At 39.7% G+C, this 72,089-nt stretch overlaps 1 protein-coding gene and 1 pseudogene across 1 annotated transcript; one reads left to right on the forward strand and one right to left on the reverse strand.

Moving 5' to 3' along the window:
* The window catches only part of LOC142159472 (uncharacterized), a 3,204-nt pseudogene extending 5 nt beyond the window's left edge, over positions 1-3,199 (reverse strand).
* Positions 3,200-7,364: 4,165 nt separating this feature from the next.
* On the forward strand, positions 7,365-55,494 carry TENT4A (terminal nucleotidyltransferase 4A). The gene is made up of 15 exons (XM_075212753.1): positions 7,365-7,501; positions 7,835-9,075; positions 15,776-15,899; positions 16,189-16,235; positions 20,232-20,352; positions 21,977-22,084; positions 22,199-22,327; positions 25,072-25,285; positions 33,652-33,778; positions 34,005-34,108; positions 34,760-34,899; positions 36,778-36,936; positions 37,760-37,867; positions 48,388-48,540; positions 53,762-55,494. Exons 2-15 carry the CDS (start codon positions 8,225-8,227, stop codon positions 53,951-53,953), a joined length of 2,577 nt encoding a protein of 858 aa, XP_075068854.1. The 5' UTR covers positions 7,365-7,501; positions 7,835-8,224; the 3' UTR covers positions 53,954-55,494.
* Positions 55,495-72,089: the final 16,595 nt, after the last annotated feature.

Below are 72,089 nucleotides of genomic sequence, written 5' to 3' on the forward strand. Positions count from 1 at the left end.
GACAACAGGGGGAATGTGAAGGAGCTCCTATATCGCCGCTGATGACGCAGTCGCGGTCGGTGGAGCTTGAGCCACGCATAATGGCCGCTAGCATTCCACTGCTCTTTACATGCACCAAACTTATGCGCAGAGTAAGATATGAACTGGCTGTAAGCCAGAGCATTCTAACCAAAGAAATTGTCTCTCATATGTGGCTCCACAGTAAGTTCTTTGTTTGAACCTAAAAGCCATGTGCTTGCTAGGAAACACAGGGCTTTGAGTCATAATTACAGGCCGTATCTAGTTGCGTCGGCGTGGCAGAGGTCAAACACTCCTATCTTAAGTAATGCATTATGGGTAAAGGTTTATAAGCCATTGAGACAAACATATCACTCTCTTTCGATTACTCCACACACATACTTAGAAGCTGGGGACCTCTCTTACACCTGGAGCCCTGAGGACATACCAGTAAGCTTCTGTCTGTAACTTTTAACTTCTTATATCTGTCTATATAACTCTCCTTGCTTGCATGTATTTCTATTAACTTTCTTTTGAATCCTTCATCTTCTTATATCTGTCTATTTAACTCTCCTTGCGTGCATGTATTTCTATTAACTTTGTTTTGAAAACTTTACCTTATACGTAAAGTTTTCCATTTATATATATATGTATATATTACTCACCTGCAACTTCTAATCCCATCCCCATCTTTCAAGACCACATGGCATACACACATGTATTCTTAAAACACATTCATTCTCTGTATACACACATGATTGAGCAATACTGATGATATACACACTCCTATACATTTCTCTTACAGCATATACACTAGTAAATATATACGCACACACACACACACAACAGAGTGGGATATTATGTACTTACTTCTGAAGTTGTAGCATTGTCTGTTTAATCTATAATGTATTATCTGTATTGTATGTATGCATTTATGTACTGTATGTTTGATTATCTTTGTAAAGTAAAAGGCTTGTATCTTTATGCCTGTTTTGTATGTTTAGATAACTGGAATGAACAGGATGAATGGATGTTTATATAGATAATGCAGTATAGTGAGGTAAATGATAGATTGGTATTTATTTAGCGATTAACACATAATTGTGGGCTATTTGTGTAATATTTAGGCAAGATGTGTGTGTATATATATATATATATATATTTATATATAGCCTTTTCAAACACAGGAATCGCGTAAGTCGCTTCTACGGATTTCTAGTAGGGATGCGCAAGCATAACAACTGGGATACCTTGTTTATGGTTGGCATGGTATAAGGCGAAAGCTCAAAAGGTTGAGTGAAATAATGCCTCTAAGATGTCACGGGTGCGTATTATTCGACATGACTAAAATAGCGAAAAAGACGCAATTTGCATTATATCCCAATAATTAATGAGATTGGTTATTAATAAGATCAAAGGCATTGTATTATTATGGCGGATCCCAGGATCCTATAACAGTCATCTGTCCCATTTCTAGTAAGCATAATATCTACACCAGTATCAATGCCAATATCTGCATTAACAGTGTCCGCTGTCCCTACCTCATGACAAGATGTCAGTGTAAAAACAGGTTTAAATTCTAATGCAATACTGTTATTGGCATTGTCCCCATTATACGCATTAGGAACAATAAGACATTCTCTTTCCCTGTCACACCCTGGCACCTGGAAACAACCATGGGTATTCTCAGTAGATTCTAACACATTGGCATTAGCATCATTACATACATCAGATATAATACGACATTCCCATTCCCTGTCACATCCTGGTTTACACATTTCAGGTGCAACTGAACAGACCTTTTCCTTGTCACCTCCTGCTACCTGGGAACAAACGCTGGTACTTTCTGTTGATTCTGACACAGTAACAGGGGTGGCATTAACATCATCATTACAGACATACTATTACAGCATTCTTCCTAAATGTGTTCCCAGTAACACATTTGTAGGCATAGTATCTGATACCCCGACATCTCTTAGACCTCTTCCAGCACCCCAATCAAGGTAAACCTCAGCTATAGGCACAGTAAGGTGAATTCCACCCACCCCTTGCACAGAAATACACTTTCCTAGAATGAAGTCCTCTAACCCAACCAGTTCTGAAGGCACTAACGTAACATCCGCACCAGTGTCTCTTAACCCCACAGTTACCTTGTAACCCACAGTGACTGTTTGCAGGTTGTCCTTCCGGCCCCTTTGTGGTCCAGCAACACACAGGACAGCTGGTGAAGATTTAAGGGAAGGTACCCCCCCAGAGGAAGGTGAGCTGGCTGTCTTCTTTTCTGGACAGGTGGTACTAATGTGTCCCATCTGGTTGCACAGAAAACACTGGCGGGTGTCTCCCAAAACAGGCTTTGCCCCAACCCTCCCAAAAGATGAAGAAACAGTGGGTGATGGTGTTGAGGGTGGTGGCGTTGATCCTCCTGGCCGTCCCCCTTTCCATGCAGACTGCCCTGGCACAAAAGTCCCTCTTTTAGCTGCAGCTGCCCGGGTGACAATGTACTCGTCAGCCAGTCTAGCTGCTTCTGCAGATGATTTAGGGTCCCGATCCACTACCCATTCCTTCACATCAGCTGGGCACAAAGTGAGAAACTGCTCCTGGATCATTAAATCTTTCAGAGCATCAAAGGTGGTGATCTTTAATCCTTCAATCCACTGTTTGAAAGAAGTAGACAGTTGCGCCACAAGTCCTGAATAAGTATCAAAGTCACTGCGTTTTAAATCTCGGAATTTCTGCCTATGCGCCTCTGGCGTGATATTAAAAAACGCTGCAACAGGGCACTTTTGATTGCCTCATAATTTCCGTCCATCTCAGGTGGAAGATCTGCAAAGGCCTTTAATGCTTTCCCTCGCAAACCAGGGGTTAAATACTATGCCCACTGATCTTTGGCCAGTCCATACTGTCGGCACGTCTTTTCAAATCCTCGGAAAAAAGCATCCAAATCCCCATCTTTTTCCAATACTGGGAAATTCTCTTGATGGGGTCTGCTGATACCAGCCTCTCTGGCTTCTGGCTGGCGTTTGAGCTTGGCCAGCTCCAGCTCATATTACCTCTCTCCCTCTCGCTCGGCAGCTTCTCTTTCTGCCTGTCGCTCCGCGGCCACCTTATCAGCGTGCCTCTCTGCTGCCTCCATAGCAGCACACGTCTCCCTCTCCTGACGGTCAGCAGCTTCCTTCTCCTGAAACTGCTGTATAAGCTGCATTTTAGTTGTAATGTCCGCTGGGCCCAAATATTTTAGGGCAGTTTGCAAATAAATGTCCATAGCAGTGTCCACACATGAACTATTAGAATCATCCGAAATTAACAGTCCATGGTATTGAGCAATATCCACAGTCAGGTCCACTACTGAATCCTGGCTATGCACTTCCTGGGACACATCTACGACTTAATGCTGATCCCTCTCCACAAGAGCTCCAATCAATTGCTCCTTGCTTTTGCCACTAGTGGGAATTCCTCCATCCTCAGAATGCGAAATCAGCACCTCCTTTGTCATGCGTTTATATGCCGCAGCCATCTACTCAGTTGCGTTGCAAAATAAAAGATAGAAAAAAAAAAACCAGAGAGAAGGGAAGGGAACTGCTTTGCACGTATGTCTTTAAAAATAATAATAAGCCCTACGTTTTGTCCTTGTCAAACTATTGTATTCCTCGCAAGGTTACAATCATTTTAGAAGTACAAGGGTTAATTGATTAAACCATGCACTTAATACTCTAAGAAATTAAATAATCCCAAAGCTATGCCACCAACTTGTCACGAACACGCTCCCAGCTACCGTGACTTTGGGGTGTTCACTATATGAGGTCACACACTATTTCAGCCCGCAGTCTCTCTCTACCTATCACACAGGTTATAGACCTACGGAATCGTCCCCAAACACAGCGCTCTTACAAGCCCAGACACTTCAGGTTTGCCACCACCTATTGAATATGGGCAATTGGACCCCAATACACTGTCCCACACTGGCACGCAGGCTTCTAGCTATTCACAGACTAGCAAGACCCACACCAGCACACAAAGGGTTACCTCTTCACACCTCCAGACTGTTACACAAATGTAAATGCAAGAACACACAGCTTGTTAATCAAATGTTTCAACAAATCACACATTGGCATTCCAAGGGTTAACTTGGTCGAGCTCTCTTCTAACAGGCTAATGGATTTGTTAGAGTATCAAGGACGTAACATATTAAATTATAGATTTAATATACAAAAGTACAGGGCATTCAGATATAAAGAAAAATAATGAATAAACAATTAATAGATTGACATAACAAGCAAAACAGTTTAAAATAAAAGAGATAAAAGTACAGAGCATAACTTACTTATCATAATCTGTATGCCGGGGGGTAGGCAGGAAAGATAGACAGTCCTTCAATTAGATTGATTCCCCAAGAAGCTGACCCTTGCCCCTTCCCAACACAGGTTTTTTAAGCAAATTGAAATGGGATGGTCTTCACAGGGGCAGTGTTTAATGCTAATAGGGGGCAGGGATGTCCCCTGAGTGTCACTATACTTTGCTCACAAATATTCCCAAAGTTTTTACCTGTGGGTAATTCTTCATAGATATATCCCAGAGAAATAAGTCCCCCTTCAATAAACCGGTCATAATCTCCCGCACATTTAAATACCAAACATGATGGAATTATGACAATGTGACATACATTTTTCGAAGATATGTGATTTTAGCTGTTCACGGACACCACCCGTTAATGTCATTCACAACCATGGTGTGATTTCTGCTCCTCAGTATGGAGCAACTCCCAGATTTCCCAAAATATGAACTTTGACGACATTTTCCTTTGAAGGTCATATTTCTATATACCTGTATAGGCTTTCACATGCTGCCTACAAGGATCTCCAGCTGTGATTGGCCCCACACAGTCTCTTCAAGTGTCCAAAACTCCCTCCCAGGCCAGTCTATCTCGCAGTAGGAGCCCTTTGAAGCTGTCACAGGTGACACACTTATCTTTTCACACTGGAATGTGCACAGCCAACAAATACATTTACATCAGACTCTGTCTTTACATTTTACACTTTGACTACACTTATCAATGGACTCATTTGACATAACATATTTACACTGCAGTTATGATTTATCCCTTATAAATAACTGCAAGCTCTCTATGTTCACAACAGAGAGTCCAATAGGGGTTCCGGTCCCATAAGCTATGTAAATTGTTTATAGACTATCAATAATACTTTAAACCTATTCAGTAATTTTAAATTTAGTTATATTTCACTTTTTAAACTTAAGATTGTATGGATACATAAGAAAAGTAAAATTTTATTACATTTCTCTCCAGGGAAGACATATTTCGGCTTTACAAAGGCCTATTAATAACTAATATTGTGTCTAAGGAGATCAATGTCCCACTAAAACAGTGGCGGATCCAGGGGGGGGGGGGGGGCGGGTGCAATCGCCCTCCTTAGCAGGGGCTTGCAGCCGGGCAGCACTCTCTCTGCCTATCTCTGCCTCTGCATAGTGTGCAGCCATAGGCAGTCTTAGTTTTCAAAAAGGGGACGGGACTAAATCACCCCCCCCCCCCAAATCGCCACAGGGCAAAAAAAAATTCTAGATCCGCCCTTACACTACAATGGTAGTTTTTTCTTTTATCTCTCTGTATTGTGTGCCTGCCACCTTAATTCCTCCCCTACTCTCCGATCTTACTCTCTCTCCACAGACTTTAAAGACAGTGAGAGCTCCAGGCACTAAGAGCAGAGTCCAAATCATTAATCTTAACTTAAGTAAAATCTTTATTTTCTTTTAGCTGGTATTTGCCAGAGAACAATTGTTTTTTTCCAATTCAACTTGTTCCCACATTCTGGCCACTCCACGTACCCTGACACACTTCAGTACTGTGGGTACGCCATAGCATGCGCTTGCTCTGGGCACCATGTCTCCAATCTACACTTATGAGTGCATCATGCAAAAGTGTCATCACTGTCCAACCTCCTACCTATCTAGAAATGAGATTCCCCGCAACATGAAGGCATAAAATATCTCACATGAACGGGAAGATTCAATATTGCAAGTGCACGAGGTGTCTCTAGATTGTCCACTGAGATACCTCGTGCTGATGATATGACTGGAATTTCCGCTCATTATTCCCCATTGAGGTGCAAGAAACAATGAGTTGAGAGTCCTACCAAAATCGCTGGCAATGTGTGTTTCTGAACATCGAGGCGATGGCCGCGCCCATCTCGCTGGAAATTTAGGAGCATTTTCAATTAGGATTCGCGGCTGCACGGGTCCTGGTACCGCAACATCACGGATTTTAGTGCGCACCCACGCGATGTTCCATTACTGTAATGACACTTTACATGCACAGCCGTGCATAATCGCATCCATGAAGCCTAACTGAATATGCCCTTATTCAATTCTCTGCATTTTCCGCCGCGGAACAACTATTACTGTTATTACGGTAACTACAGCCAGATTTCAGTTCGCAGCTCCCTGAGCCGCGAGCTGAAATCCAGCCAGAAAAGTACAGTAATAACAGTATTTACAAAATAGTGAGCGGGGCGCGTTACTTTTGGCTGTAACGCCAACAATTGAATATGCCCCTTAATGTTCACTCTAACGGGGGATTCAATTTGGATTTGCGGCTGCGCATGTAAAGTGCCACAGAATTCTGTGCACGGAAATCCACGATGTTGCGGCATCAGGACCTGTGCAGCCGCACGTAATCGCGGCCGCGAATGCTAATTGAATATGCCTCAAAATGTTTAGGACAATATCACAAGATGGCCAGCTCTGTCAAATTCAAGTCGTTTTATTAAGTGTAATTCGACATGCATCCCCTCCTCACATCAAAGAATGTTATTTAATTTGAATAATTTTGCTGTGAGAAATGAATTCTCTTTTCTCATTGCTCTATAGAATGAAGGAATGCCTTCACTGTACCAAAATCCTTTCCTTTTCCTGTACAAATGTGTCTTCCGCAAACACCATCTTGCTCAGCAAACCCACACGTTTGAAGAAATATAGGCACAATGCTGGACCAAGGCACTTCGTAAATTAGGTCCACTAAGACTGATGACTGGTGTTCCAGTCATCAGTCTTCAGTCATCAGGTGATTTATAGCAGTAGTCTGGCCACGTCAAGAGCATCAGAGTCCACAGACTCTAACACAAAGTATTCCTGCATTTACACGTCAGGCATCTTCCGAAAATCGTCCCGGTTCGGTTAAAGTTCTTTCTTTGTCACATGCTCATTTCCCGACTCCGAACCTGCCAGACATTGTACAGAGCACACAGGGGCGTTACAGGGGCGGAGACCATTGGAAAGCCGGAGCCACTGGTCGAGGCCAACAGTACCTGCGCGCGCCACATGTTTCCAAGGCAGCGGACCGGCAGTGAGGGTTTAAAAACCGCCGCGCGTGCGCATAGCACTATTTTTGTGACCGGTTTTTGTTCTGTATTTAGAAGAGGCCGCGCGTATCACTGAGTGTTATCCGTGAGATAGCCAACGAAACGGAGTACGAGTGCGCCAGTTAGTGTGGCGGGTGAGTTGTGCTCACGTGGCTTTGACACCCTCTTCCACGCTGAGTAGTCGAGGGAAACTAGTATGGCAGAGGTTTGTGCACACGTGGGGCGTAGAGCACGCTGTCTCTGGGGATTGTGGTGTTTCTAACTTCATATCGCAGTATGGGTACCGCTACGAGTCTATAACATCTATGGACGTGGCTTATAGTCTTTTCACAAGACATTTTAGAGTTGCCCGTTTAACTTGCCTGTGTATGAACCTAATTTATTGCTTTCTCTGTTTTAAAATTGCCACTACTTTACCTTCAATAATCTGCTGTCCTCTGTGTTTATGGCTTCTCCTCTTTTTGCAGATGGAGGCCTGCCCCGGCTGTCACGTCCTCTGCCTCCTCTCTGCTCTCATCATAGGATCTTGACTCTAGCAGAAACTGGAGACGTGATTAGCAATAACCAGGCCAGACTTAATTTCTCCTTTCAAGGGCCTTTCACACTGACTTCATTCTGTGTTTTACGGGAGAGCATACAGGCTTCAATTAGCCTCCCAAGTGCATCTGTTAATTGGATCGGAAACCTCATCTGATGCAGTTTGCTGTTTTATTTGCACTCCCCAGCTACCATAAGCTTATATTTCCTAACCAGGAGTCACAGTCCATCTCAAGTTTATATGTACAATAATTTTAAATTGTCTTTACTTGTTTGTGTTTCTCCTCTGCCTGTTGCTGTCCTTTTGAACTTTCTTTTTCATGGATCCACGTGTGGCCTGGATCCAGCCAGAACAGAATGGCCCTGCAAATGCTCTTTGGATGCATATTTGGGAGACCTCACAGGGCCCATGGGATCCACATCCGATACAGACTATGTCACCTTCTGGAATGCCTCCTGGAAGCCCTTACCCTAACTTGTTAAATGGGCCCCCTAATTACACATCCCATATGTGTCTCAATACCTTGGCGTTTGATGGGTATATGTTCCAGAGTAGCTCTTTTTCTCGCCCAGGCACACCTGGCTCATCCTCTTCATCATCCTCAGGAGATCGGGACCAAGATGTTGTACCAGTGGTTGCTGGCTGTGCTTTGCCTCCTGCCTCTGCCTTTCAATCGCTTGACAGTTCTCACATTTCAAGGTCACAGAAGAACTCTTCTGTGTCATCTTCATGTTCATCCTCTGACTTTGATGCAGATGCTCTTAGATGCTCCTCTCCTAGTAGTGGAATAGGATCGCTTCAGGGTAGTACCTCTTCAAACTCTCTAAGCTCTGGGCTAGGGCAGAGCATTCATTTTGAGAATGGACTTAATAACAAAAATGGCCAGAATACAATCTCAAGAAATCTCTCAAAACGGACATCCTCCCCTGTTTCAGTCCTTAGCTCCCGTCATGGTGACTTTCATCACAACTTCCTTAATCAAATCTCCAGCTGCTACGATCAGCAACATCAGTACCATCCTTGCCGTAGGAAAAGAGAGAATAAAGCTAGCACATTTGGAATGAACTACTTGCTTCATGAAGGAGCAAACTGGATGGATTGTAGAAATCACGTGCAGTATGCTTCTGGCACCCCATGGAAAACTAGAGATTACTATCCAGGCATAGAGGGGTAAGTTTATCATATGAAAATGTTATATATTCCAGTTTGGATGTTGTAAAATATGATATGAAGAAAGTTACAACTATATATTATAAATAGCCATTTTATAATCACAAATATACATTACTTGAAGGAAACATTCCTTATTTGTAATGAGTAACTGTTCTTGGTATGCAATCTGAGAGATTTCATCACTGTAGGATCAGAGCATTCCTGAGGGTTTAAAATGCTAGCACAGGCAGTGTACAACCACATTCATGGAACACACCCACCTTACTAGCATACTCTCAATTATCTTCCTAGGCTGGTCTAATTTTTAGCTCTGAAAGGTGCAAGCTAAAATCTAGCTGTCATGCTACTTTTAAGATACAACATATTTATTAACTTCCATGGGATAGTTAGTAGTTGGGAAAGTTGGAAGCAAGCTAGTGTGGTGTGTAGGTTTTTTTTTTCTTTAGAACTACATTTTTAGGATTTTTTTTTTATGATCTTGCATACAAGCAGTGTGTATCTGCTGGCCACATAGGTTTAGTTTACACCCAACAGGCCACAAATTAATTGATTTTGTATATATGGGCCCATGAAGATTTGTTGTGGCTTAGTGTGATCAGGATCTCCCTGGAAAATTGGGTCAGGCAGTGAATGTATTGTCCAGTTGCACTAACTGTTCTCCATAGACTCTAGCAGGTCAGTCTTAGTGACTGTAGCTTGGCTTAACATGTGGGACCAAACTGAATGTGAATATAAGCAGATGTCTGTGTGTTATGCCCTGTTTGATAAATTGCACTGTTCCATTACATTAGCTGCAGCATAGTGCATAAAAAATCTTGTCAGGTGGTAAGTCCTTTATAAATATTTTTGTACTAACTTCCAATTGACATTCAATGAAAGTTACTTATTGTGGGCCAAATGAATGACTAGTCAGATAACAAAGGTCAATTTTGTCCTACCTTGCAGCATTTTACATAATGCTTTGGGTAAATGTCAGCGTTGTACAATGATCAGAGGTACAACCTCCTACTTTGCTTTGCCACTATCCCCAGTATTCTACCCTATTTACTGTAATGACCAGGTGTGACAAGATGGACCCCCTATGCCCCCCTGTCTGTTCTTGCCGGGAACTGGCTAGGCTTACTTTGCCACCGTTCTCATTCGTTATCCCAAATGCGCCCTCTTGCCGCAGTAGGAGGGGTTTACAATGCTGCCATCACTGAGCTCATTCTATGGCACTCAGAACCACGTTCCTTCTGGGTCACTAATGCTGCTAGTATACCTCATTGCTGGTGTACCTTGGCTGGTACTCCTGACCTTTCACTATAGATCAGGGTTGCTGTGGATGGATCCCTCCCTGGCCTATCACACTATTCAGGGCTGCATGGGTAGCAGGCAGAGCGGTGGTACTGGAAAAGTTTGGGTCCAAACCTCAGACAGCCAGAGAACGTATTCGATTTTCGGTTTAATCTGCAGATGACAGGAATACAGCAATATGAAAGATGTGTTAAAGCAGGTCTTGAAGCAAGATGTTTATTTGCTCACACTGGAAGATACCAGTGTGATCAGGTTAGATAAAAATCAGAAGAACAAGTTTCAAATACAAGCTAGTGCCTTTTATACATTTCATACACAGGCTATTTTTAGCATCAGGACATACCCTATTTACACAAACATGGATTTACATGCATTGCAAAGCTTAACAAAATTTGCGCTTATCTATGAAATTCACTTTGGACAAAAGGCCACACAGTAACGACCCCCCTGCTGGGCCTTTGGCCAGAGCAGGCATCCTGACACTTCATCACAAAACTTCGTTAGCCATTCCTTCTATCAGACTCCCTTCCACATATGCCTAACTGGAGGTTTCCACTAGCAACCTTACAAATCCCAAACAATGACTCTTCCATACAAAATACATCCCAATAGACACAAGACCTCCAGCCACAAAGGCCTATTGTATCAGATATATGCATCAGAAATAAGGCATATCCTTTAGTAAGGTGAAAACAGGAAAAACCAGTTTCTACCTGGTCTCAGAAATAACGATTTCCTATCTCAGAATATAAAATACAAAAAAGTGCATTGGCAATTTTATATAAATCAGCGGCCTGCGCTATTTCCTTTAAATAAATTCATACCAAAAGTTATTTATCAGTGATCCAGTCACACCAGGTATTTAAGTTCTACTTATATGTGCTTGAAATCAGTTTTTCGGTTATGCATGTCAGTTTGCATACACTGTTTTAGTGTACTTTGTTGATTTGCCAGGTCAGTTAAGTGTGGATGATTTGTTAGTTGGTTCTCTGCACTTCTCTTTGGGTAGAAGTTTCTCCTAACTGCACCATACTATTGCATAATATAGTGCTGGTCTTTATTCATAGACCAGGAATGTGGTTAGCTATGATACAGGGAGTGTTTTTTCTATATTGTGTGATAGAGAGTAAACTACTTTGACTAGCGGAAATCAATATATACATGCACCTGGACAAGCAATGGTTTCTAAAGTTGGGGGCAAGTTAACTGAAAATGACAGCTCAATGGAGGAGGTTTGGAAGCTCACACGTTGCTCTCTGTAGACAGGCACAAGTGTAGCAGACATGCTTATCTTCAAGGCAGATGACAAAACAGACTGTTCTCTCAATTATCCCTGCTTTATCTGCCCTGAGTTGTCTGAAGGTGTTGCATTGGAATTATTCTATTTAAGTGTTCCAAGTAACAATTTTTATTCCCCTTCCCACTAACAAAATATTTTTTGATTAACTCAATCAAGTTCAAAGTCCAATCTTAAATTCCTTCTGTTTGTAGCATTTCAATTGCATATCTCTCGTACAGTTTTCAATTTAGTCAGAAGTACCTTTTTTTTTTTTAGCCCTTTACCCTTGTGAGCAATCTCGAAAGGTATTTGTTTGAACAAATGTTTCACTTTTGAGTCCTTCACTTTTTGTGGTAGATGTTGACTTGTGTATGCTTATATTTCATTAAATTGTCTTTAACTGTCAAGGTTTATTTTGATGGTACATCTCAAATGTGCAGAACTGGATGGAATACAGTTAAATGTTTGCAGCCTAGATGTATATTTTTACTCTTTAGACTAGGATAGGAAAATATCTGTAAATATGTGCAGATACACGTACCATGTTTATAAATGAACTATAAAAGAGCAATTGCTGATCAATTTCCTTTTTAAATTTAATATGCCACTTGTTAACACATTTTTAGGATTACGCGGTAGCACCTGAATTTATTCTCATAAATACCAGTGGAAACCAGAGGAAATACTGTCTAAATATATTAACTTTCTTATGGTTGACTCGCATTGAATTCTGTATTTTGACACTACATACCTATTTGAATTTCTCTTAGCCAAAACTACACTTGGTACTTCATGGGTTACAAATTGGTGCCTACTTTTCTTCATGGTCCATCTCTCCAGTATAACCCTCCCTGTACTAGCAGTGCTGTTGGCACAGTTGTTGTGGAAAAATATTTAGTCTCCTGCAATGTGATTCTTATGGATGCAGGAAACAGTCCTTATTTGGCTGTGAGGGATCTGTTGGATAACTGCAAATACAATTGCTTAGTCAAGATATGTAGTGCAATCTAATGCCCATTAGAGGAGCAATTCAAATCCACAAGAGTGCTTGCTGTGTAGTACTGTACCTGGGAGCTCTAACAAATAAAGCCATTTCTTATTAAGCGTTAAACACTTGTCAAAGTGTAGTAATATACAGTGGTGTGCCATACCACCACTTCTACTTCCATCATTGAATGGAATTTGATAGAATTACACTTGTACTTTCCATACACCACTTCTAAGTTTACTCTAACCTAAGTTTCAGTGGATAAAACTTCTTCCACTATAATTTTTTTTAATTTTTGTTAGGGCTTGGTTATGCTTTTTGGCTGTGGAGATTGTGTTGCCACAGTGGTCACTGTCCACTTGGTGCATGTTCAAGACCTGTTTGTCATAATTGCAAAGCTGTCCTTGTGTTTATGCACATGCATTGTTTTCTATGAAACTCAATCTATTGGCTCTTTTGTGGTGGCTCTATGTACAAAGTTCTGAATATCGTGCAACACAAATTAGCCATAAGTGTGTTGGGTATTTTTAGTTTTGTGACCTGACAAATTTCAGTAACTGTTGCATTCTATTTGGAATAACTTTTGTTAGAGTATTTGGCAGTAGAAAAATATCTGCATTGGCAAGAAACTACTAATTCGATGTGAGCAAGGCATGTGTTCCTAACTTGCTATAACATACAGTACTGTATAAATTAAAAAGGACTCTGCTGGTTAAATTAAAAACTTTTTTTTTTTTTTTGCACTTGATTAGTAGGGGCTTTCTTTTTGCAGCTCCCCTCCCCCTAAATTAGACAAGGTCTACATTTTCATGACTATACAAATTCCCCTCTAGCTACATGCTAGCCGGAGCTGGGTGAGTGCCGATGGCTGCCTCTGAATTTAGTTTTGGTTTTCGTTTTATGCATCAATTTTTATTTTTTCATCACTAGCATCCTTCAGCCAGGGATGCCAGGAGTGGGCTGCGAAGGTGCTGTGCTTGGCTGTTGCTGACAATGCGCTCCCACCATGGGATTACCCCTGGGGAGGAACTGGTCACTACTGCTGCAGGAAGTGCCTGGCTTTTCTGTTCATCCAGTGTCATTGGGCAGAGACTGGCATTGGTCTGCTCCTTGGAGATGCAGCAGCAAAAGTGGCTGCCTTCTCCTTCTGGAGTGTAGTAGTTATGGTCCAGCTCCAGGTAGGTGGCTCCCCTGGTCTCTATTTTAAGTAGGTTTAGGCTAGATTGGGGCTGACTTTCATTGCCTCCCTGCGCCTAGTGTGGGGTTGCAAATGGGGCCTTCCTTTGGTGATGGTCCCCTTCAGGGGAGGTCAAGTCCCGTCGGCTTATTATCCCTGGTGGGACTATATAGGTGGGCAGGAGCAGCATAGCAATTATGTTGGGAGAATCCCTTCCTACTCTGTCTACCCTCTTTGCTGCAGGGATTTAGTGGTGCAGGGGTGCTGTTTTGTGTGAGCTTGTCTCTTCCTCTGGACTGTATCTGTATAGTTCCATATCCTCCTGGATTGTGAAACTGTGTTACACCCCCACCCTGCTGTTGGGGAGGTAGTTCGTCCAGAGCTGAAACTGGAGGTGGGACAGTGGCAAAAGTTTTGCCCACTCCAGATGTCACTCTAAACTGCCTTGCTCCCAGTCTAGGGTGGATGCCTTGTATGCTGCATGTTACTGGCTCCCCTCTGACTGCATCCACTAAGATGGTAGAGCCAGCCTTGGCCATGTCTATTTTAGAGTTGATGCAACTTGTTGCACACCATAGGGCATAGAGGGGATGTCCCCTCTTCTGCCCATACCATGTTGGCCTCAGGGCACCATGGCCTTACCTTCCAGGAGCCTTTTGGGTTTGGCCCTTTAGCACCTGACAAGCTGCTCAGGGCCTTGCACTGGGCTTAGTTCAAGTATACTCTCCTGGAGAGAGGTCTCTGACAACCGCCACACATCTGGACCTTTAAAGGATTGGCTTCTAGCAGTCCCCTAGACTGTGGAAGGGTCAGTTTCTGACTTCTCTTCCGAGGGGGAGGTGATGGAAGGCTCAGACCCTGATGTTTCCTTGTATCTTGACGAGGCTTCCTACAAGATGCAGGAGAGGATCACTTGGTGTGTGTTAGGCAGACAATAAAAATTATTGTTTGCTGTTTAATAGGAAAGATATGTTTTAGTTTCTTCATTTGTGCTGCTGGATGACCTGTTTAGTGAGGTGTGGGCTAGTCCTGACCAGAAATTTCAGGTCTACCGCAGATTGTAGTCCCTTTATTTTCTCCCTAACATTCCATAAATATCGTGGAACAGGACATGCAGGCTGCCATGATTTGGGCACAGCCTACAACTTGGGGTACCCCTAATCACATTAGCAGGTTGGGCTAATTACAGCCAGCGCTAATATGGCTGCAGAAAGGAGAAGTGAGTGGCTGGACCAAGTTGCTATGTCTCGTTGGTTCTGCACATCTGCTTGAAAACATTTGTCCTAGGTTTCAGCTGTCATAAAGCAGCAAATAAACTGAACAAAAGCTGGTTGCTTCTCCATTATGTGACCTCTGCAGAGAGTCAAATTGCACATGAAAGGAGTGAGTGCAGTTTGCACATGGTCTCATTTCTTTCTTTGTAGTTACTATGATCAATAAAACTAACCTAAATTATTTAATAGGTGTAATTACTAGAATAGCCAGTATGGCAGCATTTTGGGATGAGTAACGTGGGGGGTTTTCAACTTCCTAAGAAGGCTAGTATGTGCCCCCAAAGTGAATTTGACTGCCTATTACTGGTTTAGATAATGAATTTTTAAACAATGTGCTTTACTGCCATATAATGTATACCAAAACTGGTTAGTCTTCACTTAACATAAGGTTGCAGTCCATTCTACACTCTTGGAATTGTATGTGTGTATATATGTATATTTATATTGTATATTTGGCATTGTTCCTGTGGAACTCCTGCCACTTTTTAAATGTCATGCTAACTGTTTAGTAGAACTGCAATCCCTTCTTACATGCTGCAACATAAAAACTCTGGGCCCAAATGTGGGGCTCCTCTTTGGTGCCTAACTTTTGGGAACATTTTTCATGTTAACATTCCCCTCTGTATCATATTGTGAACCTTCTGTTGTAAGGGCACACTAATGATGCCAACTTTAATTTTTAGTTTGCATGAAGAAATCCTCGATTTCTATGACTTCATGTCTCCAAGACCGGAAGAAGCCGCAATGAGAAGAGAAGTGGTGAATAGAATTGAAACGGTTATAAAGGATCTGTGGCCCTCAGCTGATGTGAGTGTTGTATATTGCCAAGTTTGCAAATTGTTGACAGGTATATGCAAAATAATTAACAAATGGTGCAGTTTTAGATGGTCTGGGCAAAACTGAATGCACCTTTTCATATTTCAATATGCTCTGAGTTGTTTGTGTAGATCTATATTTTAACTTCATAAAGTTTGTTCTTTCTTGCTCTTACTGTTTTTGTTTTCATGGTTTTATAGTCTGAATTGCATGTGTGTTTTTGTAGTTTCCATGAACACATTATGAATAGTTGTTGGTGTTTTTGTTTTTTCCTTTTTAGGTTCAGATTTTTGGAAGCTTTAGTACAGGCCTTTATCTGCCAACAAGGTGAGTAACAAGGAGTACATCATTTGAAAATGTTATGATGCTTAACTATTTGAATTGCCATATGTATGCATATAATGTATTTCATGTTGTATTCATTAATGATGAATTTATTGTGTGGTTGAGCCTGTTCTCTGACAAGAGTAATGATTTCAAAATTATGGGCTCTTAAGACTTGCAGCCTTGCTAAACATCTTAATGTAAGTTATTGTGTACAACATATAATGCATTCAGCGCCAATGTTTAATATATTACAGTACCCCAGGCGGCATGAGTACTTGTCTTCTTGTACTCTATCCTTTTGCTTCTGAGTGATACTGCCAAGAATTTAGAATGTCCAAATTGTTCACTGGGAAATGCTAGCGAAGAGCAACCATAGCATCTTTTTTTATCTCCTCCAGTATTGTGCTCTGCTCCTTCTGCAGGTGTTTGGTGGTTTTCCTCCTTTCTCTGCATAAATGTCTCCATTAAGTGCAACTTTGTATATTTCTTACAGCCCACATTGCATTATGTCTGCTCTTCCCTCACAGTCCCTTGTCGTTTGTCCACTTGTCATGTCCTTCTCCCCACTGCTTTTGCTCTTCATCTTTGCAACTGCAATTCTTCTGCCTGCTCCCTTTTGTCTCATGTCTACTCATCCCTTGCTAAACATCGTAATGTAATTAAACTTGGCGTTTGAACCCAGGGATTACCATGTTGGTGGTTCAGAAATGATCAAGTTTGGAAACTTCGGTCCAGTGTTTTTGTGTAAGTGCCTTCACTGTAGAAATTGCTGGAATAATCTTCAGCTCAAGAGCCTCACAAGTGCCAGAGTTTGCCTCAGATTTAGTCCTATGAGGGCTCCTATTCTCAGTCTTCTTGATAAGAAGACATGCATTAAGGAACTGGAGGTTCCTGATATTTCTATTGTCTAGAAGACACATGTTCAATTTCTTTTCCTTCACCTAAAGTTGGCAGAACTTTGTCAAATTGAAGCAAGGCTTCACCCAAAATTTTGGATTCGGCACAGGTTTCCTACCATCTCCCCGAACAGCTTACGAATTGGAAATACAGCTAAGGATGAATGCATGTATTCCCTGCCTTCAGTGTCTACCACTGTCCGTGAAGGACATCATAGATAGAACGCTTTGTCTAGCAGAGCATGGATTTTGTGGTCTAAGCAGATTAGTGAGAGATGATGGATCATGTGAGAATCATCCAAATATTTGGCTGAGGCTTTCCATGGCTGCAGTCTTATTAGGCCAATAGGTTGGCCTTAGCTTTTGCTGCCAGGTGAGCATGCTTATCTTGGGATGGACAAATCGTTGAGATGGAAAGTTGTTTTTTGGGACAAAATTATTACTTTATGTAGAGATTTTTTTTTTATTTTTTTTTTGGGCACCCTCAGAAAAAAATGAGAATCCTTCTCAAAGGGCCACTCCTTTGCCCTGCATGGTGGCCACCAGAGAAGCAAGCAGGCTTGAAACAAATTCTTCTTGAAAGTGGCTTTCTCACCTTTCCTTCTGGCACAGTTGCTGTTAATGGCACAGAATTCTATTGCTGGATAATAAACTATCCAGAGTCGAATCTGGGCCTCTTCATCGACAAACTCCATAGAGTTTTTAACCACAAGAGATGTTTCTAATTTAAAAGCTAGTGAGATCTCTGGATCCTCAAGCAGGTATCCATTCTCCTTGCATGGGGAAAATTATGTCCACTTTAGAAGCAGTGCAGTTTGCACACTTTCACTCAGACCCATGCAGGTGGGCCAGATCCAATCCACACCTGGCAACACAATTTTTCAGACGGTTCATCACAGATCTGTCAGACCTTTTTATGGTGCCTGAAAGAGGAAATTCTTAAGGACTGTTCCTTCTCCATCTAGGACCTTTAGTGACCACCTATAGGTATGTTGTGACTTTAGATCTTTGCCTTCAGGGACTTGGTCTTGGGAGGAGAAGAAGGTCCCTATTAATGTTCTCAACTTCAAATAGTGTTTAACACTATCTTATAGGCACACATTAAAGAGCAAGGCAATTTGTATTCAGTTGGCCAGTGCCATGGCTGTCACATGCTAAAAATAAAAACCAAATTGTTTTAAGAAAAAATAATCCCAGCAAAGTGTAAAAAAAGCAGAATTATAACTGCTAATGTTAACTATTTGACTATTTTTAAAGCCCCACTATATTAAGCAGCTCTGTACCATGACCATCCTGGTACAAATAACTCTTCAATTACCAGAAATAGAAGGTAAAGATGGCACTGCCCAAATGAGCTTGCAATCTGAAGTGTGGGGAATAATTAATACATATGATGGCATAATAACAATGGTAGCTGTTGGAGAAAAGTGTGAGTAGACACAGTAAGTCAGAAGCATTACAAGCCCTCACTAAGGCAGTCCTAAAGTAGATGATTTTTTTTTTTGTGTAGCTGTCAGAGTGGTATAGCTGGAATAAGTAAAGCCAGTGGAAGGTGGAGACATTAAAGATTATCTAGCCATTTGTAGAAATCTGAAGACTTTTAGCTGCTGGCAAGAGTGTGTGTTTTTAAAGATTTTACTTCCTTCCTAGATTGAGAAGTTACTGAAGCTTCACTATTGTATTTACCCAACTTCCTTCTTGATTGCCTGAAAATATCTTTTATGGACCAGCTTGAAATGGCATCCATGACATTGAGAGCTGGCTGTAATTTCAGGCTAAGTATTGTTAGATCTCTATCTAAAGTCTGTGTATTTTTTTTTTTTCTTTTTTTTTTAAAACCTCTGACTGCATCTGGACCATACTGAATAGAGGAGGTGGTGGGGATTGAATACAACAAGTTCTAGTTTGAAAGGCATGCTTTCCTAGAACTACAGGGTTTCAAAGCCATGGAAAAGTATTACAAACGTCTGTTAAAGTTGTGAAAAGTGATTGTAACTAAACTAGAACATTGTCCCATGGGCCTAAGTGCAAAACAATGTGCATATTTGCAAACCTAAGCAGTGTAAGGAAAATGTTAACCCACTTTACTAAAATAAAGGTAGCCCTGCTTTCTTCTTGGGGCTTAATTCACCTTAAGACTTATAGGTTTGTGTTCATCATTTTTAGAAGTTGAGCCTTCGCTGTAGTTAAAGGTCAACATGGCGGAACTGTCAATTGGATCAATGATCCATGTGATGGCTGTTGACTTACAGTTTGTAAATTTTAACTGTGTGAACAGACCCTTGTGTCAGGTATTGTATAAAACATGAATGAGGAATACAGAAGTAGCATATTTGGAGAAGAGAAAAACAAAGTATTTTAGTTATCTTGGGACTTTTGATAGACAGATGCTTTGTGTGGGGTAAAAGAAAAAATGTGCTGACCCGTTAAACTAGGGGCTGTCGAGCATTAAGATTAGCTGTGGTTATGCTCCACGTGTGGCTACTGTTGGACAGGCATGATCAGCCTCCAGTAAAAAAGCAATCACTGGTGTTGGCATTTCTGTGCAGCCACCGGTGGTATAGTACATTTGCAGTGAGACAGCTGAAGGTTGTATGTATTTTCAATGTAAACTAGTTACAATTGCTCAATCTGCTACACACTGATAAAATGGTCTTCTGTAAACTGGGCATTCAAAACAAATTTCTTAGACAACCTGACATGTAAGATTTGTTCATATTATATAAAATATCTTGTCTGCCACACATGGCAATAATTATAACATTACATAAGGTTTTATTACAAAAAGAAAAATGTGCAAGCAGCCAGGAGAGCAGTGCTTGGGTACAAATGGCACCAACATGCAGGATGAACAGGCAGTGTGGAAATACCATATTTTTCAGCAGCGATAATATGTATGCTCTGAGAGAGAGGGTTAGGCTTCAATATTGGTGCATTATAGCAATGTACCTCACTGAAGATATAGGAAAATAAGTTGCATATGGGAGGAGTGCATTTTAATAGAACTATGTAGTAACACGCTAGTGTGGCAAGACTTGTAGTTTTGTTCTATATTTAAGAGGAAGTTACTGTTCATTAACTTGGTTCTGTTCATTTCCAGTGATATAGATCTTGTTGTCTTTGGAAAGTGGGAACGCCCTCCTTTACAGCTTTTGGAACAGGCACTACGCAAACGTAATGTAGCAGAGCCTCATTCAATTAAAGTACTTGATAAAGCAACGGTAAGTGTTCAGATACAGTACAAAAGCTTGTTGCTTTTGCAGTTATAGTGGTAGACCATATAAAAGTAATGCAAGGTGGTTTTCAAGTGTCTTGCCCTCCTATGAACTTCTGAAATAGGATTGAGATTTTGTTGCTTTGGCTGCTTGTGAACTGAACTCCATATTAATTGTTTATCCCCAAGTCCAACATTTCCAGATACAGTCTGCAATATATGAATAATTTCATGTAATCCAAACAATCTTGGGTAACGTAAAAATGTGGGGTGCAGTGGAATTTGGTGCGCTAGTCTCCAGTTTTAACACCTAATGGATTATTGGATCTTTTTATCTTTTATAATGGTTAGGGTAACTAGCAATTTTAGACTTTGGTTTTTGGAAAAGTTCATTTTTAATTTAAAAACTCAGGTATTTTTTGAATGTATTATGTGGAATAGTCAGTATTATCCAGCACTTAGATTGCTGCTGAATAAGGGCAGGGCACTTGTGTAATGATAGTAGCATGTGAGAATCTGTTGGGAGAGCTGCCAGCATGCAAATAGCTTTGCTGGAGGGACCTTCCTCTGCACTCCCACACTCTCCAGCCTCATTCTAGTTCAGTGAAGATTCCTGACTTGGAGGGGAGTGCAAACAGTGGTGACAGCACTGCCCGGTGAGTAAATCTGTTTACTCCAATGTCTAAACATAAAACTAAGAATGCTACTCTGCAAGTAGTTATGCCAGCACAAACCATGGCCCTACAATCTTACTGCTGTTCCTGAGGCTGCTTGAAAGTGGGTGTTACAAATTTAGAAGGGAAATCTTAAAAATTGGGATACAAGCCAAATATGGCATGATGGATTTAGAGATCTGGTTCTGGTGCAGCGAGTTTAAATATTCCGTGTGTGTGTGGTTCATTTTTTTTTTTTTTTTTTTAAATATGGGTTTCGAAGAGGTAAACCTATGAAACGGCGTAGCCATTTGGTGAAATATTCCAATATTCCACTGTTTGCGTAAGTGTTCTTATTATAAGGTGGAAGTATTGAGTGATAAAAATGTAATCCGTTTTTTCTAAATATTGAGTTGGTATATAATATGGTCTTTTAGGTGGGAATTTATTCAGTTTTTGCAGAAATTCTGCAGGAGATTGGAAAGAGGGCTCACTAGTTTGGGGCATATATTAAATGCTCATAAGATCACCTGCCCATTTCTGAATTTATTATGTGATTGTGAAAGGAAATGTCAGCTTTGTCTTGAGTACTTTGCATACCTGTTTGAAGAATCCTTTATTCCCATGGGCAGTTTATATGCACTCTGAATACTTGCCTGTCTTCAACTCTTAATTTGCCTAGGTCTCCAGTATCCACAATGAGGAGACCCACAGTTTCCTCATTGTGGGTTTCAAAGCTCATGACATTAGGCAGAAGTAATCATGAGAGCAGGAATGTACACACTAGCTGGTCCTAGAAAAATAAATTGCTGTCTAGTGAGCTAAAAAAAACAACTAAGCAGGACATTGACTATGGAGTTTTCTCAAGGGAAGTTATGGTGGATAATGAACTTATAAGAACATTAAGGACCTATGATTATGACTATTGGTTATGAAGTCCTGTATTGAAGTATGACCTCATGTTGTATTTCCTTTCAGGTGCCAATTATTAAACTTACAGACCTGGAGACGGATGTCAAAGTGGACATCAGTTTTAATGTTAGAACGGGTGTAAAGGCAGCTCAGTTCATCAAGGATTGCATGAAGGTAAACTAACTTCACTTTTCAGCCAAAAGTTTGTGGGAAAATTGTTACTACAACATCATGCTGTTTTATTGGGAGAAAAGTATACTAAAGTTTTTTTTTTTTGTTTTTTTTTAGGAATATTCTTTGCTTCCTTACTTGATTTTAGTATTGAAACAGTTTCTCCTTCAAAGGGATCTAAATGAAGTTTTTACTGGTGGAATTAGCTCTTACAGCCTTATTTTAATGGCAATAAGCTTCTTACAGGTAAGAATATATAAACTTGTCTACTTTGAAACTGCAAATATGAATCTTAGACAGGCCAACAATCCTTCTGTAGCATAATGCTTGTAAGTTGACTGTCATTGAAAGAAGATCTTCTGTAAAAGTCCTCCACTGGATGTTATAAATTGCCAACATGCATTTTTGAGTAAACTCTAAGGGGTGTATTCAATTGTTAGCATTAACGGGAAAAAACGAGCGCTCAAAAAATATTACCATTTATACGGTAATATTGCGCGAGAAAAGCGTTAATACGGTAGTTTACTTGCGGAATTTCACGGCGAGCTGAAATGGAGCGAGTAATTACCGTATTAACGCTAAGATTTTTTGAGCGCTCGTTTTCCCCCGTTAACACTAACAATTGAACACCCCCTTAAGGATATAAATTCTAATTAACAGATATTTGTGAGACACTCCACTCATGCTTTTTTTTTTTTTTTTTCCTTTAAGCAATGCCAAAAAATGTTAGATGAGGTTCTCCTGTTGGACTGCTCTGCATTTATGGTGTAGTCAGCGAATTAAGCCTGAGGGGTAGATTTCTCAAACCTAAGAAAAGTGAAGGCGTTAACTGGAAACACACTGCACAAGTCGTGTGACGTGGAAGTCTGCTGCCCTGTTCTAGTAAGATTGGGGGGGTGGCAAGAGAAGGCTCAGTGGGCCACCTGTTGCCCACCGCTGATTTAGTGCATTCTAAAAAATGATGGTTAGAATCGGGTTTCTATGGGAGGGTTTGATAAATCTAGCCCTTTGACATCGATAGTGATTTCTTGTAGTTTCATATTGTCTGGGACTTTAAATTACAGACGCAAAACTATAAAATGTAGACATTTGGTTTTTATTTCTTTGTGAACACAATGTAGCACAAACTATATTTTAAACATAATTACAGCTCTCACAAAATTTGTCCTGTCATTTGCATTGATTGAAAAAAATGTTTTGTGTGAAAAGCAATAATTATACTTAAAAGTTCCTCTCCTGCAGAATTTCAAAGTGATTTATTAACAAAAGAAATGTTAGTGCTGTGATATCAATTTTCAAGTCCAAATTCTGCCCTTCAGTGGCAGAACTGTTTTATGAATGAGGAAAAGTAGGTTGTATTGCAATTCAAATACCATATTACAATTGATTGAAAGTATGTGTGCGTGTATAGGCATTCCATAGTCCGTTGAGAGTGAAGGTCTGATGGGTTTTCTTTTAAAGAAGTAAGGAACGCCTTTTCAGACTTAACCATCTAAATCAAATTTAGGGGATGGTAAAACCCTTTGTTTTTTTGTTTTTTTTTCTTTCTTTATGGCTTTCAGCCAGTGTTCAACCTCAGCTCTCCACAATGCCAAGCAATACTTCATAAGTAACTTGTGTGTTCTGACTCTTTTATTTTTTTATTTCTGTTAGCACATTATCCAAAATATTTTTATCAAACGACCTTGCACTTGGAGTCTGCATATCACAATGATTAGTCATAGTCATCTAGTCTTTCGCAAATCGCATAGCCTCTTCCTTATATTTATTAAATATTACATAATTAGCATTTCCATACTGGAACTCCTTTCTAGCTGTACCTCTGGACAATATATTTCCCATAATTCACTGAGAATTTAACCCATACAGTACATAAATCCTTTCTATTTTAGAACTTGATCCAGGCAATATGCAAGTCCTGGTTTTCTTAATTGGAATGTGTCTACAATCTATGGTGACTCCTGCAATTCCACCAGAAAGTACACTTAGGCCTCATGTCTGGGAAGATGGCCTCAATCTCCACTGTTTTTCTGTGACTTCATAGATCTATTTACTCTTTATTTTTGTCTTTGCATCTCATCACAGTACTCTTGCTTGCTTACATACATACTCTGATAGGCAGTTCACAAATTAGATTCCCTTGAATCGAGCGAGCACCATTTAATTGCCTCTGTTTCAATAAAAATGATTTACTGTTTAGCAAAGTGGCTGACGGTAACATGTAAAATGTTAAACCTCAAGTTTAAATTGTGAAACGGGTACTATAAACAAATAATAAAATAAAAGATCATATTTGTGCAACAGATTTAATTGGAAATATAAAATAGCCAGTCAGCATTACCGGGTGCACATTTTGAAAGAGTAGCATAGCTTACCTTTCACAAAACAGGATGTGCACCAAGTATTGCAAAGCTGATAGCCCAAGTTGTCCAACAAAACTGAGAAATCTCAGCAGTACCTAAATTGAAAAAGCAAGAATTGAATTTCTGCAGCAAAGGAACTTTAAGAAAGTATAAAAGGTTTAAATAAAATAAATGCTAGCGCTGTGATATCAGATCTCAAGTCTAACATTCTGCCCCACAGTGGCAGAACCAATATGAACAGTGAAAAGTAGGTTGTATTACAATTCAAATGTCATATTACAATTGGTTGAGTGTGTGTATAGGCGTTCCATAGTTCCGTTGAGGTCCAAGGTCTGTGATGGTGTTGGTAGTTTTTTTTTTTTCTTTTTTTTTTTTTTTTTTAAAGTAAGGAATGTCTTTGTCCAACAGCAGTTAATTAGAAACATCTGTTCTTAAAATCAACTCTTCCACTGCTGTTCACATCTCTCCTCGGCTCACGGAGGAGCTGATGAGGGAATTGCAGTAAAATACATAAAATAGAATTTACATAGTTCATGCTAATATATTTGCTTAATTCATAATACCTTTGACAAAGTTATGCTGCAGGTGTAATCTGGCTTGTAATAGAATGTTTATTTTCTATCTTAGCTACACCCTAGAATTGATGCTAGAAGAGCCAATGAGAATCTTGGTATGCTTCTGGTTGAGTTTTTTGAACTATATGGAAGAAATTTTAATTATTTGAAAACTGGTATTCGAATAAGAGATGGAGGTGCTTACATTTCAAAGGAAGAAATTGTGAAAGCCATGGCAAATGGTTATAGGCCTTCTATGCTGTGCATTGAGGATCCTTTGTTACCTGGTAAGTACCTTTTTAATGTGTGGCTATACCAAATATTGCTCTTAACCCCTTCAGTGTAAAATATAGTGCAATGGCAGTTAAGGAAGTGTATATGTAGATGTGACGGGATAGACCGCCTATGCCCCCCCCCCCTGTCTGTTGTTGCTGAGAACCGGCTGGGCTTACTTTGCCACCGTGCCCTTTCCTTATTCCAAATACGTCCCTCCTGCCGTAGTAGGAGAGGGGCCTGCTGCCACCACTGGGCTCCTTTATGGTGCCCAGAACCACATTCCTTCTGGGTAACTGTCACTGCTAGTGTACTCCCGTTCTGGTACACTTGGGCTGGTACCCCTGACTGCTTACTATGGATCAGGGTGCTGTGGATGGATCCCCCTGGCCTATCACACTGGTCAGCTGCTGGGTAGCGGCAGAGCGGTGGTACTATAGAGCTGGGTCCAAACCTTAGGACGGATTGGATTTAGGGTCTAATCTGCTGGTCACAGGAATACAGCAGTATTGAAGATGTTTTCAAGCAGGTCTTTGAAGCAAGTGATGTTTTAATTGCTCTCATACTGGTTTAAGGTACCAGGTGAACAAGTCAGATGGAACATCAGAATGATGCATTTCAGTTTACAAGGCAGTGTTTTTATACCGTTTTGGACAAAAGCTATTTTTAGAATCGGGATGCATTGTGTTTACCTAAACATGGATTTACATGCATTGTAAAGCTAATGATATATATTCTTATCTGAAATTCTAGAAATACTGTGATATCCTGCATCTTGTTTTTAGACACAGTTAATCTAGTGGCCCATCTTTAATTAAAACTTCCTGTGTCTTCAAGTGCACCCTCACATATCAAACTAATTAACATGAATCATTTTTTCAGACCATTGCAGAATACACATTCCTAAAAGGTACAAACCCCAAACAAGGCATTTCCTTACACCAAGATATCCAAAAGGCTTTCTAAACAAAGGCTGTTTGTATCAGATATATACATCAGAAATAAGGCGTTTCCTTCAGCAAGGTTAAAAGAGGAAGAAAAAAAAAATTCTCCCCCTGGTCTCAGAAATTAAATATTTCTCTTACCAGAATATACACTATCAAAATAAATGCATGTGCAATTATATAATTTTATACCAGGAGTTTATAAGTGATCCAGTCACAATAGATCTCTCCCTTTCCTTTTTGAACTTTAGAACGAAGGGGATGTTATAATGGATCTCCTACTCACTTGAACAATACATCATCTTCATTCTTTATATAGCGCCACTAATTCTGCAGCACTGTACAGAGAACTCACTTGCATCAGTCCCTGCCCCATTGGGGCTTAGTCTAAATTCCCTAACACACAGAAAAAAATATTTAAACATCCCGAAGTTTAAAGTATAACTGTCAGGGAATCGGCACATAAAAGAGGAGGTTTCAGGCTCTGACATACCAGGAAGTGTGTGTGTGTGTGTGTATAATGTATGTCAGCCACAACATTACAACCACTGAACAGTCAGTTTTTGAACTTGATGTGTTGGAAGCAGGAAAAATGGTCAGATCCCTTACACTTGCCCAACTTCTGCAAGGACCAAATTTTGATGGCTGTGTGTCATAGCATCTCTCATATGGAAGAGCCTATTGGAATAAAGAGACTGCAAATCTAGAATTATTACTCCATGAAAAAAATATTTTGTAACTAAAGAGGATTATACAAAGCTACCAAAAATAGTGACATTTTATATAGAGGATATACAGACAATTATGTTTCAGCAACTAAGGAACAACACAGATCCTTCAGTTTAGATTTGGTTGAAATATTAAATGGTTCAATAGAGATGGAACTTCAGCTACAGCGTCATTACAGGACACAATTTATTTTTTTGTGTAACTATTCTATAATATAACGATACTATTCCACTGAAAGATGTTTTCCCCTTAGAGTCCAAGAATAGGAAGATGGAATTTTTTTTACAAAAGGTTACATTAGACTTGGTTGCAGTTCCTGCAGTTTCTTAGTATCCTGTTGGAAGCTTTGTATAAAGATACAGGATGAAGTTAATAGTTTTTATTAAGTAGTATGGAAACAGAAGAAAATGTGTTTCTCTAGATTGTTTAGCAATCTGCAAGAACAATGGCTATTAGAGCTCTTTGGCTGCGTGCCTCTTGGCTTTTCCTTATTCATAATATAAACTGGTCATGCTTTCTTTTGAAGATCCTTTGTTTGGAGACCAACTGGATTCCGTGGTTCAGAAGGTAACTGGAGGAACAATACAAGCTCAACTTGAAGAGCACACTGCCGGCTCATAAAGAGTTAAAGATATTGTCCTAGTAAGCAATACTTCAGGTATTCTGGTACTTGTATGACTATACAGTCTTTGTGGTTCCTGCGGTAGAGAAAGACTTTGAGGCCAGTTGATTCAGCTCTTGGAGTCTATATTAGGGGGCAGAATATCAAGCAATTTGCAAACTTGGAGAATAACTATCCAGTATCTGTGAATAAGGGCTATTGTAGCCTCAAATTGCAAAATAAAAATCAGATTCCAAGGATGAACATATTTATAAAATCTAGGATCTTGGTCCCTATAATATAAAACAAGAATTAAGCAATATCTTACAAGTACTTTTAAGGAAAGAAATGATTTCACTAGTACCGGTCAATCAGATGAATAGGTTTTTATTCCAAACTGTTTGGTACATTAACAGTCAAACTTCAGTGCAATACTAGATTTGAGGGTTAAGCGAATTTAAGTGAAATGATGGCATTTCCCATTCCATAACAAAATATAAGTAATAGACATGACATTTTCTAACCTTCCATAGATGTACTCTACAGGATGCCTATATACATATTCCAGTTGCAACATCTCTAAGAACTGCCAAAGGTATTGGTGCTATTATTGGTGGCCCTGAAACAGGGCAAGACCCTGATCCTGTATCTGGCCGATATCCTGCTGATGGATTCATAGGAAATATCTCTGGTAGAAAGTCAGAGTATTTTTTTTGAGTTGCAGATGGATCATCAACAAAAACAGGTAACTTGATACCATCTCAACAGCTACAGTTCCTATATAGAAGACAAAGTAACTATTTCAAAGGAGAGATGGTATAGGATACAGCGGTTGATTTCTTACATTGTAGATCAATTAAAGCCTTCCATAAGCGTGTCTGGCTTCTAGGTATGTTTATATCAACATTTGCTGTTATACAATGGGCAAGGTGGTATAAGAACCTTACAATTAGAATCACTTGAGGGGATCAGACATGAGTCTCTGGACCAAGGGATAAGGATAACAGAGGCAAAGTCTCAACTGGTGGAAAGAATCGACCTATGAATAATCCAAAGTACTCCTTTCATAACCAGAATGGACTCTTCTGATTTAGCTCCATGGGCTTGGGGAGAAGCACATCTGATTTCACAAACCGTACAAGGTACTTGAACTCAACACAACATTTAACTGTCCTGGAAATGAGAGCGATTTGGAGAGTAATTAACTTCCACCTTGTGTTGCACCTGAAATTTTGCAAGGTGATTTCAGCACCATCTGTTTATATAGCACCACTAATTCCACAGTGCTATACAGAGAACTTAATTTTTGTCTGTGTACATGTTAGGGAATTTGTACTAAGCTTCAATGGGGCAGGGACTGAAGTGACTAAGGTCAATTTAATAGCAGCCAATTAGTCGTCTAGTATGTTTTTGGAGTGTGGGAGGAAACCGGAGCACCTGGAAGAAACCCACTCCAACACATGGAGAACATGCAAACTCCACACAGATAAGGCCATGGTTGGGAATTGAACTCGTGACCTCAGTGCTGTGAGACAAAGTGCTAACCACTAAACTATCATGAAAAATAGTCTTAATTTGGATACAAATCAGTTCTACTGCACCAGAGACCAGATCTGGTTGTCCTCTTTAATGGTGTAGAGATTGAGCAGTTGCGAGCGTAAGGGAGTATCTCACAAGGTGATTGAATTACTTAAAGCTAGAAAAGAACCTTTCTTCTATTAGAATATTTGGAGGCTATCCAGTCTATAGTGCAAATCTAAAATTGAAATGCTAGCATTCTGCATACTTTTTTTTTTTTTTTTTATTTTAAATCTCAATGTCTTCAAAGTCCTTGTCCTCACTAATAAAGTTTCATGTCTGCCCAAAGCCAACTAACAATGAGGAAAGATTACATACAATTGATGGTCAGGACAATTTCAGTTTTCCTCTCCAGAACAAAGAAATTCAGGAGAAACAGATCAATTATTTGTTCTTTCTTTAGGACCTGGATAAGTACACACTTCATCGAAACATACTTTTGCAAGATGGTACAATGTCCTCCTGATCATTGTTATAAGCATAATGGATGTGAGGTGCTAAAAGTGCTTTCTACAAGGGCAGTGGCAACTTTCCGGTCATGCAGGTCTAAAGCCTTGGACAATCTTGACTACTTTTGCAAAGCCGCATTGATTCAATCTTTACCAGACATTCTCTATTGGACATGAAATCCTCTGAATTCTTTTTGACGGAAAATCGTTTAACGAAGTTGTGTGTGGTTTTTTTTTTTTTGGGGAGAGAGGGGGTTTCCTGGTTTTTCTCCCTCCTTCACTTTGCACGATCGGTGTTGATTTTGTTTGGGTATATCCCATTCATTGTGGCTGACATGTAGTTGATAAGGAAATGAGAATTTCCTTGAGCGTCTCTGGGCAGCCCAATATTCCCACTTGTATTGGTGCCTCTCAAACACCAGGGGAATGAGTTTTCACAATATTTATTTACCCAGGTGTGCTGCTTTTTCCGTTGACTAGAATGTTAACAGGTTCGTTATGACTTCCATAGAGTATTTTCAAACAAATAAAATGGTAGTTCTCACTTATGTATTGAAATACCGAATTGGCAGTCCATAGTCATGGCAAAAAGTTGCATCAGATCTTTCTGCCATCAGGTGAGCGCCAAATATTTTTTAACTTACTGCAGGCAATACATTGAATTAGCATTGCCATGCTTTTTATTTGAGAAATTGCACTAATTGTTACTGCAAAACCCATGACCTAATAACCATGGGTATTCACTAGAGGTTTGCGGGGCATCAAACAAATATACACCTAAAGTATAGCCAAACCCTAAAATAAAGAATACTAATGTAATATGCAACAATAAGCATAGGAGCCTATTAATGGTAATTGGTGCATAGATTTGTTTGTTACAGACTTGACAGCTCTCAATAGCAAGGATTTTTCAAGAAGATTATAAAAAGCAGTGTTTATGGGCCTTCTGTCAAAGCAGCTACAGCCATCTACTCTCATTTTAAGATGTGACCTGTTAACACACTTTTATACGGTCTTATTTCAATTTGAGGCACAATTATTTTAAGTAGTTATTTAAACCAACTTTACATATTACAATTATTTAGCTTTTTTTTTTTTTTTTTTTTTTCCTTAAGTTTATGCTAGTGCATAGTTTTTTGTAAAGGACCTGCTTGAACTTCACCCCAGCGAAGCCCACTAAAGGAATGGATGAATATTAAACTTTAAAAAACACTTTACTACCTATTATAACCTTCCACTCCCCTAAATGGTACTTGTCAAAATAATTTTTTTGAAATTGGACTGTTTACATGGATGTTTTCAATCCCATCATTTTTGTTGTAACCTTCCCTGTCCAGCACTTTCATAGCCATATCTACTTGCAGTATATATTACATATGCTAGACTTCACCACTATCGTGCTTGCTTGAGATGACTTTTAGGACTGATTCATAATTCGGTGGAAAATTATCCAGTTTGCAGAATGGCATGGTTGTAACCAGTTAATTTTGCTAGGCTTAGTTTTAACATGTGTTGGCGAGTCTAAATATTTTCCAGAATTCTTTTAGATCTTACCATAACTGGAAGAAATCTGTGTTCGTTTGACTTTTGGACTTGCAAACACAGGCTTATGCATTGAGCAAGTGTTAACAAAATCTGTTAGAACACATACAGATTATATCTAAAGTTCTGGTGAGAGCCACACAGTCTACCTTTTAATAAATACACATTTGTTATAATAGAATTGATTTGTAAGGCACCATTGTACTCTGCGGTGCTGGATATGAATTAAACAAGATATACCTGTAACAGGGACATGCAAGGTAGACAAAATAAATGAAGAGATGAAAGCAAAGGTTAGGGATGGCCCTGCTCATGATTGTATTTTAACTGGAAGAGGGCGCTGCTGAAACAATAGGAATGGGTGTGGATCAGAGTGACAAATGGGGCAGTTGTGAGGGTGCTTTAGTATGAAATCTAAAGATTTAAAGGAAATCATCCACAAAATTTTAGTTTTTGTTTGATATAAAACCGTTTAACTTCAATTTCAGATATTTCCTGAAAGGCTCAAATGGTACAGCGCTGCTGTCCTCTGACACAAACCCACCTTATCAGAAAATACTGTAAAATTATAGCTAAACATTTCTAGACATCCATCCATTTTTCAACTTTGTTAGGTAATTTGCCATTGCCATCTTAGTGGGTGAGAAATCTTGCAGCCTAACCAACCTTATAATAAAGAATACAAGACTCTGAAATCATCTTCCACTTTAAACTGATGATCTATTTGGTTCTTCATATGAAATATTGGTCAAATCTTACATTGACAGTGAATGTTCAAAGGCACCCTTTCTCCAATAATTACAGGATTTTTTTAAATAAAGAATTTGAATGTTAAGCTTTAGACTCTCTCTGAACCCTTTTATTATCATAAGGCATCACATTGCTCCACAGCGCTGTACAGTTGGGGAAAACAATACATACATAAAATAAGGACATTTATAAAATGGGGTCATTCAAGTTAGACAAAATAAATGCAGACATGAAAACAAAGGGTACAAAGGCAAAGGACCCTGCTCATTAGAGCTTACATTCTAAATGGAAGAGAGCACAGCTGAAACGAGGAGCAAATGTGGCTCTGTGGAGATTGGGACAGTTGTGAGGTTGCATTAGTGTGAATAGGGTTATCGGGGATAAAGTCACATCTGGGAGGGGGAGATGGGTTTTCAAAGAGTCTAAATATTTGAAGGCTGTGGGACAGGGTAGTGTGGTAGGAAACTCCATGAGTCGGGAGCAGCACCAATGAAGTCTTTTTTTTCCGGTAACCACCTGTCCATCCCACCTACGAGACAAAGCGCTTGTTCCCACATTCTTAGAGGTGCCTAAAACTCTAAGTGATTTAAAGCAATTGTATCGCCTGCTGTATTTTAGATTGCAGGTGCTACCAGGCACTCTTTCTGTCTACTACTGTTTCCATGAAGCACAAAGTAATTTTCCACTCTTTCCCCACTCCCCCCTTAATTGTATCCAGTTTTAATATCTAATTAGAATGCATCAAGACCATGGTTTTGTGTAGAACTGCATTTAATTTTATCTTGCAAAGCTTGGCTAGGAAATTGGCATTTTCATGGCAGCAAGTTACTATCATTCTCCATGTCTCTAACTCTGTATAGCTGGGTGTCAGCAACGGTGGCTAAGTGGTTAGCACCTCTGCCTCACAGCAATGGGGTCATAAGTTCAATTCCCGACCATGGCCTTATCTGTTGCTTTTGTATGTTCTCCCTGTGTTTGCGTGGGTTTCCTCCAGGTGCTCTGGTTTTCTCCCACACTCCAAAAACATACTGGTAGGTTAATTGGCTGCTATCAAATTGACCCTAGTCTGTGTTTCTGTCTGTGTGTTAGGGAATTTAGACTGTAAGCTCAAATGGGGCAGGGACTGATGTGAGTGAGTTCTCTGTACAGCGCTGTGGAATTAGTGGCGCTATATAAATAAATGATGATGATGATATGACCTTACAGTCTCGCCCTGTTTACAAGGTCATTGGTAAAAATTTAAAAGGGCATGGCCCTATGATACATCACTAATAACTGAAGCCGTGGGTGGCTATGTTTTTATAACTACCTATCCTTCAACCAATTCTCTACCCAATTCTTTTTTAATGTTTTGTTTTTACATTAAAAAAAAAAAACTTACAATTCAAGAAACTCAATCCCTGCTTTTTTTTTTCAGAGCAAGTTAAGTGCATTTTTCTTTGCTGTCCTTTTACAGATATCTTTAAAATCTCTGGAGGCTACAAAATATGTAGCCAGTTACAGGCTCTCATCTCTTAGCATGTCATGTGATGGCAGAGGGGTGCAGGAGGAAGGAGATTTTACATTACAGAGCAGTCTCACTGCTATGGAGTCTACAAAATTGCAGTATTTTGGATTGATTGTTTTTGTTTTTCTTTTAAATACCAGCTTCCTGTTTTCATGGCATTGTTTCTGTAATTTCACCATGTGGTCCACATTTCTTTGCATTGAACTCCACTTGAAAAATTAAGGGTGGCAATGTGCATTTCTTTATATTGCTCTACTAAATGCCTTTTTAAATTTAACAGAAAATGATGTTGGAAGAAGTTCATATGGAGCTGTTCAGGTTCAGCAAGTATTTGATTATGCTTACCTTGTGCTAAGTCATACAGTATCTCCACTTGCAAGATCCTATCCTAACAGAGATTCTGAAAGGTACTTAAATCTACTTTTCCATATTGCAGTACATTATGCTTATTTACAAACCTATGAAATGTAGACTTGCATGTCTTAGTAGTGTGGACTGCTGCCACTTTAACATAAATTGCTGTGCATTATTTATATTCACTTTAAGTCATTCTAGATCTTCTTTGGTTACTGGTTACATGGTCTTTCACATTTGTTCAAAGTACTCTAAATCAACATATTATCTGTATTCTAGTACACTGGGCAGAATAATCAAAATTACGCAAGAAGTGATTGACTATAGAGAGTGGATTAGGAAGAATTGGGGAAGCAAAATAGATTACCCTCCTCACCTTTATGGTAAGTAAAGTTTGAGAACATGGTGTTGTAATATAACCTAGATTCCATTTGCTTTTTTTAAATGATAGAATTATAAGTTACATTTTTAAATTAAAGGACAAGTACAGAGCCCACATTTAGTTTGTATGCACCAAACACTCCACCAAACTGAGCCCCTCTTTATGGCTGCAAGTGGGTTAGACTTTTTTTTTCTTTTTCTTCTCTCTTGCTGGAGTTCAAGAGTTGGGAGTCTTAACCTTAAGTGGTAACATACCTAAAATGTAATAGTCATATTTAAGAATGATAGACAAAAAGTAATAACTGTATATAAGCGGATGCAAAGCAGTTGGTTAATTATCGGCCATGTAATGTAAACATGTCCACTGGTGTCACCCACTTTCTAACATCAGGGGGTAAATGTATTAAGCTGAGTTTTCTGGCGGGTTTGAAAAGTGGAGATGTTGCCTATAGCAACCAATCAGATTCTAGCTATCATTTTGTAGAATGTACTAAATAAATGATGGCTAGAATCTGATTGATACATTTACACCCAAGTGTCTGTAAATCTCAGGATTCTAATCAGATTCTAAATATTACGTTGCTTAATTGATGTCTCTGTTCTCTCTCTCATATGTATCTCTCCATCTTTTCTCCCCCTTTTTATTTCAACAGACAGTGGGAAGAAAGTACGATCAGCATCTACAGGTGGTCAACACTCTTGCAACCAATGTTTAAGCTGCTCTCCATGCAGTCCACAGCATTTGTTGTCTGAAACCTGTTCCTCATCATCATCTCGCTCAGGCAGTGATATTGTAAGTGTTTTTTGTTTTTTTTTGTTTTGTGAAGGGGTAGCTTAAGTGTTGGTAAAGATTTTATGGAGTCTGCTACAAGGACATTGATTTCTAACTGCACCTCAATTTTTTTTACAATTGATTATACAGTTTGCACTCTGTGCCTTTTGGGTTATGTTAGTGGAAATTGTTATATTAGACTTTGAAATTGGTATTTTTGAAAGTGAAGTTAAGGGCTATTGTGACTATGTAAATTTCACCCATGTTTTCAATATGCAGTCCTTCAGTAAACCCAAAGTGTTCAGCAACTATGGTGACCAAAATGGCTTTTGTGAACATTTTTCACATTTGCGTCTGACACACATGCATCCCAGAGTTTGAGGATCCTGGAAGCCTGCCCTTTACTCTAGTCCTCTGTTTTGGGAAGACTGTCTGTGGTGTATATTTTATTTTATTTTTTCCCCCCTCCTCCTTGTTTACATGTTTCTCCTACTCTGTCCTGTGTGAGCTTAGTTAAAAAAATTGACGCTCCAGTAGTCATGGGGCATAGAGGGAGTGGAATTACAAACCACTTTGTGCATTAATGTGCCGTCACTCCTGCGTCACCTATGCCCAATGTTCCCTGTGTTCCCCAATGGCTTGAGGAAAATTATTTAACACGTAAAAAAATAGTCCTTTGCAATCTGCTCCTGTTAACTCCTTTCTTGCTTGATACAGTTCTTGGTGAACTAATAAAAGTGGTCTCCACTTAAAATTTACCTGTGCTTTGGCAGAACTGATTGAAAGAATGAGCTTAGGGTAGTGATAAACAGAACATATTCAGGGGTGTATGTACAAAACTACAATCGCTGTAAATTTGGAGAAAGTGGTTTTCTCCTGAGAATGGTTATTCTTCTGCATTAAGCTACTTTACAGTTCATGGTTTACCACATAGAACTCTGTGGTAACTGCAATGTTAGTTTGCAGGATAAAGCAATACGGTCACTGCTTACCGAATTAACACCATCTAAGGATGGTATTGTCTTATCGGTCTCTGTGGGGTTCACTGAAGTCATGAAGACCTAGCGTGATCCCCTGCTATGTGAAATCCTAACTTTAGCCGAGCGTTTACAGATCAGATTCTGCATTAGGTGGCTGGTGAAGACCAAAAACACTTTGCATAAAAGGGGATTCTTCACTGGGGCTCCCTGAAAAGCCACAACAGAGTAAATGGCTGCATTATGTATCTGTGATTTGCAGAAGTGCATGAGTGGTACCATTGCACAATATTAAATAAACCCCTCTGTATAAGATAAAGTTGCTAGTTATTGTACTATGTGGATTTCTTGGGAGACATAGAAACAGGATAAACAATATAATGCAACTTTACCACTGTAAAGTCATTGGATGAATTCACCTAATAAAATGGGGGGGGAAAATATTGACAACTGAAGTTTTTGCATTGTTTTACTGGGGGGGGGGGGCGTATGTTAAGAAACTAATGTCCCTAGGACAATGTAAAGGGTATGTAAGCTCTCACAGGCAGGGTCCTCTCTCTGTCTATTGTCCTATGTCTGCTGTCATGTATTTTTCTGCTCGGAGTCCCCATAGCTTTACTCGCTCATCTGTGCTACTTATGTGTGTTACCTCAAATATTTTTCACTTCTGTATCCGGTGCTACGGAATCTGATGCCTTATAAATATATAAAATCGAACAGAAAACTGCATTGATTTTAGTCCAGTAAGCTTGTCTCAAGTTCAGTGCAAGTGATCTCCATTTTCCTGCTGTCAAAGAATGTATTTGCATTTGGGTCCTGCTTTTGGGCTTACATTAATTATTTCATCAGTACTGAAAGGCAGCAGGGGTTAAACTTGCCACTGGGTCAATATTGGCTATAACTTTTTTTCTTTTCCTATAAGGATTGTGATACACCTCCATCAATCAAACCCACCATTCAGCCACTAAATTTGCTAGCAAAGACCCAGATTATGGCAAGATTACAACCAGCGTGGCTTGTACAAACTGACAAACCTAAACCTGCACAGTCGCAAGCCTTGATGCTTTCTACTGATGCTCAGGTATTTTTTTTTTGCCTTTTTTTTGTCCCTGAAACTCTTCAGGTGTTTTATACAGACATGCACACTTCAAATGGTATTTTAACACTTGGTTATTTTATCTTCCACATTAGCAGAATACTTGTTCCATTGTGTGTGTGTATGTGTGTGTATATGTGTATATATATGTGTGTGTATATATATATATATATGTATATATATATGTGTATATATATGTGTATATATATGTGTATATATATATATATATGTATGTATATATATATATATTATATTCTCTATCTCTATATATCTGAGTGGTGGTAACTGTCAATCATTTGAAGGATTTCCACAATTCAACAATCTTTATTTTTTTTCCCTCTAAGTGACTGTTGCATCTGCTCAGACTTTAGATGCTGTGGATTCCTTCATTTTGAAATTTATTTATTTTTTTCTTTTAATTGGAATTTGTCATGAATTGTAAAATGCAGTTCCCTCATTTACTTCAACAGCAACTCCTGTTTACTCATGAAGCTGCAAGTGAAAGGTCAATAGTTAATTTAACATTACGTGTGGCGAAATCATGCTGCATAGACTACAATAGATTTGCCCAGTGTTCAATAAGTTTGCCGTGTGCTACATTTGTTTGGCAGTCTTTCATGCTAATTCAATGAAAAAATCTCTGGTCACTGAAGTATATGTAGAATATTAAATGTTAAGTGGGGTGGTAGTTCATTTCATTCATTATGTGTTTAATAGATGCATGTAATGACTTCATATTGGGCATAAAAAATGCATGGACAAGCTAAGCATTCCGTTTGTGAAAGACATTTTGGTTATATCCTTCCAGGCTAGCTTTGCCATCTCTGCCACAGCTATTGGAGTTAAACCAACCTCTTTGAAAGCAGGTCATCATGTGCACTACCCTACAGCTCTGCCTGCAGCCAATAACCAAGCTGTGAGTTTGAATTATTACAAGGTGGGGTTTTAAATATCTTTTTGTTTAAACTATGTTGCATGTTAGTGGTTTGTATATGTCCACATGCAACTTACTAAATTATCTTTCTGGCATTCTTTGGTAAAAATACTGTGCTTTAAAGTCACGCATTTCTGTGTAATACTGTATATCATTTTACTGTATTATACAGACCTTTTGGCAACTCTAAAAATTCTGATCTCTCCTACTGTTAATTTGAGTTACTGTTACCTGCTCCAAAAGCATATCTTTTATTCATACTGTACTTGAGTCCCCAAACTAGATTTGGTGGTAGGGCGAAGCAAAAACTTTTTAATTCCTCTCTTGTAGAAAAGGCTACACAAACATTCTTACTTTCTCTTTCATCCTATCTGGGGGACACTGCTACCATGGGGTTGTATGAGGGCACATGGAGTTGGCACTTAAATAGTTAAACTGTTAATGTAACTGTTGACAGAAACTCCTCCCCTCTGCAACCCCTGAAGCTCCTCCGTGTTAAGTGCCCAAGGAGTTGGGCTGTTCTCAGTACTGCTCTGCAGTACTTGCTGTTAGTTAAAATAGATTTTCTTTTATTTATTGTTTATTTTTACTTGGGGTGGGGTAAGTGCTGTAAGCAGCACTTACACCCACAGGACTAAACAGAGCACTGCTCCATTCATTTCAGTTGCACACCCATCCTGCAGAGATACTCGCAGTGGATACGATTATCACTCTGCTTCAAAATGTATCCGTGCAGCCTTCTAAGACAGCTGCCCTTACGACATCTTCAAAGGTCTGACGGGTCCGGCGCTGCCACAGGCAGAGTGCGACGCACTCCGTCCGGATACCGGACATTTTGGAAGATACCAAGTACCCGCTGAGGCGGAGGGGGGACTTGGATATCTCTGAGCTTGAACAGTGGTGCGAGCGAGGGCAACTGAGTGACAGCGGAGTTTGACAAAGCTGTGTAAAAAGGCTCAAGGAGGCTTCGACAGTGGTGTGAAGCCATATAAGACGGGGGAGTAGTTTAAGACTCCCAACCTGTCAGCGAGACATTCCAGAGCCTGAAGTGTTCGCGCCCTTTCCTTCATGACAGGACTGGTCGTTTGGAGGCACACTGTTACTGCTGCTGGCTTCTACCCTCGGGATACTCGGGCTTCTTCCTCATTGTTTGTCACCAAGTACCCCATGGGGTACAGATATAGATATATATATCTAGATCTATTGTTTTTTTTTTTTTACGGATATGTAGGTCTACTTCATTAGTACAGAAACGTGAAAAATGAAATACATTTCTTGAGTCCACGAGAACTCAGACTTCCTGTAAAAAGCATAAGTCTGCTCATGTTCTTGGTGGTCTCTGATTCAGACCAAAGTGGGAAAGAGGCTGTAGAGGTGTGTAGTCTGCCTTCCTCCTTCTGAAGAGCTGACGAATCTCATTGAGTCAGCATGGAAACAGCCAGACAGAAAATTGATTGTACTGCGTAGGTTTCCTGGCCTCTTTTCACTTCGGCTGGGTGAGATGGCCCAATGGGACCAGGTACCATAAGGTGGATACACCTATAACGCTTGGCATGCTTTACCTCTTTCTGTACCTGGCTTGGCTACTTGTAAAATTAGCACTCACCGTAAAATAGAAAGTTCTTTTGAAGACCATACTTCCACATCAGTGGCTAGAGAGATAGAGACTTGGGAAGATCAGCTTACTGATGGTCCAGAATTCTGATTTGCTCCCTCTGGCATTACATCTGAATGAAGCCTCAGGATATCTGAGGAAGCTCGGAATGCAGCCTTAGTGTCTTCGATCTCCGCATCGTTCGTTACAGATGGAACAATTTTGTGGTTGTGTTCATGGAACGCAGATAACAAATCCATAAAGTCCTTGGAATCTCTTACTTATGTCAGCTCTGTTCTTTTAGGTGCAGAGCTATACAACATCATAAGTCAGGCTCCAGGATGAAAAAGTTTCTTCCTCCCTATTAATGTCCAGAAACCACGAGGACCTTTTGTCTACCCTGTCAGGGTGGCTTTTTAGACTGTGGGCAGCCTTACAGTGGTAAGCCAATCCCTTTCAGGGACCAGTTACAGAAGGGAGGACTGTCCTATTCCAACAAGTGTCCAGGGCCTAAGAACCATGAAAAGCCTGTTAATGACTTCTCTTATTAATGCAGGAGTTATCTGCCAGGTCCCAGAGGGACAAAGGGGCAGAAGTTTCTATTCAAACCTCTTCCTGGTTCACAAGCCAGTTGGCTCCTTTTTGTACCATCGCAGATTGCAGTGGGGAACTCCCACTTTCAATTCTGTTAGGCCTTCCTAAGGCTCCTTAAGTGCCTTGCAGAGACCATAAGTCTTTACAAATGTCATGGCAGCACGGTTGTGTCCCCTAGACTTTGCATCAACCTATACTTGGATAATTTGCTAGTAAAGGCTAACTCGGATCAGACCCTCTGGCTCAATCTTTCAATGTTCAAACAAGTGCTGGAACCAAAATTTACAAAAATTCCAGTTGGTCACCTGTCGGAGGATGTTTTTCATTGGCTTTATACTGGACACCAGACTGTAGAGGGTGTTTCTACCAATCAACAAGGTGCATTTTCTTCAGGTCTACATCCTACTATGTATGAAACTAATAGGTGAGATGGTCTCCACCTTCGAAATGTTTCCGTACGGTTCCTCTCTCGCATAGGTCAGTGGGACCTCTTGTTCAACTAGTTGGGATCCCATCTTCGGCTGGCCTCAGACGCTCCAGTTGTCTCCTGGAATGCGCCTTTTCCTTGGTTGGAGGCGGGTCACTTGGCGATGAGGTCCTTTGTTCTGGATAATAGTCACAGGAATGTTGGAGCCGGTTGAAGGAGACTCCCCAAATATTATTCGGGGTGGAAATGTATGTCCCGGCAAATTCTGCAATATATATTTATCCTGGGTGTAGATAATTGGGAGGCTGATTACCCAAGCAGACGCACCGTGTTGCTAGGGGAGTGCTGTCTGCTCACGGAGGTGTTTCAATGGTTGGTCCAGAAGTGGGAACTTTTGGATGTGGCCCTCATGGCATCTCGACGAAACCGCTAGGTGCCAAGGTTCTGCTCAGGACCAGAGACCCCTAGGCGTGGATGACATCAGACACTGCGTAATTTCAGTGATCCTGATTGCACCCGATTGGCCATGTTGAGCCTGTCATGCGGACTTAATGTGCATGAAAGTTGGTAAAGGGTGACTACTTCTACATCGCTTCTGCAGTGAGAGTTTCTGGACATTGGGCTCTCTTGTTGTTCAACTTATCTGGTATTCCATATTGACAGGGCTGTTTTTTTGCAAGATTAATATTAATTTTTATTTATAGGGCGCCACTAGGTGTCCGTAGCGCCGTACAGGGACAAACGAAATTACAATACGAGGTCACAGTACAGTAAACGATAAGCACAAACACAGTGAGCTCAAAGCACAGCTAGAGGGCGGGAGAGGGGAAGGTCTGCCAACAACTGATTCCAAGAGGGAAGGCACGGATGACAGGGAGACCCCCAAGGGGAGAGGAGGGAACGGGGGGGGGGGGGAAGAGGGTCCTCAATGAGGAGGGCTAAGTAGCTGGAGAGCAGAGTTAACAGCGGTGAAGACAGGAGGAGAGAATACCCTGCTCAAAGGAGCGTACAATCTAAGGGGTGGGGTAGACAGACAGAGACACTGGGGGGAGATGGAGGAATGGCGGATAAGGGAAGGGGAAAGAGGGGAAGAGGCAGAAGAAAAGGTGGGAGACTTAAGTGCAAGATACCTTCCTTCCAACAAAAAGTGGTTTGGTTTTCATGTTAATCAAGCAATTGTGTTCTCAGTCTTCTGCAGGTGACTGCCTTTTAGATAAGGGATCCTTAACGTCATTGGATGTGGTCCATGCTCGAAGAATATTTGTGGACAGGACGTCCACTATGCGGAGGTCGGATTCCCTTTTATTGTATGATCCTCACAACAGTGACTGGCTGCCTACAAAACAAACTGCTGCTAGGTGGATAATGTTCCCCGTCAGGCAGGCTTATATCGGTTCTGATCGGCCTGTACTTGATCGTGTCGCAGTGCATTTCCTCAGTTCTGTGGAGATCCTTTTAGCCTGCGCACAACGGTGCATTGGCAGGTTAACCCTGCCTTGCACCAACCAGGTTATCTGTCAGCACATTACCTGGTTTTACCGTTTTTGTGTCTCATGACGCAAGTTTTGGCCACAAAGTTTTGCAGGACAGATTGACAGAGCTTTCCCTCCCTCACAGGGCTACTTTAGAATGGTCCCCATGGTAGCAGTGTCCCGTTTCTCCCCCCCCCCCCCAAATTGGATGAAAGGGAAGAGGATTTTTGTACTTGCGTTAAATCCTTTTCTCTGATTCCATCTGGGGGACCTTCGCTCTTCTGTTGCTTTTGTTGGTTGCATGCTATTTGGTTTCCCTTCAGGGGTTGCAGAGGGGAGGAGCTTCTGTCAACAGTTACATTAACAGTTGAACTATTTAAGTTCTAACTCCATGTGCCCTCATACAACCCCATGGTAGCGGTGTCCCCCAGTTGGAATCTGAGAAAAGGATTTAACGCAAGTACAAAAATCCTCTTTTTTTTTTTTTCATTACACGGCCATTATACCCTTTGGTATCCACGTGTGTAAGTCAATTTTTCACCTTTTGTCTTTATTTTTACATTTAGATTAAGTTTCACATGCTCATTGATTGTTTTGCCAACGTTGTCCTGTTTGTCAATTTCCTTTTTGATTCTGCTTGTCTATGTTCACATTTAAAGCGATACACGCTTCATCTATTTTTACATGGTCACCTGTTACTCCTTTCATTCACATAAGTCCCTACACCATTGGAACGTTGAGGTAGGGAATATTAACATTCACCCTTGAGTTAATTTCCTCCTCAGACTCCGTGGCAGCCTTAATGAATGGGTTAATCCTCAATAGCCGAGTCAACGGGAAAAAGACACCCCTGAAAAAATAGTCACTCAATCCTCTTGTCTCCCTGTCTACAGGGGAAGCTTTACCACCCAACCCTGCCTCCCTCAGATTTGAATAATCTTATTTTGTGTATTTGGGCTTGCCTAGGAATCCAGGTGAAGATCTAGATGGTGCACATACCCATAGGGAGCAACACAGAGACCAAGACATGGTGCTTCACTGGGCAACTCTTTACTATTTGGTAGTAAGTGCCTTCAGTTGTGGTGCTCTGTCAAAAGAAAATTCAAGATGCTCAAAGGCTCTGCCTCATTTGGCAATGTGACTTGAATGGGTGCCATTGGTTCTGGGTCAGCAATGCATCTCCAGAAGCAAATTCATTGAGTCTCCATGCTAGCGCTGAGTCCCGCTACACAGCCTGCAACATAGATCTGAAACTTGCTCTAAAAAAGATGCAAGATACCGTTCTAGATAAACCACTAACTACAGTGGTTTGATGCAGAATAAATTTTGTGTTTTTTAGAATATTTGAATCCCAGACCTTAATACAATAAGAAAGTTGTGGCGGGACTTGAAGCTGGATCTTCATGCAAGAGAGCCCACAAAAATCCATGAGTTGAAGCAGTTCATCTTGAAGGAATTTCAGTCAATTTCTTCTTAGATGTGAGACTAATTGGCAATTAACATTTGACTGACCTCCTTGCTGCTCAAGGAGGTCACACCAGTTACTGAAAGCCTAGGTTCATATACTTTTTATCAAAAAAAGTAATCTAATGTTGGATCATTTTGGTCAATAAATTAAAATATCTTTGTTTGGTGTATTGGGTTCTCTATCTATTTTATGACTTGGTTGAAGATTCGAACACATTTTAAGGTCATATTTCACAAACTTTGTAGCACCACTGTAAGGGTGCTTACTTCATGAAATTATTAGATTTTTTTCACTCTTCCCTCTAGCTTTCTTCACTTCTCCAGGTGAAAGCACAAATGTGATTTTAGGTCTTTGTGGAGCATATGAATAGGCATCTAACATTATTGTAAAGAGGCTTTGTGTGTACTGTTTCGCATAGAGAAATTTCAGTGTAACACCCAGACACATAAGGAGCTGACTAGCTGGATGATATGTTCTCGATCAAAAGTTTCAAGCATGCCAAGGGGCTTTAAGGACCTTGTCTCTGTTGTTTCTTCATGTGGACCTATAGATTCCTCTTCCTCCTCTATGGCAACAAACACAATGGGTTAATTCCTCTATAGTAAGGAAAAGACACACCTGGAATGTATATAAGGCACCTCCTCTCTTCTTCCTGTGTCTTTTCCTGTCCTTTATGTAGAGTCTGGCATATAGGGAAAGGGTGAAATGACTTGACTCTGATGTCCCCAATGGATGTATCTTTGGGATTATGAGCTGGCAGAGGTAATAGGACCAGCCACTTTGTAGTAACTGAGTAAGTTACTTATGAACTCTTGCTATTTGAATGTCCTGAACGATCTTATGTGAAGCTTCTATGGATGCAATTATAACCTTTACTGCAGAAGCTTTAAATCTAGCAGCAAATCTAAGAGCCTTATGGTTGTGGCCTTGGGTGGTAGGTGTGCAGTCAAAGAACAAGTAGTGTCTCTTCTGTTAAGGGAGAAAATATCTTTTGGGCATGAACTGGATGCCTTCATACAATGTCAAGAGAAAAATAAAGTTGCTGCTATCCCTGGATATGTCTAGCAGAAGGCCAAATAAAGGGCGTTTTAAAGTCTTTTCCTTTAGACCTTTGTTGAGCTACATAAAGCGCTAATAAACTTAGACTTCCGGTCTGATAATAAACTTGCAGAATTTGCAGCAGAGATCTTCGCCTATAGCAGCCGCCTTTCCCGTAGAGCTTTATGCGGTCACAGATATTCGAATGCCCCCAGTACTTAATAAGCTTGCACTACATCTATAGTTAACACCACAACGGCAGGGGTCAGGGGTTCGAAGCAAACGGGGTAGTCAAAGATGCCAAAAGGTCAGGGTCACCAGCACAAAAGCAGAGTCCAGAAACAGAGCAAAGGGTCACAACAGGCGGTTCAATAGCAGAGGGGCAGAGTATCCACAGGAACACTGGGACAAACAGGCACCGGAGCAGGCCAGCAACAGACAGCCTCCCTGCCGGTTATAGCGTGGATACTAAGCCTTCCCTGCCTTAAATACTTAAGACAGCCAATCGGGAGCAGAGAATGAAATGGCATAATAAGCCCCCCAGGTGTGACTTAATGAATTTAATAAGTGCTAAAAGCCCACAGGCTTAGTAGGAGTCTTGGCGCACGCGCCTGGCTGCCCTGTGTTGCCGGGGCGTGACACTAACAACTCGGCGTCTGGCCGTTGCCCTAGCAACGGTCGGACCGAGAAATGGAAGTGACACCCCGGTCGTCATAGACTGCCAAGACGCCAGGGACAGAGGAGTGAGTCGCAACGGTGCCTGCCGCCGCGGCTCTTGTCATAAACAGTCTATTTCAGCCAGTTATTGGTCTACAAAGGTTAGACATTTTGGGGCCCCTTAGGTCCTTCTGTCAATGTCAAGGAGGCATGTTCCCCAGATGACAAACGTATCAAGTGGCAAATGGAAAAGAAAAAAAAATAATTTTAAAGGATCCATTAACTTCTTTCAGAAATCACATTATCAAAGATATTGTAAAGAACTTTCATGAAATTTCAGTGCTTCTAGATAAAAAAAAAATTATGTAAGATACAAAGGGCACAAAAGTGGAGAGGCTGCTATTCAATAATTGTATTATGGGAAAGGCAGCAGAGATTCCACACTATTTTAGATTGGAGTACTCTATCAATATTCCCACGCAAGAACATTTAAGATGGCCTCCATAAGATCCGTTTTAAGTGCCATGGAGATGGGATACTTAATGTCAGTCTGAAGATTGTATATTTGTATCTACCAATAAGCAGATTGCATCAAAAGTTTAGATATACCATGTAAATCAAGGGTTTCTGACAGTGATGTCTTAGCTGCTAAATAGCAACTCATGAATAGCTGTTTTCACAGAATATATTCTCAAGACTGTTAAAGTGACAGAAAACCATGCACATTAAAGACATTTTACAGAGCCTGGAATACTGTCACATAATGGTGCAATCAGAGGTAATGGGTAATCTGCCTATATGTACTGCGTTTTGATTGTCCTCCAAGATGGCCTGGATAGAGGTCTGCTATTAAAGTATAAATTGCAGCTCTTAGAAGTGTTTGTACTACCTATGTAACAATCCATTGGAGGCTTTATTCAAGCAACAAAGCATGTCAGATCTGTTTTTAGACAACCATTAACACCATAGGACTTAAACCTGGTTTTAGGAGCTTTGACAAATGCACCATCTGGGCCTCTAAGGAAGATCTCATGTATTAAGTATCTGTTTAATAGCAATTACTTCAGGACAAGCTGTTTTCTTAACTACGTGAGCTATAGGCATAGGAAACTTTTTAAAGGAACGGAGGGGCCACAGGGCATAAAGGTGCATTCTCCAAGAGCCATGTCTTTGTCTTGGGTGGAGAAAGAGAATCTTTGTAAATTTAGGAATTTTTGCAAGGCGTCAGGATGGTATCAACTAGCAACTTCTATCGAACGTGGCAGAATGAACATCCAGGTTTAAGTGGATGCAAAGTTTGGAAGAAGGGTGATTATAAAAGATTGTGAGAAACTCTTATGGATGGATAATCTTATGAGGACATTCAAATTCATTGTTGGCTAGAAACTGGTTACTATAGGCAACACCACTAAATTGAATAAAAATCTTTAAATAAAAGAAAACAATCTACCCCCTCCCCCCAAAAACGGCAGAAACAGGAGCTGCTCTTCCATATGTCCTTGCCAGCTGTGGTTTGCAGTCACATGGTGAAAGCTAGAACAACCTTGGCCAGAACCACTTCAGCCAAATACTCTGCATAAAGGATCTATTTTTCACACAAATCCTGACCTACTCCTTCTAGGTGTGTGGTGTTTGAGCGGTTGCTCAAGAGTAATGGAATCTGACAAGATTGGAGGAATCTATATTTCTTTCCTACCATTGGGAGGACACTGCGAGACATTGGGGTATAGTAGGTGGGACTGGAGTTTAGGCACTTAACAACTTCTTTGTTCCTTACACTCCTCCCCTACTATGCCCCTCCTCTCCAGCTCAGACCTCAATTTTTTCTAAGTGCCTAGGAGTTAGGTCACGTTGGTATAGGCTTCTGCCTATACTTAGTCTAGTTTTAGGTTTTTACATGGTCTTTATTTTATTTCCTTTTCAGGTGCTGCGCAGGGATCGATTCCAAGACCCAGAGGGGTGAATAGCCTGTCTGCTTCATTCACCCTGGGTCCCTGCGCAAGGTAAGCAGCACCCTGGCTCACTTGCCTAGCACCTTTGCCGGCAGTCTTCCCCTAGAAACAAGCAGTTGGCCCACAAATTTTAAGTCTGCCATGCAGGCAGCAGTTAGTCAGCCAGCACTGCATTTAGGACGGCCATATAGACGGCCAAGGTCTCGGTCTTTAGTACGGGCAGGAGTGAAGCTACATTAGCCTCCACCGCCCAACCAGCATGCCGGCAAGTCTTGCCCCTCCCCCATGACAACGAGCAGGGGGGACAGCGAAGCAATCGCACTCCATAGGAGGCGATTTGCTTGCTCACGCTCCCCGCAGCCTGAACACTAACAGAAATGCATCCTCCACTAGTAAGAGCCGACAGCCATACTTTGTGCAGTTTGGCGGGGTATGGAGGCGGACATCTTGGACGGATGAAGTGTGGAACTTCCTCCTCTCTCTCCCTCTTTCACCTTCCTAGTGCGGACCGCGGCCATTGCTGGAGACTGTGCCAAAACATACATTGTGCTCCACGCTGCAATTGCTCTGCCTCTGATCTGCCGGTACATCTGTATTGTTTTACCTGTTTAGGTTATGAAATAAGGTTTCACTGTTCAGTCGCTATCAGCACATAAACTAGGACTGTTTCAGAGTCTGGTGACTTGCTGTCTAATATTTAGGAATTACCTAGTATATAGACTTGATAACTTCTTATGCTACAGAGAACATCTAATAGATATAAAAGTGCTTGTTGTTGTGACTTTGTGCCTTTATATTGCAATATGTCTGCACAAAGAGCTTCCAAGAATAGTAGACATACACTGGTATATCTGTACTATAATATACATGTGCCTAAAATGTAATTCTGGATTACCTTTTGAACAGCCTAACCAAGATGCTCTTTATATGGTTATTTATAGGCATACAATGTATAGATCATACAGACCTATTTACTAATAGGTTAAAAAAACAAAACTCTATTTATGCCCTAGAGTTGTGTGTGATAACAAACCAGCTAGTATGTCCATATTGCAATGTGTGTATAATGGCATACAGATGTATTCTGTAACATATGTCATACTATTGTATTATGTCTGGAGAGGCACCTCCAGAAGTGGGTCACCGTCTGTACTGACATTCTTTTTGTACCTAAATGACAAAATTCACTTTTATGCTGTGACCCTTTGATTACCATTGCTTTAGGTTTCATATGAACTCATTGGTACGTCTGAGCTGCATTATATCTGCCAAATATATTTATATATTACCTTTTCAACAGCTTAGACTGGATGCTCTCTGTGAAGCTTATGAGACTAAGGTCTGCAAACGAGGTGCTCCCATTTCGGTGTTGGCAGCTCTGCAAAAGCCAATCTGGCCTAAATCACCAGCAGCATCAATGGCCAAGCTCGCTAAGGTGATTGGGTCTGAAAAGGTACGTAAATCCCCCTTTTATCGCGCTTCTACACACTCAGCCCACACAGATCACATCTGTCACAGGCACATCTGCCCACACTGAAGCGGCTATGTCCCTGGCCACCCAGACATACACACATTTGCTCACCATCTCACAGGGGTAAGCATAATTTTGTAGGTTTCTTTTCAGAGTTCACAGCCACTTCCAGGAAATGGTCCATTCCTCAACAGATGATGGCTAGTGGATCTTGATTTACAAACTAAAACATGCTTAACGCTGAAAGTTCCATATCCAATCTCAGAAGGGATAGTCTCAGATTAAGCATCAAACACCCGCTAACCCTTGCAAAACCTAAGTCTGCGGCCCCATCTGCACCTTCTAGGGGTAGTTTCCGGTGCTCTACCTCAGTCTCAATGCCGATGTACAGGGTCACGGTATCTTAAGCCTTTTCCTTGAGGGGTCACTTCCTGTTCAAACCCGTCTTTCCCCCCCCTTTTTTTTTGGGGGGGGGGGTTCATCTGTCTAAACCATGTAATCTAGTTTGGGTGATCAGAGCGCTTGTTTTGGCCACTTTTTTGTCTCAGACTTTGGGTAAAGATGTTAATCCCAGGGTAGAGTTGCTCCCTTGGATATCAGGGGTTCAGTGGCATTGTGTGCATTGCACTCCTATATCCTTCAGGAAAAGTTAAATGTCGGTATGTCGCTCCGGCCAATTTTTGCTCCAGAGAATAGTATCTGCATTACTCTTGATTTTAGAGCTTGTAGGCAAGCATTCTGTTATGCGCTCTCCTTTTGCGTGTGATACTCCTCTTTGACTGCTTGTAGTTAGTCTCATGGATAGGAGAGCACGAAGGCCCTCTTTGTCCATTCAGAAGCTCAATAGCAGGGCTGGTCAGTTCCCTGACAGTCTCATGCCCACTGCATCCCTTCCACCATTTGGTGGAAATCTCCGCCCCCTTTATCCTGTTCTGGTGACTTTACAGCTCACTCTCTAGAATGGTTGACGTTTCTTAGACGCACGTCCAGGTGCTTCAGTAAAACAGTTGGGCTGGATAATATCGCCCACATTTTCTGCACGGTTCTTAGTGGCAGTGGCTTCCCCAGATGCAAGTTTTGGGCGCAGGATGTTGCGCAGCCGTTCCAGAGCAATCCCTCCCTTCGAGACATTGGGGACATACCAAACTGCCTCAGTGTCCCCCCAATGGTAGTAAAGATAAAAGAGGATTTTTACTCACTGTAAAATCGTTTTCTCTTACTCCATTGGGGGACACTGTGTACCCTCCGTGGCTCTGAAAGCAGTGCTGTTTGGTGCAATTTTCTGTATTGCTTCTCCTTTCTTCCTGTCTTGGTTATACAAAATTTGAGGTCTGCACTGGAGAAGGGCATAGTAGGGGAGGAGCAATGTCTTGCAGTATCCCTCAATGGAGTAAGAGAAATTGATTTTTACAGTGCGTTAAAAAAATTTTTTATTTTTTTATTTCCCCCTCCCCCTTCCTTTCACAGGGCTGTGTACCAGAGTGGATTTTAAACCCAAGGTGGTGTCAAAAGTTCGCCTAAACTAGTATGTAGTAATCACTGCATTAGAATAGAAATTGTCTCCATTGTTAGAACTTCCTTGTGTAGAACTGATAGACCTTTAAAGGCTCTGACCAAAACACATCTATCAAGATATTTTTCATAAAGAAGCTCTAACGAGGCTGGCCAGTGACTAATCACTGTTACCAGATATATTAAGGTTGTGATTCCACAGGCTTATCTCTGGTTTCAAAAAATATCATGGCCCATGCTACAAGATCAGTGAACAGGGGATGGTGCCTCAGTTGAGCAGTTGTGAAACAGCCACTGCTCACAAAATTGTAATACGTTTGCCTGTAAAGAAGCTAGTTTTAGACAGCATTTGCGCAGTTATTCTCTCCTAGTGGCAGTGTCACATACCACCTTCCCCCCCCTAAAGTTTTTTTTACTACATATATTATACATTTTTATCTTCATTCCTGCATATGATTTAGCATTAAGATAGGTTGGACTTTTATTTCACACACAAAACCTGACAGAAAAACTGTTTCTATTTACCAACTTGCCTTAATTGATATTTCCATGAATGATTGGCCCTCCTTCTCACAAGCCTTTTCTGGGGAATCAATTTCCCCATTATAACATGATGGCTCATTGGTTTTATGTATGTGTGTATGTGTGCCATCTTAGTTCACGTGGCCTAGATATTTTTGCCCCTTATGGCTTCTGATCTGAAAGGGGAATGTGCAGACATGATGAAAGATGGACAGGAAGAAACTCATGCTTTCTTGAGGGGAAGGGGGCCCTTGATTTCAACCTTCAAATTACCCTGTCAGTAGGAATTAAGTTTGGTCTACATTGTTGAAGGTGGGACACAAAAGCATTGGCATTCCACAGGCCTGATGCATATTTCGGGCAGCTCTGCACTAATAGGCTTTAGTGAAATGGCTTTTATATTCGGATCTTTGGTTTATGCTGCTTTTATTTTATTTCTAAAATCGTGGCCTTCTAAAACAGTCCTGTGGCAACAATGATCTGTGTTTTTTTCCAGGTTTCCTGCAGGCTCATAGCAGCACCTCACTACCACTGCTAGAGTAGAATATGTAAAACCTCAAGATTGAATACTGACAAGCTGCTAAAGGGTAGCAGTTCACAACTAGCAAAGAACCTTCATGGTCAGGACTGGACACACTGAAAACATATGGCCAGCAAGCATCATAGGCATTTATTTATACTCTGTGGGCATGCCCACCATTCACTAGTTCTGTGTACCTCAAGCCTCACAAAAACTGCTACTGCTACCAGTTTCTTTAGTCTGAGCACAATATGGTGGGGAACTGCAAACATTACCACCATAGACCGTTTTAGTTTCTGGCGATCAAACTTTAGGCTTGATATCACTCAATGTAATTAAACCCACTAGCCTTGGTTAAAGCTTGGGTGCTCACATTTCTGTGATCTTTGGGTTGAAACCATATGGGATAATGAGCAGACATTGCTATTAAATGCCTTTTTATTTTAGAACTGTTAAGAGGTGATTTTTCTTAAGTTAGAACTAGTTGTAAGTGTGGGGGTCCTTGTCAGTCTGTTCACAATTGTGAACTCCTGAAATATAGAAAACAGATTGTATGTGCAAATTTGGCCACCTGTTCCATGCCACCTACTTTAGCAGAAAATGAAGATTTCTATTTGTGCTTTAAAATGTTCCCTTTGCCTTGCAGATCTCTTCTACTTCAGAAATATTCTTAGGTCTCATCACATGTACTTCATTTTTGATCTTTACACAGATTGGAATTTCCTTTAGTCCCCAGACTGTAGTATTGAGTCTTCATATCATTACTATAGAAGTACTTCATGGTTGATTGGATATTTCAAGATATTGATTCCAAGAATCTCAGATCTCATTTTGGCTTCCATTTCTTCATGGACTTTGGAATATTGTCTTCTAGAGTCAGATATATAATTCACCAGAAAATATTATTTTTTGGTTGATGGGTTACAAAAATCACAATGCAGATCTTTCACAAGATAGCACCTGATCTTTCTCCTATGCCTTTTCTAGTCTCTAGAATAGGTAGAGCAGGTAGTAGTTTGTTTTATTAAGGTAGTGGCTTACATTCTCTAAAGGTCCTGATGACACACCAATGTCTGGTGTAGCCAGCCATGTCCTGGTTTGCAGCAGTTTGCCATCTTTCAGGGGTGGATATGCTGTGGTAATTTGAGTTTTGCATTTATTTCCTGATCCTTGATCTGCGACTGCTTGTGGATTGCATCATAGGTCACAGTTACAGCACTCACAGGATAGAAAATATATATCTATCTCCTGAGATGAAGCCTGAGTGAGACCCTAAACACATGATTGGCACTTGCACCAGGTAACCTCCTAGGGTGGTGTTGCATTGTTTTTAGTCTTGTTAGTTAGTAACGTTTACTATCTTCAGTACTGTTGAAGAGCAGGTGAGAGGGAGAACAGAAAGATGCATAACTGTTTTGGAGCCTATGACCATTTTTTAATGAATGAAGTGGAACCTGTTTTTTGAAGAGTACACACAGCCCAAGAATAGAATCCTTACACCAGAACAGTATAAGGAGTTTATGGCACGAATAAAGGAAGTGAATAGCACATAAATCTACTTCACTTGCAAACAAGTGTTTAAAAAAAAAAAAAAAAAAAAAATGTCCCAGGCAAGCATAGATTTGGAGTGGCGTGTGTCCAACCAGAATGGGATTCCCTGGTAGATGTGGATGATTTCTGTAGTAGTGAATCTGGAAAAATTAGTCCCCTAGGATGTTTAATCTGGACAATGTGGAAAGCTTACTGATGCCTTTTTCTAACTCGCTGTCTTAGTCATCGTGACTAATTTTTTTTTTTTTTTTTTTTTTAAAACCTCAAACTATTTTTGAATGCCCACACAAACGATCAATGATTAGGTTTACTTACATATGGTAAAACTACCAAAATACTAGTGAACATTTTCCTAAGCTGCTCTTAAAGTGGAATTCGTTGGCTGGGGAGTTTTAACTAGTTGCTATGGGTTACAGTATTTAGCATATACACATTATGCAGTGCTTTACAGAGACTATTTATTGCATACCCGTCCTTTCCCCAGTGGAACTTGCAATTTATGTTCCCTACCGCAAGCACATAAACTTGTTAATTTTGTAACAAACCAGTTTACCTACCTGTATTTTAATGTATGTATGGAAAACAAAGCTGCCTTGAAGTGAATCTGACTGGGGAGCTGCCAGTGACTTGTGGATCTCCCAAATCCACTTGCCGTTTATGAAGATAAGATAGCTTTTGTAATATTTATCATGTAAATGTGAAAAGTTTTGCTTTTTAATATTGCTTTTAAATTACAGTAAAGGTTTATTACTTGAAAATGCATCTACTATATTTACATTACTACATCGTTTTATATTCTGCTACAGATGCATTGACTCTAAGGGGAGTGTGTCTAGATTGCTTTTCACAATTCACCTATCAGTATGTCCTAGGGGTGTGGGAGGAAACCAGAGGAAACGTGCATGTGACACGGCATTGCTAATTACTGATCCAATGTTCTACAGTTAATTATTTGCAACTTGCCTTTAAATGAACCCCAGTATGTATGTTTGCAAAGGCACCAGAGGAATGATGGCACATCTCTGCTTGGCTTGTTAAAGGACTGCTGTACTCCTGTTTAAGAATATGTATAAGTTTCTTTCTCCATTTACTTTTTAGCAGCATCACAGTGGAATCCAGTACACTGTTAAGGAAAGATATAATCACAGTCCAAACAATGGTCAAGAAATGGATAGCATTGGTAGTATGAAACAAACAGTTGGAAACAGAGGAACTTATCAGTATAATCGTAACAGTTGGAAGAGGAAAAAACAAACGAGGGACAACTTGCCCATCAGCATCAGCAGATGAGTCATTACTCTTGTCTTCAACTAGGAGTTTGTGCCATACAAAATGAAGATTCTGGTCAGAGTCCACACCTTTGTTTGATCCATCGTTGGTTTATTTGCTGCTTTTGTGATGGCTAGGTCCCATTTCCAAACACTTATTTGTATAGTCTTAATTTTACATTAATTTTCTGCTTTTGAAGAATCCAATGTCTGTACTCTGCGCATTACAGCATCAAAAGTATATGACTGTTTCTTGTAAATGCACTTCATATATTTTTTTTTTTTTTTTTTTTTTTTTAATTAAGCAAATAAGGTTGAATTTTTAACTTCACTACTCTGGAGTGCATGCCAGCCAGTCATATGTATAGCATTGTACATAACTTTTGTGCAATCATTTTTATTTAATCTAGAATGTTACTTAACTTTTTATATTGAACAAACAGTGTGGCAGACTTTTTGTTTACAGATTATTTCTGCATATTTTGATTTTATTTGGGGGGTGGGGTTCCCCATAGGTGACAAATCTTGCAATGCAGACTAGCATTTGCAGTTCACAGCTCTTACCTTATGTAAAATATGACCACAATTTAAATCACTGAATCCTCCTTCATTGCTTTGTTGTAAACTGCATTTTTATTTTACAATTTTTAACCTGATTACCAGCTAGGCATTTTTAATGTTTCAGAAAGTACTTATCCATTACTAAAGGATGTTAAGGTAGAGGACTAGTTGTGATCTGAAAAACACTTGTCAATTTTAGTGTAGTAATCATTGATATGTTTCAGTGGAATTTTTTTTGTGACTGATTTCATTATGGAATCTTTATATGCATTTGTTCTATTAAGAACCAATTAATCTCGTGAGCCAACGGTATGCTTTTTACGTAAATCGTCTCGCCTTAATTAGGATATGGCCAATATTCTTTGCTTTGTGTATCTGTTAAGTTTACTGGTGCATACAGGTTTTCTATGCAAGTGTGGGGTTTTTGTATTCAGCTTCTAACAAAACCACTACTATTTGAGGGATTTTATCTCCCATTTAACCTTTCAATTCTGTTCCTGTTGAATCTACCTTAAATCTGTTGGGCTGGCTAATATTTTTAAACTGGTACCTGGTAATCCTGAACTACAAACTATTCCCTGTAGGAAAATTGCTATGCAAACAGATGTCTGATTTTCTGAAGCAGAAACATTGTAGCAGATATTTAAGGGATTTGTTGCACATGAATTTTTTTATTTTCTTGAAACGATTAATGTTCCAAAGTAATGTAACACATTCTTTGTTGCTATTTGCAGTTCCTGATTAAATTTTTTTAAATCTTATGTGGTGTAACAATAAAATGCTGTTTTAGAAGTCACATCCTAAATTGTTTACTATGGAACAGCAGTATTATGCACCTTTCTGCAAAAGTCAGACTTTTGCTTTCTATTTATTGCATACCTTAATAGGCATGGGCAAGCATCATATAGCTCAGGTAACAAAGCAACTTATCTGATGTGCTAGTTTGAAATGTATCATTTGTGAACTGAGAACAGTGGAGACTGAAATAAAACCTATTTTTTACGTCGTTTTTTTTTTAATAAACAGAACATGTAAAGTGCTTTTTTAATATCTGTCTTTATTCCACAACTGGATACCTTTGCGTATATGTTAATCTGCTATAGAATACATTGCAGTTGACTAAAATTTACTATTTTACACTTTCCGAATAGCTTTAAATACACACATCACGTTGAGTCATAAGATGCTGACAGGGAGACTTATAAACAAAATCCGATTTGCAGGTATAAAGGGCTATGTAAGATAGCTATCAAAATAAAGAATGGGTTAGGCTTCTCTCATAAAACCACAAGCAAAATGCAATTTGTTGCTGAAAGATAAGCACCTGCAATATAAATAAATATATATATATATATTAGTTTTGTTTAAAATATACTATTATACGCCTCCTTGGTGCAATACTGTAATCCTTTTATGACCTTAACTCTTTTTTCTTTGCCTTTCTTTGGAGATAAAAAAAACAAACTTTTATCTTTAAAGCAGCACCTTGTGCGTAAATTACACTTTATATAGTGAATAAGTCCCTTTTTAAGAACACCTTTTATTTTCACATTTCCAAAAAAAATCGTCTATCTTAACACCATCAAACTTTTGTGTTTGCACCAGTGAAACTTCAGATGTACATATCACCATATGCAAAATCTCTGTAAACTCTATAATCTAACAGTGATCAATGTAAACTTTTCATGTAAAAACATTTAAATCCAGAAGGTCATGTCACTAAGCAAAATTTCTTTAAACTCCAAGCATCTTTAATAAGCTTTGCTGCATATGTAAGTGCACTCCCATTAAATAGATTTTTGTTTGTTTATAAATGCATTGTTTTAAGGATCATACTTAAATAAATATATATATATATATATATATATATATATTTTAAGACTATTGCATGTGCATCAAATCAACTTGAATACTTATTTGGTCCAAAAAGGTAACAAGTGTCTTTGCCTGAAACAACAAAGATTTAAAATAGAGGGATAAAGTTAGAAAATGTATCAAATGTGTTAAGTCCCTTTTTATTGTATAGGACTTCCTCATGCGATATATGTATATGTCCTGTTCCTGGAGACTCCAATATTGACTGAGAAAAGAATCCAGAACTACTCTGCATGTGTCAAACCTCATTCTTTTAGATCAAATTGAATTTTTTTTTTCCAAACAAAACATATAAAAATAACATTTAGTTCCGTTGTACATTGTATTCCACATTTAATGAGCGTAACAAGTAGATCGATTCTAGATATTAACCTTTGTATTAACAAATCTACTTTGATATTAAGAGGTATATGCATATCTATTCTGTGTATCTTCATCCCTGCAGGGGAGATGTTGAATATAAATGACAAGGAGTCAAGTGTCTCAATATGGCTTAGTGTTAGAACATGCATAAAGTGTGAATTTAGTAATGGGGCGAGGGGTGGTGGGAATGCTTAACCCGGATCAAAGTTGATGGTCAGATTGCACAGCATATTTTGAATTTGTCTAGCTGGATCACACTTTAAGTACTTAAGAATAGTATTTTGTGAATCTTTCATGCCCTATAGCAGGCTTGTCTAACCTGTGGCACTCCAGTTGTTGTGAAACTACAAGTCACAGCCTACTCTTCCAGTAATAAGCTGCTATATATTGGCAAGGCATGTTGGGGCTTCTAGTTTTGCAACACCTGCAGTGCCACAGGTTAGCAAAGCCTTCCCTATAGCCTCATTGACCAGGGCCAGTCACCTAGCAAATTGAGGTCTCTTTTGGGCCAGCCAAGTTATAGCAATAATTACTTTGGCCAGGGCAAGGAGATTGAGAACCTATCTGGTAGCACTTCTATCCAGCAAAAGACCCACTCCCAAACCAAAGACACATGTTTTGGGGAACAACAATGGGATTTTCATAGCTGTATTTCCTATACCCTTCACTGCTCGCAACAAATTCCCAGATGATAGGGCAACTCCAGAGTAAGTGCCAGAAGGTAGCAGCAGCATCTCTGCATTTTGGGAAATTTGAATCCGATCTGGCACCCATTCAAAGCAATGCACGGAGAGTAATATAATCTATGTAGGATATATAGTTGAATTTGTCTGTATTGGGTAAAAAAAAAAAAGGTAGCGCCCTCTAACATATAACGCCAATCCTCGTCTGTTACCAAATTATTCTCACACTTGGCATAGTTCCTCTTTGTTATCAGTGGTAAGGAGAGAGATGACTTTAGCATAGGGCAGGGTTTCCCAAACCCAGTCATCAGGGCTCCCCAACAGTACAGGTTTTCTGGATCACATGTGGATCTGTTACAATGTGTCAGTCAGTAATGAATACACCTGTGCTCCAGCAAGGAGATGTGGAAAACCTGCACTGTTAGGGAGCCCTGAGGACTGGGTTTGGGAAACCCTGGCATAGGGTATAGAAATGGTTTTAGTGGTGCCCACCTATCTAAGGAGTAAGTGGAGAGGATCTAGACCAAAGGCGAGAGGAGTGCTGCCAGATTGTCACCAAGGCATGTCCGAGCTGAAGGAAAGTATAGAATAAGCAATTTGGTAGAGCGAAGTCTAATTGTAATTGAGCAAATGATTTGATGCTGCCTTTATGGTATATCTATCCAAGGGGAGGTTATCCCCACGGTTCACCATTGAGGGAATTGTTTTACTTTAGTTTAGGAAGATTAGAGGTAGCCCACAATGGGGTGTCACCATCTTCTCTCGGTCTCTAACATCCCCCTTAATGTATTCCATTCTTAATGCAAGGCCTGTCTAAGTAGGACTTTTCTCATGGCCTGGGTAACTAACATGGCTTGTATGGGTGTTCTATCAAACCCTGTCCATCTTCTCAGGAGGTTTAACAGGTCAGCTGTAGGGGAGTCTCCCAACTATTCTCGGAGATGCGCCATATATATGCAAAATAAGCACTAAAGTCTGGAAGGGCTAGATTTCCAGTTGCACAGGAATGACAGACGAAGGTCAGTTTAATTCTTGCCTGCCTCTCCCCCCTTAGACCAGAGTGGATAGACAGTTGTTAATTTGGGAGAAATCGTTTCTGGAGATAAGTAGGGGAATAGTGTAATGGATATATGAATTTGGATGCTTTCAAAAACAAGCATTTAATCGGCATAAAGCACAACTTTATCTTCTGTCCCCTTTCCTGAGGCCTGCAAATTCAGGATGTGTGCGTATTATCCATTGTAAAGATTCTATTGCAATGCCAATCAAGGCTGGGGAAAAGGGGCACCACTGCCTCGTACCCTTTCCCAAATTAAAGGGGTCGGTAGTGTGGTAACACTAATTCTGGCCACAAGGGCTGTGTATAAGTTTTACCCAGGATAAGAATTTAGGACCCATAATCATCATTTATTTAGAATTCCCCAGCAAATTCTGTAGTGTTTTACAATGGGGGAGGGGGGAGAGCCCCCTGCTTGCAAGCTTGCACACTATGGGGAAATAGGAGTTTGAAACACACAAGGGCATGTGCTGCATCACATTGCACATTCAGTCCTGTGTCATGCCAACAGTAAAGCATCCTGAGAGAATTCATATGTGGGGTTGCTTCTCAGCCAAGGGACTCACTCACAATTTTGCCTAAGAACACAGCCATGAATAAAGAGTGGTACCAAAACATCCTCCAAGAGCAACTTCTCCCAACCATCCAAGAACAGTTTGGTAACGAACAATGCCTTTTCCAGCATAATGGAGCACCTTGCCATAAGGCAAAAGTGATAACTAAGTGGCTTGAGGGGCAAAACATCGAAATTTTCTATCCATGGCCAGGAACCTCCCCAAACATTAATCCCATTGAGAATTTATGGTCAATCCTCAAGAAGCGGCTGGACAAACAAAAACCCACAAATTCTGCCAAACTCCAAGCATTGATTAGGCAAGAATGGGTGGCCATCAGTCTGTATGTGGCCCAGAAGTTCACAGCATGCCAGGGCGAGTTGCAGAGGTCTTCAAAAAGAAGGGTCAACACTGCAACTATTGACTCTTTGCATAAACTTTATTTAATTGTCAATAAAAGTCTTTGACACGTATGAAATGCTTGAAATTTTATGTCAGTACAATATCGATGTTGTTATGCACGTTTTGTCGCTATCCAATAACGATTGTCGAATCTCGATTTGTGTTTCCAACGCAAAAAGATTTATTATCCAAAAGTATCAGAATAATTCAAGCGAAATAATAATAAGTACAGCCGTTACTTATCACAGGCGCTCTGGATTCAGTGAACAGTCATTCAGGTCTGAAGGCTGTGGTCAAAGAAGACTGGTCACTAAACCCAAAGCTCTTGCTTATATGCAGTCAGAAATACAGTAAAACAAAGCAGATTGTGTGGCTTGCTTCTATTGGTTCAGGCTTCAGGAAGGTCCAGTTTACTGCAGGTCATAGGCCAGTTCAAACCAAAATATCCAAAGGTGGGGGTCATATCTCCAGGGGATGTGCTCTGATTTTCCCACCAAGATTCCAGTTTCAACTAGTCTATTAGCATTTTATAGTCAGTATCACTTTAAACATTTATTCCCTAACATCAATAACTAGCGTATGCAATGTGCAATCTCTTCGCCGAATGAACCGGATAGCTGCTAATGAATAGGGGATTAAAATGATACTAAACATGACACAGTTCATGCAACCTGAACCTTGGGTTTCACTTAAATGCATATATCTTATCTTATTAAACATAAATACTACTATATTTCGATATAAATGACTGTGTTGCAACTACAATTAATGTGTACTATTTACAAGTGTGTGTGTTCGTGTAAAAGTGTAAAACCTTGTTATTGCCACGTGTTGCGGCTGGATACGTTCTAAGACGCCCTAATATGCCGTAGCGTACTATACGCATATTTTCAGACAAAGACAACCAAGTTTGCTCGATATTAATTGAAATGACTTTATCCAATATGCTGACTTCGACAATGTCTGACAAAATGGTCTAAAAACACTGAAGCAGCAAACTTTGTGAAAACCAATACTTGTGTCATTCTCAAAACTTTTTCCCATGACTGTAGGTGATGTAAAAAACTGTCTTTTAGGTTGTACAGTTTTGAGTAATATTTTGCAAACATGTTGGCAATGTCTCTTCGGTTGGAAACTTATTGACCCTTATCGTCTAAGTGGTGTTTAATTCTATGTTTAGCTCACTGGCCTCTCAACTTTCTGGCTAGAAGTCTACTCGCCCTATTTCCAGTGATGTAAAACTTTTGTCTGAGTCTGGTCAAGGCCTGTTGTGTTCGCGACATAAGCAGCTTTTGGAATTGATGGAAAACAAAAATTGCAGCAGTGAACACTGAACCACAAAAACAAAAACTGTGTACTGCTGATATTATATCAATTAATTTATTAAAATATAAACATGAAACCGGATAAAAATATATTTCTAATGTAGTAATAAACAAGTAAAAGCCTGGAAATATAACTGACACCTTCAAATGGTTATTGCTGTCTGTTCAGAGGTCTATGTGAGTTTTACCAGATAGAATGATTGTTGATAAATCACCACTTGATCAATATAGTAATCACATCCAAAACCTCCAATGTCTTTAGAGCCAAGATTAGACCAGACACAGCATATTATTCATCCAACAAAGCCGTTTTTTGCCACTGGATAACAAACCACTATGGGGGTATTCAATTAGGTTTTCGTTCCGCAACCCACGGTACCGCAATAGCGTAGACTTTGGTGCGCACCCCATAGCGTTGCAATGGTATATATGCGTTATTACGGTACCGTATTACCGTCAATACTGCACACTTTTCACGGTAACGCGCATTACCGCGAATGGGAAAGCTAATTGAATATGCCCCCATGAGTGAAATTCCAATTGATAATAGAGTCTTCAAAGTCCAGGCAATATCAGCTGCCACTTATAAAAGATTGCCGTAAAAATTGGTTTAAACAGTGGGGTTAGGCTGCATGAAAAAATGTTGCTTACTAAGGTCCTGGAAATTTCAATTCACCTAATCGCACAGCTCCGTGTGCTTTGGTAAAGTTACTCACAGACTGTTGTGGTCTTAAAGCAGCTCTATACCGCTTCCTCTGCTCCGCATAAAGATATGCAGTCAGCTGTACACACGTCTATGCACAGACAGGGCAGCTTACTCAGTACGATCTACACTCCAAATCCTGTATAATGGTAAGGTAGTAAAAAAATCAACGAATTGGAGAACCGCACAAGGCAAAAATATTATTTATTTGTAGTAATTATTTTACGAGCATTGTATTATTGAGAACCCGATTGAAGACATATGATAAATCGGAGGGTGCACCCTACACTGTGTTAGTTAATTTGAAAACCAAGGAAAGGAAAGGGGGAAGGAGGAAAAAGTCAGTGTGATATGAGGCACTCCCAAATGGCTCCTTAAAATATAACTTTTATTTATATTGAATTAAAAATGGAAAGATTAGAGCGAAATATTTAAAAGAAAAAAATAAATAAATACAAAAAGTGATATGTGGTTAAGATGCAAAATAAATTTGCAATGTCCCACTTGTAGTCTTATTCGTATCCGCTACAAATAGCGCTAAGGGCTGCATATAAAGGATATATAATGTATTATAGTAGCCCTCGCTATGATAGCGCAACGGGCTATATGTAGAAAATGTAGAATCTACTATAGTGGCCCTAAATTGCATAGATTGCGGAGACAATTTAATTGCTAATTGACAAAAACCTCAATAATTGGTATGCATGCCTATAATTTGCTGTAAGGAGAAGATGCAATAAAGATAATACAATTATTGCCTGAATATAACAGAGATAATGTCCATCAAATTAATCTCCTAATGCTAAAGAGCAAATACCATGTATCTCAAATTGGTAGCCCAGGATACTATCCTTGAGTAATGCTGACCTGCATCTGGCTAATAAAGCCTATATCAAGGCGTCAATATATAGCAGAAACGGCCTGCAGGAATCGCGGGATTTTGTGATAAAAGCCCTGCCTAAAATAAAACTGGGGAGCGATTCCTGCTGTGCTTCTGAAACAATCTATGCTGAGAACAAGTGAAACAAAACGCCAACGCGCGTTTCGCTCCGTAGCTTTGTCAAGGCGAACTGAACCAAGAAAATGACAGCTGTTAAATACTCTTTCAAAGAGGTGTGGTCAAAATTTGTGGGACCAATCAGAAAAAGTTCAGTCATAATAGGTGTGTATATTCTCAGATTGTTCCCTCGTGGTTTTGATTGACATTTAAGTTGACCCATAATCATTGATGCTATTAGAATACGGATTGTTTCATTGGTTTAATAGCAAAGTATGCCATTTTTGATGATCATTTCATTTAATTCTAACTCCGAGAAATATCGAGTGATACTGAATCAGAAAAACCAATCAATTTAAAAATAAGCAGTAACTCATGCCTATTTTATTATTTATCATTTGCCATGTCTCGTTATCGTTATTCATGTCCGTTATAGTTATGCCTCAATCTTAGAGAGATATACAAATGGCATAATTCTATCTGCATTGTGAGAAAGTTTATAAGATTATAAATGAGCTATAATAATATTGTCAAAAGAGTTCATTTCTCGCTTAAGGTGGTATAGTTAAATAGCTCCTATGAACGGAGAGACATATACAATTAATGGTAGTTTTATAAACCAAAATTAAACAGCAATGATAAAATTACCAATGATAATAATAATAGCAAAAATGACAAAAATCCCTTCCATCTAGAGAAATTATTCCATAGGGATAATGCAATTGATATATCTAGGACAATATATTGAGAGGACAAAATAAAACCAAGTCAGTAATTTAATATATAATGGGAGGAAAAATATCCCTTTTGTTTGGCAAATTTTGTAATATTTCTTTGAGACTCAAAGAAATATATATATAGACAATATAAGGTAATCCACAGGGATTATATTAATTAATAATGTCCCATCTTGGATATCCCACAGAAAAAGAGAGTCATAGCTCAATATCATTAAGATGAATAGGTTGCCAACTATGAAAAACACCGAAAGAGAAGTCCCATTAGTTATTGATAGTTGTAAATACGATTACAGTTTAAACCCCAAAGAAACATCTGTAGGGCAATAGTCCATAATGATGTTAACAAATGATGACACCGTATAAATTCCTGAATTTCACCAATGGTTGGGAGGAAAGGTCGTAGCTTACTATGAACAATACTTAATACTCAAGGGTCTTAAAAATTGAAAAAATCTTCAAGAAGTCTTACAGAAAGGAAGCATAGCTATTATAGTCATTAAGCCCATATGGGGCCATACTCCCCATCTGGAATATCATTTTAGTCTCTCTTTGCAATAGCTGTTTTTGTAGGTCACCACCTCTAATTCCCAAATTAATTCTGACCATTGCAAATGCTTGCAACCCCTTCGGGTTGCCATCATGTTTGGACAGAAAATGTTTTGCAACTGTGGTAAGTATCTTAAGTTTATCTTTGTCCTTCTTACTGTTTCTTATGTTGTTCACGTGCTCAAGTAACCTCTTTTTGAAAGGTCTGGTGGTCATTCCAACATACTTCAGAGAACACGGACAGGTAAGGCAATAAACAACCCCTGAGGAGTTGCAATTCAAGAATTCCAATATTTTCCATTCCTTGTTGAATTTGTCTTTGTATGTTTTTGTATGTTTTTGTGGCCACATATCACTTTTTGTATTTATTTATTTTTTTCTTTTAAATATTTCGCTCTAATCTTTCCATTTTTAATTCAATATAAATAAAAGTTATATTTTAAGGAGCCATTTGGGAGTGCCTCATATCACACTGACTTTTTCCTCCTTCCCCCTTTCCTTTCCTTGGTTTTCAAATTAACTAACACAGTGTAGGGTGCACCCCCCGATTTATCATATGTCTTCAATCGGGTTCTCAATAATACAATGCTCGTAAAATAATTACTACAAATAAATAATATTTTTGCCTTGTGCGGTTCTCCAATTCGTTGCTTTTTTTACTACCAGTTTAATCGGTGATTCTTTTTCACCTTCAGGATTACCAGCACAGGCTATATTTTTATTCTTTGCTTTGTGTATCTGTTAAGTTTACTGGTGCATACAGGTTTTCTATGCAAGTGTGGGGTTTTTGTATTCAGCTTCTAACAAAACCACTACTATTTGAGGGATTTTATCTCCCATTTAACCTTTCAATTCTGTTCCTGTTGAATCTACCTTAAATCTGTTGGGCTGGCTAATATTTTTAAACTGGTACCTGGTAATCCTGAACTACAAACTATTCCCTGTAGGAAAATTGCTATGCAAACAGATGTCTGATTTTCTGAAGCAGAAACATTGTAGCAGATATTTAAGGGATTTGTTGCACATGAATTTTTTTATTTTCTTGAAACGATTAATGTTCCAAAGTAATGTAACACATTCTTTGTTGCTATTTGCAGTTCCTGATTAAATTTTTTTAAATCTTATGTGGTGTAACAATAAAATGCTGTTTTAGAAGTCACATCCTAAATTGTTTACTATGGAACAGCAGTATTATGCACCTTTCTGCAAAAGTCAGACTTTTGCTTTCTATTTATTGCATACCTTAATAGGCATGGGCAAGCATCATATAGCTCAGGTAACAAAGCAACTTATCTGATGTGCTAGTTTGAAATGTATCATTTGTGAACTGAGAACAGTGGAGACTGAAATAAAACCTATTTTTTACGTCGTTTTTTTTTTAATAAACAGAACATGTAAAGTGCTTTTTTAATATCTGTCTTTATTCCACAACTGGATACCTTTGCGTATATGTTAATCTGCTATAGAATACATTGCAGTTGACTAAAATTTACTATTTTACACTTTCCGAATAGCTTTAAATACACACATCACGTTGAGTCATAAGATGCTGACAGGGAGACTTATAAACAAAATCCGATTTGCAGGTATAAAGGGCTATGTAAGATAGCTATCAAAATAAAGAATGGGTTAGGCTTCTCTCATAAAACCACAAGCAAAATGCAATTTGTTGCTGAAAGATAAGCACCTGCAATATAAATAAATATATATATATATATTAGTTTTGTTTAAAATATACTATTATACGCCTCCTTGGTGCAATACTGTAATCCTTTTATGACCTTAACTCTTTTTTCTTTGCCTTTCTTTGGAGATAAAAAAAACAAACTTTTATCTTTAAAGCAGCACCTTGTGCGTAAATTACACTTTATATAGTGAATAAGTCCCTTTTTAAGAACACCTTTTATTTTCACATTTCCAAAAAAAATCGTCTATCTTAACACCATCAAACTTTTGTGTTTGCACCAGTGAAACTTCAGATGTACATATCACCATATGCAAAATCTCTGTAAACTCTATAATCTAACAGTGATCAATGTAAACTTTTCATGTAAAAACATTTAAATCCAGAAGGTCATGTCACTAAGCAAAATTTCTTTAAACTCCAAGCATCTTTAATAAGCTTTGCTGCATATGTAAGTGCACTCCCATTAAATAGATTTTTGTTTGTTTATAAATGCATTGTTTTAAGGATCATACTTAAATAAATATATATATATATATATATTTTAAGACTATTGCATGTGCATCAAATCAACTTGAATACTTATTTGGTCCAAAAAGGTAACAAGTGTCTTTGCTTGAAACAACAAAGATTTAAAATAGAGGGATAAAGTTAGAAAATGTATCAAATGTGTTAAGTCCCTTTTTATTGTATAGGACTTCCTCATGCGATATATGTATATGTCCTGTTCCTGGAGACTCCAATATTGACTGAGAAAAGAATCCAGAACTACTCTGCATGTGTCAAACCTCATTCTTTTAGATCAAATTGAATTTTTTTTTTCCAAACAAAACATATAAAAATAACATTTAGTTCCGTTGTACATTGTATTCCACATTTAATGAGCGTAACAAGTAGATCGATTCTAGATATTAACCTTTGTATTAACAAATCTACTTTGATATTAAGAGGTATATGCATATCTATTCTGTGTATCTTCATCCCTGCAGGGGAGATGTTGAATATAAATGACAAGGAGTCAAGTGTCTCAATATGGCTTAGTGTTAGAACATGCATAAAGTGTGAATTTAGTAATGGGGCGAGGGGTGGTGGGAATGCTTAACCCGGATCAAAGTTGATGGTCAGATTGCACAGCATATTTTGAATTTGTCTAGCTGGATCACACTTTAAGTACTTAAGAATAGTATTTTGTGAATCTTTCATGCCCTATAGCAGGCTTGTCTAACCTGTGGCACTCCAGTTGTTGTGAAACTACAAGTCACAGCCTACTCTTCCAGTAATAAGCTGCTATATATTGGCAAGGCATGTTGGGGCTTCTAGTTTTGCAACACCTGCAGTGCCACAGGTTAGCAAAGCCTTCCCTATAGCCTCATTGACCAGGGCCAGTCACCTAGCAAATTGAGGTCTCTTTTGGGCCAGCCAAGTTATAGCAATAATTACTTTGGCCAGGGCAAGGAGATTGAGAACCTATCTGGTAGCACTTCTATCCAGCAAAAGACCCACTCCCAAACCAAAGACACATGTTTTGGGGAACAACAATGGGATTTTCATAGCTGTATTTCCTATACCCTTCACTGCTCGCAACAAATTCCCAGATGATAGGGCAACTCCAGAGTAAGTGCCAGAAGGTAGCAGCAGCATCTCTGCATTTTGGGAAATTTGAATCCGATCTGGCACCCATTCAAAGCAATGCACGGAGAGTAATATAATCTATGTAGGATATATAGTTGAATTTGTCTGTATTGGGTAAAAAAAAAAAAGGTAGCGCCCTCTAACATATAACTCCAATCCTCGTCTGTTACCAAATTATTCTCACACTTGGCATAGTTCCTCTTTGTTATCAGTGGTAAGGAGAGAGATGACTTTAGCATAGGGCAGGGTTTCCCAAACCCAGTCATCAGGGCTCCCCAACAGTACAGGTTTTCTGGATCACATGTGGATCTGTTACAATGTGTCAGTCAGTAATGAATACACCTGTGCTCCAGCAAGGAGATGTGGAAAACCTGCACTGTTAGGGAGCCCTGAGGACTGGGTTTGGGAAACCCTGGCATAGGGTATAGAAATGGTTTTAGTGGTGCCCACCTATCTAAGGAGTAAGTGGAGAGGATCTAGACCAAAGGCGAGAGGAGTGCTGCCAGATTGTCACCAAGGCATGTCCGAGCTGAAGGAAAGTATAGAATAAGCAATTTGGTAGAGCGAAGTCTAATTGTAATTGAGCAAATGATTTGATGCTGCCTTTATGGTATATCTATCCAAGGGGAGGTTATCCCCACGGTTCACCATTGAGGGAATTGTTTTACTTTAGTTTAGGAAGATTAGAGGTAGCCCACAATGGGGTGTCACCATCTTCTCTCGGTCTCTAACATCCCCCTTAATGTATTCCATTCTTAATGCAAGGCCTGTCTAAGTAGGACTTTTCTCATGGCCTGGGTAACTAACATGGCTTGTATGGGTGTTCTATCAAACCCTGTCCATCTTCTCAGGAGGTTTAACAGGTCAGCTGTAGGGGAGTCTCCCAACTATTCTCGGAGATGCGCCATATATATGCAAAATAAGCACTAAAGTCTGGAAGGGCTAGATTTCCAGTTGCACAGGAATGACAGACGAAGGTCAGTTTAATTCTTGCCTGCCTCTCCCCCCTTAGACCAGAGTGGATAGACAGTTGTTAATTTGGGAGAAATCGTTTCTGGAGATAAGTAGGGGAATAGTGTAATGGATATATGAATTTGGATGCTTTCAAAAACAAGCATTTAATCGGCATAAAGCACAACTTTATCTTCTGTCCCCTTTCCTGAGGCCTGCAAATTCAGGATGTGTGCGTATTATCCATTGTAAAGATTCTATTGCAATGCCAATCAAGGCTGGGGAAAAGGGGCACCACTGCCTCGTACCCTTTCCCAAATTAAAGGGGTCGGTAGTGTGGTAACACTAATTCTGGCCACAAGGGCTGTGTATAAGTTTTACCCAGGATAAGAATTTAGGACCCATAATCATCATTTATTTAGAATTCCCCAGCAAATTCTGTAGTGTTTTACAATGGGGGAGGGGGGAGAGCCCCCTGCTTGCAAGCTTGCACACTATGGGGAAATAGGAGTTTGAAACACACAAGGGCATGTGCTGCATCACATTGCACATTCAGTCCTGTGTCATGCCAACAGTAAAGCATCCTGAGAGAATTCATATGTGGGGTTGCTTCTCAGCCAAGGGACTCACTCACAATTTTGCCTAAGAACACAGCCATGAATAAAGAGTGGTACCAAAACATCCTCCAAGAGCAACTTCTCCCAACCATCCAAGAACAGTTTGGTAACGAACAATGCCTTTTCCAGCATAATGGAGCACCTTGCCATAAGGCAAAAGTGATAACTAAGTGGCTTGAGGGGCAAAACATCGAAATTTTCTATCCATGGCCAGGAACCTCCCCAAACATTAATCCCATTGAGAATTTATGGTCAATCCTCAAGAAGCGGCTGGACAAACAAAAACCCACAAATTCTGCCAAACTCCAAGCATTGATTAGGCAAGAATGGGTGGCCATCAGTCTGTATGTGGCCCAGAAGTTCACAGCATGCCAGGGCGAGTTGCAGAGGTCTTCAAAAAGAAGGGTCAACACTGCAACTATTGACTCTTTGCATAAACTTTATTTAATTGTCAATAAAAGTCTTTGACACGTATGAAATGCTTGAAATTTTATGTCAGTACAATATCGATGTTGTTATGCACGTTTTGTCGCTATCCAATAACGATTGTCGAATCTCGATTTGTGTTTCCAACGCAAAAAGATTTATTATCCAAAAGTATCAGAATAATTCAAGCGAAATAATAATAAGTACAGCCGTTACTTATCACAGGCGCTCTGGATTCAGTGAACAGTCATTCAGGTCTGAAGGCTGTGGTCAAAGAAGACTGGTCACTAAACCCAAAGCTCTTGCTTATATGCAGTCAGAAATACAGTAAAACAAAGCAGATTGTGTGGCTTGCTTCTATTGGTTCAGGCTTCAGGAAGGTCCAGTTTACTGCAGGTCATAGGCCAGTTCAAACCAAAATATCCAAAGGTGGGGGTCATATCTCCAGGGGATGTGCTCTGATTTTCCCACCAAGATTCCAGTTTCAACTAGTCTATTAGCATTTTATAGTCAGTATCACTTTAAACATTTATTCCCTAACATCAATAACTAGCGTATGCAATGTGCAATCTCTTCGCCGAATGAACCGGATAGCTGCTAATGAATAGGGGATTAAAATGATACTAAACATGACACAGTTCATGCAACCTGAACCTTGGGTTTCACTTAAATGCATATATCTTATCTTATTAAACATAAATACTACTATATTTCGATATAAATGACTGTGTTGCAACTACAATTAATGTGTACTATTTACAAGTGTGTGTGTTCGTGTAAAAGTGTAAAACCTTGTTATTGCCACGTGTTGCGGCTGGATACGTTCTAAGACGCCCTAATATGCCGTAGCGTACTATACGCATATTTTCAGACAAAGACAACCAAGTTTGCTCGATATTAATTGAAATGACTTTATCCAATATGCTGACTTCGACAATGTCTGACAAAATGGTCTAAAAACACTGAAGCAGCAAACTTTGTGAAAACCAATACTTGTGTCATTCTCAAAACTTTTTCCCATGACTGTAGGTGATGTAAAAAACTGTCTTTTAGGTTGTACAGTTTTGAGTAATATTTTGCAAACATGTTGGCAATGTCTCTTCGGTTGGAAACTTATTGACCCTTATCGTCTAAGTGGTGTTTAATTCTATGTTTAGCTCACTGGCCTCTCAACTTTCTGGCTAGAAGTCTACTCGCCCTATTTCCAGTGATGTAAAACTTTTGTCTGAGTCTGGTCAAGGCCTGTTGTGTTCGCGACATAAGCAGCTTTTGGAATTGATGGAAAACAAAAATTGCAGCAGTGAACACTGAACCACAAAAACAAAAACTGTGTACTGCTGATATTATATCAATTAATTTATTAAAATATAAACATGAAACCGGATAAAAATATATTTCTAATGTAGTAATAAACAAGTAAAAGCCTGGAAATATAACTGACACCTTCAAATGGTTATTGCTGTCTGTTCAGAGGTCTATGTGAGTTTTACCAGATAGAATGATTGTTGATAAATCACCACTTGATCAATATAGTAATCACATCCAAAACCTCCAATGTCTTTAGAGCCAAGATTAGACCAGACACAGCATATTATTCATCCAACAAAGCCGTTTTTTGCCACTGGATAACAAACCACTATGGGGGTATTCAATTAGGTTTTCGTTCCGCAACCCACGGTACCGCAATAGCGTAGACTTTGGTGCGCACCCCATAGCGTTGCAATGGTATATATGCGTTATTACGGTACCGTATTACCGTCAATACTGCACACTTTTCACGGTAACGCGCATTACCGCGAATGGGAAAGCTAATTGAATATGCCCCCATGAGTGAAATTCCAATTGATAATAGAGTCTTCAAAGTCCAGGCAATATCAGCTGCCACTTATAAAAGATTGCCGTAAAAATTGGTTTAAACAGTGGGGTTAGGCTGCATGAAAAAATGTTGCTTACTAAGGTCCTGGAAATTTCAATTCACCTAATCGCACAGCTCCGTGTGCTTTGGTAAAGTTACTCACAGACTGTTGTGGTCTTAAAGCAGCTCTATACCGCTTCCTCTGCTCCGCATAAAGATATGCAGTCAGCTGTACACACGTCTATGCACAGACAGGGCAGCTTACTCAGTACGATCTACACTCCAAATCCTGTATAATGGTAAGGTAGTAAAAAAATCAACGAATTGGAGAACCGCACAAGGCAAAAATATTATTTATTTGTAGTAATTATTTTACGAGCATTGTATTATTGAGAACCCGATTGAAGACATATGATAAATCGGAGGGTGCACCCTACACTGTGTTAGTTAATTTGAAAACCAAGGAAAGGAAAGGGGGAAGGAGGAAAAAGTCAGTGTGATATGAGGCACTCCCAAATGGCTCCTTAAAATATAACTTTTATTTATATTGAATTAAAAATGGAAAGATTAGAGCGAAATATTTAAAAGAAAAAAATAAATAAATACAAAAAGTGATATGTGGTTAAGATGCAAAATAAATTTGCAATGTCCCACTTGTAGTCTTATTCGTATCCGCTACAAATAGCGCTAAGGGCTGCATATAAAGGATATATAATGTATTATAGTAGCCCTCGCTATGATAGCGCAACGGGCTATATGTAGAAAATGTAGAATCTACTATAGTGGCCCTAAATTGCATAGATTGCGGAGACAATATAATTGCTAATTGACAAAAACCTCAATAATTGGTATGCATGCCTATAATTTGCTGTAAGGAGAAGATGCAATAAAGATAATACAATTATTGCCTGAATATAACAGAGATAATGTCCATCAAATTAATCTCCTAATGCTAAAGAGCAAATACCATGTATCTCAAATTGGTAGCCCAGGATACTATCCTTGAGTAATGCTGACCTGCATCTGGCTAATAAAGCCTATATCAAGGCGTCAATATATAGCAGAAACGGCCTGCAGGAATCGCGGGATTTTGTGATAAAAGCCCTGCCTAAAATAAAACTGGGGAGCGATTCCTGCTGTGCTTCTGAAACAATCTATGCTGAGAACAAGTGAAACAAAACGCCAAC

Source organism: Mixophyes fleayi, chromosome 5 (genome assembly GCF_038048845.1).
Source record: "Mixophyes fleayi isolate aMixFle1 chromosome 5, aMixFle1.hap1, whole genome shotgun sequence".
Lineage (NCBI taxonomy): Eukaryota > Metazoa > Chordata > Amphibia > Anura > Limnodynastidae > Mixophyes > Mixophyes fleayi.

Coding starts and splice junctions, on each gene's coding strand:
- TENT4A (XM_075212753.1), top strand. CDS start 8,225: ATGGATCCACGTGTGGCCTGGATCCAGCCAGAACAGAATGGCCCTGCA. Junction 20,353..21,976: donor AAGTACTTGATAAAGCAACG/GTAAGTGTTCAG, acceptor ATTTCCTTTCAG/GTGCCAATTATTAAACTTAC. Junction 33,779..34,004: donor CCTAACAGAGATTCTGAAAG/GTACTTAAATCT, acceptor TCTGTATTCTAG/TACACTGGGCAGAATAATCA.